General features: G+C 35.3%; 6 protein-coding genes and 1 pseudogene across 13 annotated transcripts; 3 read left to right on the top strand and 4 right to left on the bottom strand.

Moving 5' to 3' along the window:
- The first annotated feature begins 11727 nt into the window (after positions 1-11727).
- LOC145102726 (uncharacterized) lies at positions 11728-17101 on the top strand. Of its 2 annotated transcripts, none has more exons than XM_079040183.1 (2): positions 11728-12161; positions 16782-17101. In XM_079040183.1, the coding sequence occupies exon 1, from the start codon at positions 11761-11763 to the stop codon at positions 12106-12108; it is 348 nt and encodes a 115-aa protein (XP_078896309.1). In that variant the 5' UTR covers positions 11728-11760; the 3' UTR covers positions 12109-12161; positions 16782-17101. The 2 variants fall into 2 exon arrangements, with proteins under 2 accessions (XP_078896309.1, XP_078896308.1); XM_079040182.1 differs by lacking the exon at positions 16782-17101 and adding an exon at positions 12244-12371.
- Positions 13375-15235, bottom strand: LOC145102725 (putative CCR4-associated factor 1 homolog 7). 3 transcript variants are annotated; one of them, XM_079040181.1, is made up of 3 exons: positions 14838-15107; positions 13964-14750; positions 13375-13584 (listed from the first exon to the last, which is right to left on the bottom strand). In XM_079040181.1, exons 2-3 carry the CDS (start codon positions 14658-14660, stop codon positions 13553-13555), a joined length of 729 nt encoding a protein of 242 aa, XP_078896307.1. In that variant the 5' UTR covers positions 14661-14750; positions 14838-15107; the 3' UTR covers positions 13375-13552. The 3 variants fall into 3 exon arrangements, with proteins under 3 accessions (XP_078896307.1, XP_078896306.1, XP_078896305.1); XM_079040180.1 differs by lacking the exon at positions 13375-13584 and adding an exon at positions 15136-15235 and having other exon boundaries at positions 13676-14750; positions 14838-14998; XM_079040179.1 differs by lacking the exon at positions 13375-13584 and having other exon boundaries at positions 13676-14750; positions 14838-15106.
- A 5356-nt stretch (positions 17102-22457) lies between the features above and the next one.
- On the bottom strand, positions 22458-27564 carry LOC145098900 (mitochondrial-processing peptidase subunit alpha-like; annotated as a pseudogene).
- A 5315-nt stretch (positions 27565-32879) lies between these two features.
- Positions 32880-35184, bottom strand: LOC145100386 (stromal cell-derived factor 2-like protein). Of its 2 annotated transcripts, none has more exons than XM_079037683.1 (6): positions 34690-35184; positions 34297-34437; positions 34035-34175; positions 33903-33952; positions 33636-33807; positions 32880-33155 (listed from the first exon to the last, which is right to left on the bottom strand). In XM_079037683.1, exons 1-5 carry the CDS (start codon positions 34792-34794, stop codon positions 33663-33665), a joined length of 582 nt encoding a protein of 193 aa, XP_078893809.1. In that variant the 5' UTR covers positions 34795-35184; the 3' UTR covers positions 32880-33155; positions 33636-33662. The 2 variants fall into 2 exon arrangements, with proteins under 2 accessions (XP_078893809.1, XP_078893808.1); XM_079037682.1 differs by having other exon boundaries at positions 33678-33807.
- A 4087-nt stretch (positions 35185-39271) lies between these two features.
- LOC145102724 (small ribosomal subunit protein eS12-like) lies at positions 39272-40935 on the top strand. The gene is made up of 5 exons (XM_079040178.1): positions 39272-39412; positions 39948-39985; positions 40093-40396; positions 40494-40559; positions 40653-40935. The coding sequence occupies exons 2-5, from the start codon at positions 39978-39980 to the stop codon at positions 40710-40712; spliced, it is 438 nt and encodes a 145-aa protein (XP_078896304.1). The 5' UTR covers positions 39272-39412; positions 39948-39977; the 3' UTR covers positions 40713-40935.
- Positions 40936-44904: 3969 nt separating this feature from the next.
- On the bottom strand, positions 44905-48464 carry LOC145102723 (clavaminate synthase-like protein At3g21360). 3 transcript variants are annotated; one of them, XM_079040176.1, is made up of 4 exons: positions 47987-48464; positions 47650-47903; positions 45420-45803; positions 44905-45171 (listed from the first exon to the last, which is right to left on the bottom strand). In XM_079040176.1, exons 1-3 carry the CDS (start codon positions 48356-48358, stop codon positions 45437-45439), a joined length of 993 nt encoding a protein of 330 aa, XP_078896302.1. In that variant the 5' UTR covers positions 48359-48464; the 3' UTR covers positions 44905-45171; positions 45420-45436. The 3 variants fall into 3 exon arrangements, with proteins under 3 accessions (XP_078896302.1, XP_078896303.1, XP_078896301.1); XM_079040177.1 differs by having other exon boundaries at positions 45423-45803; XM_079040175.1 differs by lacking the exon at positions 44905-45171 and having other exon boundaries at positions 45343-45803; positions 47987-48463.
- A 5334-nt stretch (positions 48465-53798) lies between these two features.
- LOC145102722 (sister chromatid cohesion protein PDS5 homolog D-like) lies at positions 53799-57582 on the top strand. Of its 2 annotated transcripts, none has more exons than XM_079040174.1 (12): positions 53799-54261; positions 54583-54786; positions 54883-55064; positions 55386-55512; positions 55595-55630; positions 55870-56274; positions 56365-56429; positions 56521-56572; positions 56666-56749; positions 56860-56906; positions 56992-57066; positions 57155-57582. In XM_079040174.1, the coding sequence occupies exons 1-12, from the start codon at positions 54154-54156 to the stop codon at positions 57321-57323; spliced, it is 1554 nt and encodes a 517-aa protein (XP_078896300.1). In that variant the 5' UTR covers positions 53799-54153; the 3' UTR covers positions 57324-57582. The 2 variants fall into 2 exon arrangements, with proteins under 2 accessions (XP_078896300.1, XP_078896299.1); XM_079040173.1 differs by having other exon boundaries at positions 53800-54261; positions 55595-55750.
- Positions 57583-68824: the final 11242 nt, after the last annotated feature.

The raw sequence follows: 68824 nt of genomic DNA, 5'->3' as shown, positions 1-68824 counted from the left end.
TTCAATGATAATGCTTACACACAACTCAAAAGATTTAACTTACAAAGTACTTTTGTGGAAAATATAGGATTTTCTAGGGATTTCTACTACTTGTAAACATAAATTGCAGTTTTTATACTATAAGTTATTAAACATTTTATACATCAACGACACTAAATTCTTATGAACTCACCAGCTTTATGTTGATACTCGTTTTCAAAATAACTTGTATCATCAAGTCAAAGTTAGACAGGTACAGGTGCAACATTTTGGTGAAGATGGAGCATACAAGACCCATCTCTTATTTTTGATATATTTTTGGTGTCTATTGAAACTTTACCGAACACGCTTGTAACTAAATTCACTATGTAAATGAAATGGTTGTTGTCTCTTGTTTTTACTATTATGCAATTGTTATGATACTGTACATGACGTCCTCCACCCCGGAACGTATTATGCCGTTATTGGTTTTGGGGTGTGACAGATTGGTATCAGAGCATTGTTTATAGTGAATCAAGTATATCAACCTATAAAAAGATATACGAACTATAAACACTTCGGGACTAAAACAGTCTGACCAAGAATATATACTTCTAAATACTAAAATATTTAATTAAGTATATATATATACACTCACCACTACAAAAGGGTCAGTATCATACTAGAACAAAACAAAAGTATTAAGATTGTTGAACAACACAATTAAGCTTAGAGACATATAGTCACATCTGGGGGATGTAGTTTGATCAACTACATTTATTCAGGAGTGACTAGCATGTGCCTAAGAGTGACTGTGGGGTTGTAACAAGTCTAAAAACTTACCAACACTACCACAAGAACGTTAGAACAAGAATACTATAGGAGTATTCTGTATACTATTAGCTACATATGTGATAACAAAAAGGGTCATTACTGGTAGGACGATAGTTGCTAAGTGGATACACCACGGTTACATGTGACTAGGGAGCTATAGACTCAGAATCTGTGGCCTTTGCTTCATTTCCTGTTCTTGTTTGATTGGGGATCTGAAGTTAGGGTTGCTTATTCGAAGGACTATCTTGCTTCGGTTGCATGTAATTGGTATGCACTACGCAAGTATTGGGTCAACTAATAACAATTCATCTTATAAGTATCCTAGATTAGTACGTCTATTAACCTTTCTATTCCTATTCCCCCTTTCTCGCGTAGATATCATGGCTGGCTTCCACCATCCCGACGATCCGTACTATCCAAACCAGGGCAATGGAGGATGGCTCGATGAGGAGTCAGACGATGATCACCCGATCCATTTTGATGATCATCATGTTGAAGTCTTCTGGGATAGCTCCAGCTCCGAACCAGAAGTTAACAACCTACCCCCTGAAGCTCCAAATCCCAACCCCCGTCCGGCATTTCAGGGTCCCACTCCCATGTGGGCAATAACCTTGAATCGATGGAGCGAGGAGCAGGGTCAACCCTTACCTTACGATGGAGACCGAAGTTTCTACAACATAAGAGAGGGAGGATTAGCGGACCAAGTCTTGCCCATCATGGTCCGAAGGATTGCCAAGAACGTCGAGCAAGGTCAAGTAGCCATTGGCCGAGTTGTAGAAGTGGATGCCAACTCGAATCTCAACACTGTTTGCATCCACCAACTTGAAGAAGCTATGGATAGGACAAGGAGGACCAACGAGGCTCTGCAGCAACAGCTAGCCGCATCCTGAGCTGAAGTTAGGAAACTCCGAGCACGTCAAAGGACTCATGAATGACATCTTCAGGAAGTTGTGCGTCAACTAGCTGATCTTAGGGTTCGCCCAACGAGTGCCCGTCGCCCGTAGAAGATGTCTAACCATCTCACTCTTTTGTTTAAGGACTAGCTTTTCCTTCTATGCTCAATAGAGCACTTGTTTGTAAACATTCCTAACTTTGAAAGTACTCTAATTAGGCCTCTAGACTGCCAACATTTTCCTTATGGTTTGATGTAAGACCTACTGTTAGGTCACTTTTCACGAACTTGTATTACATCATTAATACCAGTAAATTGGCAGTTAACTACTCTATTGCTATGATTCTCTTTCTGATCTTTGGATCATGTTGATTTAGTCCATAAAACACTCTTATCATGCTTGCAATAGACTCTTACTATTGTCATCATCCCTATTAACTTTCAGTAAAAGATGCCTCCACGCAAGCGTCCAAGCAGAGGCAGACCAACAACTCAAACCCCTCCTCCACCACCTCCTCCTCCGCAGTTCGATCCAGTGCTGTTTCAAACGGCTGTGACGGCAGCCATGGCTCAAATGAACTCTGGTGATGCGAGCGGTGGCAACTCTAGATTTGGTGAAGTCCATCAAAGAGTGTAGGGATGTACTTATAAGGACTTCATGAACTGCAAACCCACTTTCTTCGATGGGACTAGAGGAATCCTAGCATTGTCTTAGTGGTTCGAGAGAACTGAGGCTGTCTTTGAAATGTGCTCATGCCTCGAGGAGAGCAAAATAAAGTTCGCTACTGCCACCCTCACTAACAGGGCCCCGACATGGTGGAACGGCCATGTCAGTGCACTCTCTTTGGTAACAGCCAACGCCATGGGCTAGGACACACTGAAAGACCTCATGAGAACGGAGTACTGCCCTAGGAGCGAAATTCAGAAACTTGAGGAGGAACTCTGGAACCTCAAGATGAAAGGGACCGACATAACAGCTTACATAGCCAGGTTCTGCGACTTGGCGGCTATGTGTCCCAACATGATCCCTTCGGAGAGCTAGAAGATCGAGCGAAACATTTGGGGTTTAATGCCCCCGTATCGAGGAAACATTCTAGCCTCACGCCCTACGACCTTTGACAGCGCCAAGGAATTGGCCCAGAGTTTAATCAATCATGAGGTTTCTTCCACTCCAGCAACAACAACTACAACTGCCACTGCACCACTCAAATCATCCGATAACAAGAGGAAACGTGGGGATCGGAAGAAGGACAAAAGAACTCAATCTTCTTCCAAAAACCAACAGATCGTGGCTGTCCATGCTGCCACCACTCCTGCTACTCCTGCACCGGCGAAAGCTTATGTTGGGAACCTGCCCAAGTGTCCCAAGTGCCCCTTCCATCATAACGGCCCCTGCCGTGAATTGCAATGCACCAACTGCGGCCGGAAGGGCCATACTGTCCGATTTTGCAGAGCCCCACCCAAACCTATCTCGCAAGTCCCTAGTTCGGGAGTGACCCAGACTTGTTATGGCTGCGGTGAAGCTGGCCATTTCAAGAAAAACTGTCCAAAAGCTGGGAATGCGGGAGGAACCGGAAGACTACTCGCTATTGGCCACAACGAAGCAGTAGCGGATCCCGCAGTAGTCACGGGTACGTTCCTTCTCAACAACTCTTATGCATGTGTCTTATTCGATAGTGGTGCAAAAAGAAGCTTCATAAACCAAAACTTTAAACACTTACTTAAACAACCCCCGCAACCACTAAAAGAAACATTCGTCGTAGAAATGGATAACGGGAAGACCAAAAGCTCTAACGAAAGCTACATAGGTTGTACCCTCACGTTAGACGATCATTCATTTCCAATTGATCTCATACCAGTCTCGATCAAGAGTTTCGATGTCATTGTTGGCATGGACTGGTTGAGTCTTCATCATGCTGATATTCTATGTTTCGACAAAGCTATCCGCCTAAATCCACCGAATCACGAAACTCTATTGATCTATGGAGATAAACCTGGTACGAGCCTTTGTATCATCTCAAGTACTCAAGCCCAGAAATACTTGGGTAAGGAATGTCGCGCCTTCCTTGCACACGTCATTGACACAAGCCAGAAAGCGAAAGATGCAAAAGACATCCCTGTTGTATGTGATTTCCATGACGTCTTTCAGGAATACCTTCTAGGTTTACCTCCCAAACGTCAGGTTGAGTTCAGAATCGACCTAGTCTCAGGAGCTACCCCCGTAGCTAAGTCGCCTTATCGTTTAGCGCATGCCGAGATGCAAGAACTATCCGGTCAACTTAACGAGCTGCTCAGCAAGGGCTTCATAAGACCGAGCTTCTCACCCTGGGGAGCTCCGGTCTTGTTCGTGAATAAGAAAGACGGATCGTTCCGTATGTGCATCGATTATAGGGAGCTCAACAAACTCACGGTCAAAAACCGCTACCCTCTTCCTCGTATAGACGACCTGTTCGACCAACTACAAGGGGCGAGTTACTTTTCCAAGATTGATCTTAGGTCCGGGTATCACCAGTTGCGAGTGCTTAAGGAGGATGTTCCGAAGACAGCCTTCCGAGCTCGTTACAGGCACTATGAGTTCGTAGTGATGCCCTTTGGACTGAATAATGCACCCACAGTATTTATGAATTTGATGAATAGGGTGTGTCGTCCATACTTAGATCAGTTCGTCATCGTCTTTATTGATGATATACTCGTCTACTCTCGGAGCGAGGAAGAACACAAGAATCATCTACGACGAGTCCTAGAAACCCTGCGATCAGAGAAGTTATACGCGAAGTTCTCTAAGTACAAATTTTGGATCCGAAGAGTTGAATTCTTAGGACATGTGGTTAGTGAAGAAGGAATCCATGTGGACCCATCCAAGATCAAAGCTATCGAGAATTGGTCAGCACCGAAGACGCCTACGGAAATTCGTCAATTTCTAGGCCTCGCTGGCTACTACCGCAGATTTATTCAGAACTTCTCTCGGATTGCGAAACCTCTCACTACGTTGACACAGAAGGGCGTCACATTTGACTGGGAAGAGAAACAGGAGAAGGCATTCTAGAACCTGAAGCGAGCCCTATGCACCGTACCGGTGTTATCCCTTCCTGAAGGAACATAAGATTTTGTGGTATACTGCGACGCATCGAACCAAGGGCTCAGTTGTGTCTTGATGCAACGAGGTAAGGTCATCGCCTATGCCTCAAGATAGCTGAAGACACATGAGATCAACTACACCACGCACAACCTCGAGTTAGGGGCGGTTGTATACGCTCTAAAGATCTGGAGACATTACTTGTATGGAACGAAGAGCATAATATACACTGATCATAAAAGCCTCCAACACATACTGAACCAGAAAGAGCTCAACATGAGACAACGACGATGGGTCGAACTACTCAACGATTACGACTGCGAAATTCGTTATTACCCGGGGAAAGCCAATGTAGTAACAGACTCCCTAAGTAGAAAAGAGTATTCCGGTCGAAGAGTCAAGTCATTAACAATGACTATCCATTCGCACCTATCCGCACAGATTAAGGAGGCTCAGCTCGAAGCCTTAAAGCCCGAGAATGTGGCGGGAGAGTCCTTGCGTGGAATGGATAAGAACTTGGAGGTCAAGGGTGACGGAGCCTATTATCTCATGGACCGAATCTGGACTCCGCACCACGGAGGTTTCAGAGACTTGTTCATTAAGGAAGCACACAACACTCGATACTCCGTTCACCCGGGTTCAGATAAGATGTATCTGGATCTCAAAAAGCTATACTTGTGGCCTAACATGAAAGCAGAGATTGCTACCTTCGTGAGTAAATGCCTTACTTGCGCAAAGGTCAAGGTTGAATACCAGAACCCATCAGGTCTCCTCCAACAACCAGAGATACCGGAGTGGAAATGGGAGCAGATCACTATGGATTTCATAACTAAGCTACCCAAGACAACGGGTGGGCTGGATACCATATGGGTCATCGTCGACAAATTGACCAAGTCCGCACACTTCCTACCCATCAAGGAAACAGACAAGATGGAGAAACTCACAAGAATATATATTAAGGAAATAGTACGGCTGCATGGTGTCCCTATATCTAATATCTCTGATAGAGATAGTAGGTTTACTTCGAGATTTTGGCAATCACTGCAAAAAGCATTAGGGACAAGGCTGGACATGAGTACAGCCTACCATCCGCAGACTAACGGACAAAGTGAGAGGACGATCCAAACCTTAGAGGATATGTTGCGAGCCTGTGTGATTGACTTTGGTAAGGCGTGGGATACACACTTACACCTGGTGGAGTTCTCCTACAACAATAGTTATCACACGAGCATCAAGGCAGCTCCATTTGAAGCCCTCTACGGCCGAAAGTACAAATCCCCTCTGTGCTGGGCTGAGGTGGGTGACACTCAGTTAGCTAAAGGACGAGTTCCTGACAGCGCTCTCACGAGTCCGGAGATTATCAGAGAGACGACCAAAAATATTGTGCAGATTCGCGAACGATTAAAAGCCGCTAGGGATCGACAGAAAAGCTACGCAGACAAACAAAGAAAACCTTTGGAATTCCAGGTGGGAGACCGTGTCCTTCTGAAAGTCTCACCCTGGAAGGGTACGATACGCTTTGGAAAGCGTGGAAAGCTGAACCCAAGGTACATAGGAACTTTTGAGATTCTCGCTAGAATCGGCCCCGTAGCTTACAAACTCAACCTACCCCGCGAGCTAAGTAACATACATCCTACCTTCCACGTCTCAAACTTGAAGAAATGCCTGTCCGACAAGACTCTCGTGATTCCACTCGACGAGATCGAACTCAACGAGAGCCTCAACTTCGTGGAAGAGCCTGCGGAGATTATGGACCGAGAAGTAAAACGAACGAAACAAAGCCGCATCCCAATTGTGAAAGTTCGATGGCACGCCAAACGAGGATCGGTGTTCACTTGGGAGCGCGAGGATCAAATGAAACTCAAATATCCCCATCTCTTCTCTTAGTAGTACTGTAATAGCTTAACTGTTTAAATTCTAAATTTCGAGACAAAATTCCCTTAACGGGGGGATGATGTGACAACCCAAAGTTTGCTCCGTTATATTACCCCGTTTCCTCTAACGGAATATGTCATTTTATAAAAAGTTCTGTCAATTAGGGGTCGTCAAATAAATAAATGTTTATTTATTTAATTATATTTCATGTAATTATTGTCATAACAAAATAAATACAACTCGTAAAATTTGTTTCCATTTAATGGGATAAAGTTATTTTATTACAACCATTTAACCCGTGTAAATAGTTTAAACCTCATTAAGCTTTAGCATCGGGTAGTCGTATACCGGGTGCAACACCCGAGACTTATATATAGGGAGTTGAACACTTAATAGAAGCTTTTCACCACTCTAGATCCACTCTCTCTACTCTCTCTCTCTCTCTCTAGCTCGTTTTCGCCTCAAAACCGCAAGTTTCCGCCTCCAAAACGTAATATCTTCTACCCTAACTTGTTCTAAACATCATTTCTTGTTGCTATAGTCCAAAAATCACTCAAAATGGCCAACAAAAAGGAGTTCACGGCCTAAGAACCTCCTTAGGCTGTAAACACCTAAAATGGTGCCCAAAGTCCCAATTTTCCTTCATTTGAGCTTAGAAACTAGTTGTGGATTTAACCTAGAAGTGTTGGAACCTCAAAACAACAAATTTTAGGGCATAAAAGAGGGTTTACGGCCCAAGCACATTCTTAGGCCGTAAACACCCTCTAACCATGAAAAACAAATCCAAAAACACTTCCAAACTACCCTTAGACTTAAGATATGGCTTAGGGACTTGCCATTTCGGACTTGGAACATTTAAACACATACATTTGAGGGGTAAAATAGAGTTTACGGCCCAAGCATATGCTTAGACCGTAAACTCCCCTAAATCATGCCAAAGGACCCATTAAACCCCTAAAAAGCCTTATAACCTTTACTATAATTTGTTAGAATTAAACCAAAGGCCTAGAAATTAAGGAATGGGGTGTACAAGAGTCTACTACCATAAACCCTAAGGTTTACGGCCGTAGACTCCCAAGGAGCGGCCTTTGGGCCGTAAACTCCAAGGGAGTATACTCTTGGACCCTTAAACACCCCTATAGCCTTGTATAACTCCTTAGAACCATTTCTAAATCCACATGAAACTTGAAATCATTCAAAAACACTCCTCCCATGAGTTTACGGTCGTAAACTCATGGGGGATGTGGCCTCCCAACCGTGAACTCACTTAGAGTGGGTTTTAGGAGAGTAAACTCCAAGTTGAGGCCATATACTCCTTCCTTTCAACCCAATAGTCTCCTAACATTCAACCGCAAGAACTTTACTCACATTAGGATGGCTATGTGTTTAATTTGAGCTTAAATCACTAATTACTTGTAAACATATGTATTCATATGTTATTAGTGTCATAAAGGGTGTACAAGTCCTTACTTGACACCAAACGCTCATCCAACACTCACACCCGATCTACTCATTTCAGGTGAGTTCATACCCCTTAATGAACATTTTTAAATGTTTTTACATGTTTTAGGGGGGGATACAAGTATAAATTCTACAAGTTTTATTATTAAATCATATGTGATTTACAAATTATCATCTACAAAAGGGATTTTCTACACTTTTAACTGCTTTCCAATAAGACTGTTTTAGTGGATTAACAAATGCATTTTATGAATAAATTGTTATTAAAATGCTTTTAAAACTATGTTTAAATTACTTTTCTTTTTAAAATATATCTACACTAATATATTTATATAAGTAAGACTTGAAGGACTTAGGACCAATAGATCGCCTTATTTCCTGTTCTTGTTTGATGTGGTCCTAGGGTATCTGTTATCCGTCCGACTGTCGTTGATTTCTTAGTTATATATCATATATATTAGTGTTAGATGTGAAAGTCTTCATCCCATACAATACCTTTGTTATTCAAAGGCCGAAAATCATACACTCTAATTAGCTATAATATGTATAGCTAAGACTACTACTAGTTACCTCTACTACTGCTATACACACTATAACGGCTATTACGACAAGTTAATACACGTATAAGAGAACACACTAAGAACTATACAAAAGACTATTATACTATAATACCGAAGAATACACGAATCCATAGTATAACACATTATTCCTCTAAAAGACACTCTACTACGCTTACACTATGTGACCAGGGCTTTCTGGTTGGAAGGCATCACTACACGTATAGATCTATACGGGATAGACACTATTACATCCTGACTGCTAGCTACAGTCCGAGCCGACTAGGCTCAGGGGTGGCACTACATCACTACACTACGCATGACCGGGAAGGTCATCGGGTTCTCTATTATCACTTAGGTCTGGTCACCTGAAGGGTTACACCTTTAACCAACATAATACACTAAGACTAAAGTCTAAGCTAACATTCCGAAGTAAGTAAATATCTATTACTAATGGAAGTTTTGCACCACTACTACTGTTAACAGGCATAACTTTTCTTCACCTATGCTACTCACATGAGATTTATTACTATACTTTTACTGAAGGTTTTTCAATGATAATGCTTACACACAACTCAAAAGATTTAACTTACAAAGTACTTTTGTGGAAAATATAGGATTTTCTAGGGATTTCTACTACTTGTAAACATAAATTACAGTTTTTATACTATAAGTTATTAAACATTTTATACATCAACGACACTAAATTCTTATGAACTCACCAGCTTTATGCTGATACTCGTTTTCAAAATAACTTGTATCATCAGGTCAAAGTTAGACAGGTACAGGTGCAGCATTTTGGTGAAGATGGAGCATACAAGACCCATCTCTTATTTTTGATATATTTTTGGTGTCTATTGAAACTTTACCGAACACGCTTGTAACTAAATTCACTATGTAAATGAAATGGTTGTTGTCTCTTGTTTTTTACTATTATGCAATTGTTATGATACTGTACATGACGTCCTCCACCCCAGAACGTATTCCGCCGTTATCGGTTTTGGGGTGTGACAATAAATTCTATTGAATAAAATTAAATAATAAATAACTTATCAAACAAATTATATATTAGTGATTGACAGATTACAAACATACAAAAACTCATATCAAAGATGGCAAGATGATATAAGTTTTTCCCTTCTATTTATGAGGTCATCGGGTATGATAGGTAGCTACATGAGTCCTGTAAGAGTGATATGGCAACCAACTCTATGCGTGAACAACATTCTATCCTTATGTAGTCGTGATGTGGCGTGAGGTGGTTTAGGCTGACGGCTACATGAGAGAGAGCGAGAGAGAGAGTTACGATAAGTAGTTAATCCTCTTTGAAACCTTCATCTGTTGACCATACCGTCAACCCTAAAACTAAAATATAAAAACATAAGCTTTTCACGAATTTTAGGTTGTGTTTAGCGTTCCATAGCTTAGCTGATAAATTAATTTATTTTTTGAGTTTTTTTAAATCGTCATGTTTTGCTAATCAAAAAATAATTTAAAAGTTAGCTTTTTAAAAAAGTATGTAGATTAGCTTTTCATTAGCCATTTTAATTTTTTAAAATATACCTCTAAATTAATTATAGAAAACATATTCTTTCAAATGTCATTTTATATATTTCTTTTTTAGGAAACGAAGAAATATTATTAAGCCACAACCTAAAAGAACAAGACATGATAGAAAACAAACAAAAAAACACTACATAATGTCAAACAGAGAGACACACCACTTCACCCAAATACAGTTAGTTTTACCGAACATTATTTTTTATCAAACATCAGTTAGCTTTACCAAAATTATTTTTTATCCGCTGTCAGTTAACTTTTTAACTATTAATTAGGTGTTTATCTAATATATCAAACATAGTCTTAGGTGGTGTTTTTTTTTTTTGTCCGCAGATCTTCCTGACCTTTTCTGTCTGCACGGCGCAAACCACGCGCAGACATTAGCTTTCGCAGATTGTTTTTTTGAAGTCTGCAGACCTAAAAATGTTTGCGCCACCTCTTCTTGGCGCAGATGTGAACTATAGTCTTCTAACATCTTCAGACATCTAGCCTAAAAAAACACATATACTTTATTTTTGTTTGTTTTCTATCGTTGAACTTTTTTTTTTGAAACACATATACTTTATTTTTGTTTGTTTGTTTTCTGTCTGCACGGCGCAAACCACGCGCAGACATTAGCTTTCGCAGATTGTTTTTTTGAAGTCTGCAGACCTAAAAATGTTTGCGCGACCTCTTCTTGGTGCAGATGTGAACTATAGTCTTCTAACATCTTCAGACATCTAGCCTAAAAAACACATATACTTTATTTTTATTTTTTTAGTTTTTTTGAATTTATATTTATTCCAACTTTATTAGTGACAAAAATTTTGAAAAAAAAATTAAAATACTAAAAAAAAAAAAGTTCAATGATAGAAACATTATATTTTTGACAAATTTATAAATAAAAGTTTATTATAATAATGGTCGTTGCAGTTGTTTATATAAATATGGAAAAAAAAATATATTCTTATATTTTTGTGTCAAATTTTATAAAACATTATTTAACAAAGCATCGTCAATTTTTTAGAAAAAAGTATTTATTGTACGTTTTTAATTGATTTAATTGAAAAAATGGAAGTTTATTTCCATTCTTTTATTATCAAATTCTTTGATTCCTAATTACAATGTTTAGGTATAACTTTACAACCAAAATTGTTGGGTTTTTTTTCAAATATGTATGTTAATTTGTACTATTTTTTTTTCACTTTTTATACAATAATACTAAAAGTTGATTTAGATTTATTAATTATTTATAACAAAGTCATAAATATATTGAAAAAATCACTGTATAGTTTAAAAAATCAGTTTATTTATATTTTAGTCTATTTTAGTAGCCTGCAGATGTTAAAAAAAGAAATAATCTTTTTTTCAGATTGCAAACGTTTGATCCATCTCTTCTGCTGCAGAAGTCTACAAATGTGGTCAGCAAATTACAGACATTTTACCTTAGAAAAACAAACAGCACCCTTAGTATCTTGTCAAAATTCTGACGTGTAAGATTTGAAGAATGGAAGTCAAAGTCAAACATTTTGGTTAGAAATTGAAGTTTGCCCTAAATTGTAGCACAGATGGAAACTGGGGACGATTGGTTAGCCTACGATAAGCTCCAACACTTCCTTCTCTGTTTCTCCATCACATTCATTTCCTCCTCCCTCGCATCACGGACCCCATACGCTCTCCTACGTCGCCGGAGCATCTCACTAGGTTGCATCCTATCACTCCTCGTCGGCGCCGCCAAAGAGCTCGCTGACGAGCTAGGTTTCTTCAAATCAGCCGGCGCCTCCGCCAAAGACGCCGTCGCCGACATCGTTGGCGTCATCGTTGCAGCTCTCGTTCTTTCTCTCTGCAACGTCTTCTGTTTCCGCCGCGATAGATCCGTGACTCTAGGGCAAACACGAGGAATCGAAATGGTTTGATTCAGATATCTGATAAGGCACCGTTACTCCCAATTTATCCATCGATCATTCAGGTTCTCACTTCGTTTTCTTCCCTGAATTTGCATCGCTTTTCTGGGTGATTTAATTGGTAGATCTGTATATCTGAATTTTCAGAATATGATTATTGAAGTTCTGCTTTCTCTTTCCAATTGAGGAGATGTAGTACACTAATATTGGTCTGAAACTTGCAATTAACTCGAGAGAGTTCATAGGACAAATGAATGCTGGTGATTTGGATTAAATTGTGTTACAAATGGTTCTGTGTCTGTTTGTTTTAAGACTCGATAAGGTATTTATTGGCTTATTAATGATTTAAAAAACAGAGTCTTAAAGAAATTTTATGATATTATCATTGATTACAACATATAACAACTGAATTTAGGCTGACAAAAATAAGTTGAAGTTCAAGTTTTGTCTTTCTTTATGTTTGATTTTAAAAACAATTTAAGATGATATGTCAGCATGCAAATAAGTACTCAACAGCCTTTCTATTTTTCCAAAAACAATTCAACTTTTACTTCAAATTTAACCATAAACAATGAACAGAACAAGAACAAAAAAATTATTAGCCAAACTGAAAAGTTTATAAAATATGATGGTTTAATAAAAAAAATTTACAGTTTTCCTAAATGCAAAAGTATTTATAAAAAAATGTAAAGGTCTTTTAGAAAAAAAATTAAAAAGAAGATTTTTTTTTATTTAAACATCAAAAAAAATTCGAAAATACAAGGGTTTTTACAATTTAACATTTCTAATAACATAACATTCAACCTGAAATATAATTAGTATTCAACTGAAGAAAATGACTAGCATTTTTGCATTGGAGAGGTTGTGGTACCTATAAAATACTAATCTATATAGCAATCAACTTTTTTGCAATAATTATTGAACACTAATAGATGGCATAAGTCCATGATTTTTTCCAAATGAACCTCTTAAGCTTCTATATTCTTTTTATTCAGACATTTTAACAAACAAACATCTTGAATTCATAAATCAATCGACAAACTTAATGCTTTTTAATATATAAATGCATATCACCTGAGATCATGTATATATAGACAAAAAATAAATTATCAACTTAAGGATATTTTTCTAAAATATATATAAAACTGGCGGGAGTTATATTAAATCTGTCATACTTTGCTTCCAATTCTCTTTGATTATTCGTTCTGAAATTCCCATCAGCGTCACTATCAACTTTGTCAGGAATATGTTGCCATGAAACATATTTTTTAAAACAACTTAAATAAAAATTTAAATTTTCATTAATTTAAAGACTAAAATACATTAAAAAAAACACCTAATAAAAACATAATAATAATGAACGTACTAATAAAAAGGAAAGGTAAAAATTACAAATGTTCGGCTTTCACTATCAAAGCCATGACACGTCCTTCAGCTCTATCCCATAACAACTTTATTATACAATTCTAATCCTCCTTCCTGTTATACCTGAAAAATAAAAAGAAAAAGAAAAAGAAAAAAGAAGCAAGGAAATAAAAGCAATTATCAAACCTAAATAAAACCTAAAAGAAACCAAACATCAAGAAATCAAAAATTAACCTTTCTTAACCTCAAGAAGTGTACAAACTGTATTGTGCCATGAATTACAACACAAATTGTAACTTAACATACAACTACCATATTTTCTTTCTTTCTTTTTTTATTTTTTTTTATTTTTTATTTTTTTAATTTTTTAAACAAATTCCATAGCGCTGTCAATTCTCAACACCTAAACCATATAAAACACCAGCATATTTCTCCAATGAACCACTAAAGAAGTTCTCTTTAAGCTTCCTGAAAGTAGAAGAAGTAAGCAAACTATCTGAACCTGCTTGATGACAAATCCCAATTCTTTCAACCTCCAACAGTTCAGCAAGCTTGTTCAAACCTCCATGAAGACTGTTACAGAACTTCATCAAATGCTTGATGTCGTATATGGTTGGAAAATACATATTAATCAAATTGAAGAACCCTGATTGTGTATCGGGAAGATTCTTGCATGTCAACACCTTCAACAAATAACCAAAATCATAACCAGAGTGGAAGGTTACCCAATACACACTATCATTCAAAACAATGCCTGACGACATCAACAGTTCCCCGAATCTCCGTGCATTGATTCCGGTTTCGTTGTTTCTCTTGAAATCTATGCCGCTCTCTCTCAAAAGCTCAACGGAATCGTTTGCAAAAACATCTTCATTCACATTGAATTCCCGGAAATTGAATTGCCATATACACTGTTTATCCGTTCCGCAGGTTGGTAAATTACCTTCTTCGTCGGAGAACGTTAGCCCTAGTTGAATCAATTTCAACATGTCGACGTTGTCTTTTAATGTCTGGTAATGATAATCGTTGCTGTTTTTGAAATTACCAACCGGACGAAGAACGATTCCAGGAAACTCGGTGTCCATTGCTATGTAAGGAAAATCATCAACGATATTACGAATCAATGCGAATTCTTCTTCCAGGTTGTCATTCCACACCTCTCGAATCTGAATCGAATCGCTTTTTGCTAAAAGCGACATCTCTCGACACAATTATCGAATTATTTCTCAAGATCGATTGTAGGAATAGAACCTACGATACGAAAAAAGGCCTTCGAAATCGATCCAGATCTAGAACATATTTACACAACAACAAAGATCATCATCCGCTCGTAATTCAAAAAGCAAAAAAAGGAGATATGGAGATGAGATAGTTACCGGAAAATGGTTGCGAAACGGAGATGTAATGGATTGATATTGAAATAATATCTCAAGCGGCAAGGCAATTAGGTATGAACGGAGATTACTTAGGGTTTGTTATTGAACGGCGGTGAGAGGAGCGTTAGCCTTTTCTCTGTCCTCACCTCCTTCACTACGATCTACAGAAAGAGAGAAGGAGAAAAGACAGCACCATTAGAGACTGAAAATGGAGAAATTTTAAAGGGGGGAAGGGGGAAGAGAGAGAGAGAGAGAGAGAGAGAGAGAGAGAGAGAAAAGGGAAGGAGAGAGTGAGTACCAGTTGTAAATTGATATGGACTTGCAGAAATTTTGTGGCCATGCTAAAAATAAACATACGCCCACCGCCTTTATCTTTGAATTATTTACTATTTTATATTGCAGATATTTAGGGCCTAATTTCGGAACATATAACAAATTCAATGTCCCTTCTTCAATTCTCTCTTTCTTGCTTTTTTTTTTATTACGAATAGAATAAATCTATCATTTTCTATGAAATCAAAACAAATCGTCGACCTGTGTGTCAATTGTTATGGACTATGATTAGTTTCGTAAGATATATTTTTAAAAGAAATATTTTATAAAATCGTTATATTTTAGGTTAGTTTATATGTTTTTAGAAGAAATTTTCGATAAAATTATTATATTGTAGGTTAGTTTACCGTGTAATCTTAAAAAATAAATTTTGTTTATAAAAGAAAAAAGATAGAATGACACCTAAACTTTGAAATAATTTTTTTGGTTGGTTTTTATAGATGTTAATATTTCATATTTTTTTTCTTAACTCAGGTAAAATATTAGGTTAGTTTTGTTTTAGGTTAGTTTACGGCATAATCTTAAAACTTTGAAATTTTTGATAAAGTCGTTATATTTACGTTAGTTTATATATTTTTTAAAAGAAATTTTCGATAAAATTATTATATTGTAGGTTAATTTACGGTGTAATCTTAAAAAATAAAATTTGTTTATAAAAGAAAAAAGATAGAATGGCAGCTAAAACTTTGAAATAATTTTTTTGGTTGGTTTTTATAGATTTTGTCAGTATTTCATATTTTTTTTTCTTAACTCAGTCAAAGTATTAGGTTAGTTTGTTTTAGGTTAGTTTACGGTATAATCTTAAAACTTTGAAATTTTTGATAAAGTCGTTGTATTTTACGTTAGTTTTTATATTTTTTAAAAGAAATTTTCGATAAAATATTATATTATAGATTAGTTTACGGTGTAATCTTAAAAAATAAATTTTATTTATAAAAGAAAAAGGATAGAATGACAGCTAAAACTTTGAAATAATTTTTTTGGTTGGTTTTTATAGATTTTGTCAATATTTCGTATTTTTTTCTTAACTCGGTCAAAATATTAGGTTAGTTTTGTTTTAGGTTAGTTTACGGTATAATCTTAAAACTTTGAAATTTTTGATAAAGTGGTTGAATTTTAGGTTATTTACGGTGTGATTTTAAATTTAAATTTTGTTTATATATAAAAATAAATAAATAAATAACAAACTAAAACCTTGAAATACCTATTTTGGTTGTTTTTTCACAAGTTTAGTCGATATTCCGTCTTTTTTTGTTAACTCGGTCAAAATATTAGGAATTTTTTGAAGATTGTGTTATTTTAACCAATAATCAAAATATTGAGATTTTTTCTAAATATTATCCTTGAAATTAATGTATATTTCTATTAACAAATTATTTATAAACATAATATATCTTTTTTATTATAAACAAAAGAAATACAGTCATTTCTAATTTCTAAAAATGAAAATGTGGATTGATTGCTCTCCCTCATATTGTTTGCTTCAACCTCAAACTATCGTTCTAGGTGTCATGGTAGGATGTATTATATGTGTTTCTTTGATGTTGGTGTTTCTCTTATGTTATTTAACCTAATTGTCACCTAACCTCTAAACCTTAACTGTCATTTCAGGTTGACTTTTCACTCTCGTTAGATGTGTCTTATCCGATGGTTATTATGGAGATCAGGTGGTAGTTAGGTTAAAGAACAAAAGAGGAATATCAATATCAAAATACACCCACATACTGAATCTCACCATGACATCCACAAAGACACATAAGAGGAATGTAAAGAGTTTGAAGTTGTCAACAAACAATGTGGAAGAAGGTAGTTAGCCCACATTTCCATTCTTAGAAATTAGTATTTCTTTTGTTTATAATAATAATGTGTTATGTTTATAAATGATTTGTTAATAACAATAAACATTAGTTCAAAAGTAATTTTCTGAAATATCTCAATATTTTGGTTATTGGTTAAAAATAACATAATATTCAAAAAAGTCCTAATATTTTGACCGAATTAACAAAAAAAAGACATGATACTTGTTAAATCTACGAAATCAGCAAAAAAACGTTATTCCAAAATTTTACTCGGTTACTAGTCTATTTTTTAAACAGAATTTAATTTAGGATTACACCGTAAGCTAACCTAAAATATTAATACTTTACCAGAGATTTCTCATTGCTAAATAATGATTAAAAAATAATAAATGTCAGCTTAAACACACTATTTTATATGCAAATTGTATATGATATTAGTGTATCAATGATCTCAATGAATTTTGATATTAGATAGAGAGTATGAATGCACATTCTTATATATGGGTTTGTTTTCAAGTACAACACGTTAAATTAGATCAATGGGTTCGACAGTCGTGAAACCTAAACTGAAAAGATGGGGGTGACAAATCATATAGTCGAGGAAAAACCTTCGGTAGAACGATACATCTTCCATTGGGTATCGGTACACATGTGTCTCTGTAACACCTCCGCGTTTCTAGTTAAGTATTACTATGATGATGTAATAGTTAGGGGTCAACAATTGTAACCTATTTTGAAGTAATAAAGATGAATTATTTGAGTATTATGTGAATTATGTGATTTTACGTGCATTACACTTGCTATTAACGATGTAATAAAATAATCATAAAAATAATCATCAAAAATAAAATAATAAATAGACCCAATATATATGAGGAAAGTTGAAGTGGTCGTAACAACGATTTCAGGGATATAAGGAACACTGAAATCCGACTTATAACAAAGAAGTTATGGCCTATCAAATTTTTGCGACAAAATCGGTACGGCGTTGTGTGACATAAACAGTAAGTTTGCAATAAAATACTTTTTAGCCTTATCAATCTAAACAAAAGTTGTAGTATACATTAAGCGGAGAATGTACATAAAAAGAACGTCCAAATCTAACTTCGTATAAGGAAGTTATGATTTCTCTTAGATTTAGCATCGCAGTGCACAGCCCGGAAATCGAATTTTAGACCGATCAATTTCTAGCCGACACAACCTAAATGAGAATCTAAGATCTCGTGAATAGGAGTTCAACGATATAAATACAGATGAAAACAGAGTTCGGATGACAAAGTTATGAATTTTTAACGGACTTAATCAGTCTAAGCCTGTTAATATATAACTTTAAAAATAAAGTCAAAATTAGCTGACGGAGTCTAAATGAAAGTTATAGATTACGTCGCCACCTATGCGTGGATATAAAGAACGTCAAAAATGGAGCTCGTATGTGAAAGTTACGGAATTTAGAAGTTGTGTATAGGCTGACGGAGTCTAAATCTAGACCATCGCTTGCTCTCCACGACTTCACTTCAGATCACAACACTTGGCCCTCGTACACACAACATAGTGCTTCAGACATGCAGTGTACTGAGTACGTGCAGTGTACTCCGAAGTTACGCCCAACGTAACCAAATATCTCAGCCTATAAATAGGTGCGATGAGCACCCCATTTCCTCACACCTTTACCCTTCTTTCTTTCTCAATACTCCCAAACTCTCCCTCCCCTCCACTGGTACTTCCCAAGTGCTAGAGGCGAGTCCTGGAGCTCCAGAAGGCTCCGAGAAGAAGAGTTTTCAGCTCAGAAGTTCTACCCCCGCAAAGCCCGGCTCCTAGCTAAACCCCCTTGTAAGTGAGTTATGCTTACCCTACTTTAAGTATAGTTTATGTTTAAGTTCAACATCATTATTATGAACCTATACACAACATATGTATTAACAATTACAAAATATAAAGTGTTATTATAATATCTTTTAACTGCTTGCGGTACGGGAAATCTGGTTTGAAGGGTTGCATAGGGTTGTTGGATTTCAGAACAGCTTAAATGCCAAAATGGTCCTGCCCTTCGGTGTTTCATGTCTGGCCCCTGTCTGTACATAGTAGTTGAAAAGTATTACAAGAAAAACAATATTACTTAGACTAATAATTAGTCGCAATGAATATTAGACTAAGATCTAGTGATAATGATACTAGGTTTCATCAAAAGAAAATAAGATTGTTAGAAGCGAAGCGCTGTCCGAGTTTGGAATCATCACTTTAACAAGTGAGTGCATAGTTACTTCCATCTTACAAATAGATATGGAGTATTTAATATAAATTACATGCTATGTGTGACATCCCCATTTTTCATGGCCAGAAAAGACCGATTTTGTTTATGCTTTATTTGAAAACCAGAGTAACATTTTAAATAAAAGTATTGTGGAATTTGTTCCCAAAATAAAATATGATAAAGATTCATCAAAGCATTTCCAAAGAAATGTATTTCATTAAAAACCTCGGGATGTCATGTTCGATACAGATCAAAAGCATAAACAGTACAATATAAGCCTTACTACATTTATTCATATCTACAGGCCTATATCCGTAATCTCTCATCCCAAACATCATATGTATGCTCGTACGCCACTACTTGTAATACAAGAAACTGAGTGGGTCAGGCTTGGGAGCCTGGTGAGCACATAGGGTTTTCATCCCACAATAAATAAGTTTATTATTTTCATCAACCAAACAAACCCGATTACCCGTTCCCGTTATCCTCACTTTACGTCCCTAAAACATCTAACACAAGGGACCTAGCCTAAGGATTTTCATTGGGGCGAAAACACATGCTTTGGGGGTTCCTCAACAATTCACGTCAAATAAGGCAACCATATGGGCGATGAAGTACTGCTGGTGAGCACACAATTCAAATAAACACCTACAAGCTGCGAGCCTGCTAGCGTTCCACTGGACTGTCTAGAATAGTCTGTGGTCGTCATCTATACTTCGCTAGATGACCGGATCATCAATAACATCGAGGCCTCTCATTATTTTATTTAATCACACAAAAACTATTACATCTACTCATGTTTTACCCAACACATTTTGTAGATATAAAATACATATACAGTTTAAATCATTTAAAACATGTATAACATCGTTCATCCAACATAGATAGCAAGTATACAGATAATATGCACACATAGCACATAATTTATATAAAATACTTCATATTTATGTGTAAGATGAAAGTAATTATGCACTCAGCTGGTAAGGTGGTGATTCCGAACTCAGACAGCGCTTCGTTACTCTTAAAACAATTTCCTTCGACAAAACCTAGTATCATTACCACTAGAGTTTGGTCTAATATTCACCGAGACTAATTAATAGTCTAGCTATTATTACTATTATATAAGCGTTAAACAATACTCTTCACCCACTATATACAGACAGGTGCCAGACATAAAACACCGGAGGGCAGAACCATTTTGGCATATAGCACTTCTGAAATCCAACAACCCTATGCGGCCCTTTAAACCAGATTCCCCATACCGCGAGTGCTTAAAAAGATATTATAACGACACTTATATAACTCACATAATAATAGCCCAAATAATTATTATAAGGTCCCAATAAAATTACTATATTTAAATAAAAACTATATTAGAAATAGTGTAGGCGTAGCTCACTTACAACAAGTTTTTATTAAAAAAATCGGGCTTCGCTGGAGTAGCGTTTCCGAGCCGAAAGCTTTTCTTCTCGGAGCCTTCGGGCGCTTCGGGGATTCCTTCTCGTGCTAGGGAGGTTCCCTAGACTTGGTAGGGGTTTAGGGAGGCTAGAGAGAACTTAGAGAGAGAAAGAAAGGCTTATGGTGTGAAGAAATTATGAAAAGTTCATCTCTTATTTATAGGAGTTTTATCGTAGAGTAGTCCATAAGTTCCGTCTGTATCTTCTGTGTACAAGCTCCGTTTTCTACGTTCTTTATATCCACGTATTGGTATTTACGATTACTACAACTTTCATTTAGACCTCGTCGGCTAATTCTCATTCTATCTCAGATTTACAAAAAACTGTATCGTATTTATCGCGCTCGAAGAGTAGAGACTAAGCTTCGTCCATATCTTTCGCATACGAGCTCTGTTTTCGACGTTATTTATATCCACATGTTGGTATTTACAAGTACTACAACTTTCATTTAGACCTAGTCGGCTAATTCTCATTCTATCTCAGATTTACAAAACTATATCGAATTTGTCGGGCTTGAAGAGTAGGGACTAAGTTTCGTCAATATCTTTCGCATACAAGCTCCGTTTTCGACTGTCTTTTTATCGTGTAACTCCTATTAACGATATCTTCATTTCTTGTTTAGATTATTTTGGCTAAAATTTGACTGATCTAAAATTCGAATTTCAGGTTGTGCACTGCTATGCTAAATCTTAAAAAAAATCATAACTTCCTCATACGAAGTCAGATTTGCACGTTCTTTTTATGCACACTCTCGTTTTAACATATACTACGACTTTTGTTTAGATCACTAAGGCTAGAAAGTATTTTATCATAAATTCACTTTTTACGATTTCCGGTGTCATGCCGGTTTTACCGTAAAACTTCGACGAATCATAACTTCTTTGTTATAACTCGGATTTCAGCGTTCTTTATATGTACGGAACCCTTGTGACATATATTATAACTTGGTCAAGATTATTTATTCTAAATAATATTATATCAAAAAAGTTATTTGTGACGCTTATTGTCTCTAAATTGACGAGCTCGAATCTGTAGGCGTTACACTATGTGTGCATATTATATGTGTTCTTGATATTTATGTTGGATGAACAAAATATACATCACTACTAGAAAAACAGCCTTTTACGACGCGCAATGCGTGTCGTAAAACGCTCAGACGACGCGCAAATGCGTGTCAAGAAAGGCCCTGTCATAACGAGAGATGACGTGCATTTACAACAAACATTTATGACACGCTTTTACGACGCACAGTTATGACACGAAATGTGTATCAAGGAAGGCCCTGTCATAAAGGAAGACGACACGCATTTGCGTGTCGTAACCTTACGACGCGCGTGTTTACGACTCGTATTACGTATCATTAAAGCCCTTGTCAAGAAAGGTCATGTCATAAATGAAGATGACACACCTTTTTGCGTATCATAATTTTAAATGTTTAAAAAAATATTATTTAGAGATTTACTAATTTTCAAATTAAATTTGGATTCAATGTCTCATAATAGAAAATAAAATATCATATACAAAAAATACAATCCATTACATAAAATTTAATGTCATACAAATAATCGTTCCGTGGAAAGATAAAACAAATCAATAGAAGTTGTAACAGAAATTTACAAACTAATAGTTCTAATAACCCAATGTTTTCCTCACTGTAAACAAGATTTATAGCAACTTTTTTCTTTGCAATGTTATTTGAAATTGGAGCCTTGGGAGCAGTTAGAACATAGCTAAATCCTAATCCTCTACCAGATGGATCACCAACACCATTAATCTCCAATCATTCAATGTTTCCTCTATCCTGAACAACAATATTTAAGACTTCAAACCAATAAATCATATCCAGTTAAGTATTAAGTCCCTATTTGGTTTTTTTTTTTACCTGATTTGTACAAGAAAGTTGTTGCTTAAATTCTAGGGAGTTATTTGTACAACAAATCTCTCTTAGCCTAACAACCAAAACAACATAGATTCAATAATTTTTAATATGGTAATAAGAAGAAATGTTAGGATACTTTTTTGAAAAAGAAGTCATTAATCTCGAGTTCTATAAATATATAAAATAGTGAAAATGAAAAAGTCATATAACTTACATCATCCTCATTGGCAGAGAAACTCCTTTGATGGGTTAACCTAGGAATTGTGTTTTTTGAAGAAACAAGTATTAGCTTTGTGAGCCTTTGAATTCTACTCATTAAAGTTGTTTATTTTTTTAATAAACACAAAGCATAAATAATAAAAAATAAAACAATACCTTCTATTTAACTTATTTTAATACAAGGGTATTTCGGTCTTTTATAAAAAATAAAAAATTCCACCTTCCTTACTAAACTGGATTTCAAACAATTACAACATTTAACCGTGTCATTAATCATTTAAAAAATGGAGCTTCATTATAAAAAAATGAACATGTTCTGGAACTAAATAAGATACTAAATGGAGACTCACAGTCAGTAACGTTCATTCACCCAGGTGTGTCCACACCTAACCAAACATAGAATGTGGCATACAGGATTGCAACACTAATAACAGCCATACCAACCACCAGCAAGGCAGAGAAACCACCATCACAAACCGCTATCTAAATGAAAAAATCTTCCAGCTCAGCAAGATGCTTAGAAAACAACATACCTGATTAGACACCACTTATCACAGTAAGCCAATGATGATGGTTCATTAGTTATTATTGCACTTCTTCCTAAAAGTCTTCATTGGTTATTGTTGCATTTCAAGTGTATTATTAAGAGACTTGATGCAAAAAGAATCAACAACTAATTCGGGAAATTAGAAAAAGAAAAAGAAAAAGGGAATTAGAACTTGCCTGAACTCAACAATATTTTTTTAGATCTTTGCAAACTAAAATAGTAATAGATTAAACATGGTTAGAGCTCATTAGCATAATGATTAATTTTTTTTCCAATCAAACTATAAAAGTTTAAGTCAATTTTTTAATTTTAACCAATTTTGACCTGATATACTGTTATATCAGGTTTCATGACTTCATCTGTAATTATGTTATGTCAACTTGCACATCTAATCTCCCCATGTACTCTTCCATTACCTAGTAAACATTATTAACCAAAAAACAAATTACTATTAAGCTCTATGTATATTGTATAATCTATACACATACATATAATGTAATCAAATGAAAAGTTACTAAACTAGAAAGCACAGGCAAGTAACCACAATCATGTCCAATAGCTCGAACAGGAGAAATCCTTTCACAAGCATCCATGAAAGTAGTCTTCCATAGCTCCATTGAGAAGTTTGCTTTTTCTTGCTCACGTGATGTTTTTTTACTACATTCTGAATCTACAATTCTAACAATTGCCCCTACAACCGTTGATTGCATATATGGAGTAAGTGTCTGCAACAACTCAATCACCGCATACTTATACTCTTATATAATAAAAAAAGAAAAGTCATTAATGTTTATTATTATGCAGCAAACCTGACACCAGACTGACTCGATAATTCGTGAAAAGATCCAAGATTCAACTTTTTCCAAAGCAGAAGTGAACACAACATTTAAGTCAACATATATATATATATATATATATATATATATATATATATATATATATATATATATAATTCAAAAAGGGATCAGGTGGACAAGGTCCAATCCTAACATAGTCCCGGATAAATTATTCAGCAAAAGTTGTTTGTGGAGCCTTTCATGTTAACAGGAAGAAATCCAACCCACCTCCCATTTCGTTCCATGAATCCGGGCACCCCAAATAGGAAGCTCATGTTTATATAGCCGGAATTGTAATCGAAAAGGTTTTAATCCATGATGGTGTTGACTTGATCTTGTGGACAGATTGACTCAATCATATCTTCTTGAACAATCTTCAAAATTTGGACCATTAGATCGATGTTTTGAATATGGTAAGTCATGTGCTTGATGTTGATGGTTGATGGTTTATGTTCACATCAGCCAGATGATGTTTTGAGTAACTTGCTTAAATCCCAACAAGCACCTGGGAATGGAATACCTAGAAATCCCATGTTGCCTATGGATCCTATGAAATATAATAATGGTTATCTTCAAAATTTATGATTAATCCTACAACATTTGGATCTCAACCTGTAAACTATGCTGCTATGAGTAGCATTTTAGCTCAACAGAAGTTTTACCTTTAACAGATGCATGCTCAGACTTTTAGTGCAGGAAATGCTTCTGGAAGTCAAGTGGGGGTGGGGGCATGACTCAACAGCTTTTCCACATATTCAATGTGGCTGGGATGTAATGTTCTGGTGCAAGAACATTTAGCAGGTAAGCATAAGCTTTTCCATCCAACACATGAAATCAAACTACTATTAATAAACATGAAAAAAGCACAATGAAATCAAACTATTGTTCCGAATATTCAATGTGGTTGAGTACCTCCTACTGTATCATGAAAATAAGTTATGGTAATCACTACAATTTCAAGAAAACATGACATATTAGAGAGTATATCACTAATGTCCTTGTCTACCAGGTCTTAACACGATGATCACCTCCACCATAAACCGAATTTACAAAAACACACCCCTGTATCAGCCATAACACGATGATCACCTCCAACATAAATTGACTTTGGCTCCTCAACATGTGCGCCACCTGGCAAATTAGACAGAAGAGGATCTGCATATTTAAACAATTTCTCATGTTCAACCCCCGATGTAGCAAGTACAATCCTAGGAGCAGCGTAGTTTGCCTGAAATTTTCAAAAAATATAAAATACAAATAATATAAAATACAAAGAATGTATAGTTGTCTAGTTTAAGTGCTTAACGCATTAAGCTCAAAAAATGAAAAAGAAATTGCCCCTAAATCTATGAGTATGACTTAGGCCCCGTTTGTTTACCTCTTAATTGCAAAATTAAGAGACAATGTCTTAAAAATTCAGATTCAGATTGTTTGTTCGCATCTTATTTTTTACCTCTAAAAATTGTAAATATCTCTTAATTTTTCAGATATTAAACAACATCTGAATTTTAAAAAAACACACGCGTTCCTATTATGCCCTAAACGATCGACCCTTCACCAAAACAACGCCTCCTCTTCTCCTCCCTCTATGCGTTCTTCTTCCATTCACCAGCAGATTTGCCGACGACGCTACTAGCCGCCGTCGTCGCTTGCAACGCCGCCGGTGTACCCCAACACCGCCGCCGCTTCCGTCTAGAACGACGCTTCCGCCTCCATCTCCGACAAACAAGGTTCGTTTGTTCCTTTTTTCCCCCAAACTCGATACTTTTTCTGTTTTTATGAATGGTTTGATTTGAAATAAACGAAATCAACTTTCTCTTCTTCATCTGAAAATCGATTTCTCTTCAAACTCGAGTTCCAATCGATAGTTTATCTCTTTTTATGTTCAAATTAGATTTTTTTTCAGATTTTTTAAACTTTTATATGTTCAAATATGTTTTCTGTATTTTATGTTTGATTATTATGTGTTCATTGGATATGATATTTGTAAATAATTGATATGATGTGATGAAATCATATTTATGTTATTGAAAGGGCAATAGAAAAGCATGGTGAGATCAAGCTGAGGCAGGACATCATCACAGAGGCTATCACTCTTGAAAAAGTGTGCAATGGTTTGCTCTTTTAACTTGTTCTTTGGTTGTCATTCCCAATTAATGTGTTAATTTCATTTCTAGTTTGCGTAATTGTGTTTAATGTTTTGTGTCCAATTGTTTGAACTGAATTCTAAGTCAGTGGAATTACTGATATGACCTTGACTAGTTACCTCAATAATTTGTGCATTTATGGTGTTTATGAACAAAATGTAGCATAGGATGGATCTATGGCTCCAAAGAACTAAGAGCCTTTGGATGGTTGCATCCCAATTCAAAGAAGATGATTTTGCTGAGTGATTTCTCATATGATCTTGAAAAAAGAAATGTAGAAACTTTCAATGTTTAGGAGAAAAGGATATTCTTTGGATTTGTGTTTAAATTTGGATTTTATATGGTGTTTATATATTTTTTATACTTATTTAAAAAATTGATTAGGTTATTTTATAAATAAACACTTCAATTCAATAAAAAAACAGAAGGGTAAAATGGTCATTTTACTATTCAGCATAACAATTCAGAGGTCCCAACCAAACAGCATGTTAAACATTCAGCTCTTAAAATTTCAGACCCTCTTAGAAATTCAGACCTCTTAAAAATCCAGATCTTAAAAATTCAGATCCTACCAAACAGCCCCTTACAGCTACAAATTTTTCCAAAATTGAACTGTTTAATCTGTTTAATGAGCCTTCTGATGCAATAAGAGGATTGGCTAATGCACCAGAATATCCAGCAAAATGAATTGCCTCTAACAACAAGGTTTCTGGATTGTTGGCATATTCATTGATAGCAACTTTCACTTTCTAGATCTGTAAAACAATATAATATAAATTTTAAGAAATAATCTAAAAGAAAACCCACAAAAGGAACTAGAAAGAAAGGAAAATAGGCAAACAAATACCTGCTCTGTTAGTTATGCTTTTGAAATCCATACGTTCTAGAAGATGTGTGGCTCCAAATGAAATTGGTGTGTCATACATTGAGCCAAAACTCACATACAACCCAATGGAAGTTGCAGGATTCTGTTCCAATAATCAGGCACATGAGATGACGATATGAAATACCTTGGTGATATAGGAATAAGGAAACTAGTTGCTTACTGTTGAAGTTTCAGAGGAAATTATGACTCCATTTGGGAGGGTTGGGATTTTGGTCTTTCCGATTTCAACATGATCAGGTAGAGAGGATGCGAGTTGAATCCCCTTAAGTGGAAAGTATAGAGGAGGGAGGTTGGAAGAACTTCCTCCTGTAAACCAACTAAAGATACCCCCTGAAGATAATTTGGCTGCAACTGCACTTGAACTTGCAAACCTGGCCAAGAAAAAAAATCAGAATTTGAAAATTTGACAAAAACAAAAAAAGGAAATATGAACCTCGTTTATGTGAAAAAAATGTACTCATTTAACTTAAGACGGTGTGGCCATAGGTATGACATTTCTTTTCCCAAATTTCCTGAAGGATCTAAAGTTCTAAACCAATAGCTGTAAGCTGAAATGGTGAAATCAAGTTGTTTTTAGAGATGATAAGTAGATGTAGGAAAAAATGGAGGCATAAAGGAGAAATCGAAAGTACCAGGTGAAATCGCTGATGCAGGAAAAAATCATAAGCCTTTTTGGTTGATTGAGAAGACGAGTAGAGAGATGAATGAGAAATAATGTTTCCTCTTATTTGTTGAACGACTGAATAAATAGGGCAGGGTAGAAGCATCCTTTTCATACCTTAGTACAATCAGACCTAGGGCTTGCCAACCTGAGGAGTCTTAGTAAATGGAGTAGGGTGGAGGGGAGGTGGACAAGTGAACATGAGGAGTCGATACTTATGTAACGATGGTGATAGATTACTTGTCGTTCTTCTATGACGAGTATAAGAGAGATTAATTGGTAGGTGTGTAGTCGCCGATGTTGTAGCCTGAGGAGTCACAACACCATTGTGGTGGAGGAGTCATAGTTGCTGAACGACGTTGCAATCGAGAGTGAAACGAATGGGGCATAAGTCTCCAATAAAAAAAAGCCCTAGCTTACGTTGTGCAGGCTTGAAGAGTCGGTGTGGGTTGGAGGTAGTGGAGGTGGGTGAGGGGCGGAGACGAAGGAGAGGAGATGTTAGAGAACAAATCGATATGAATGTAGGAGAAAAAAGCGGGGTTTAAAATTTTTGGGGATTTCATTTTCCCTCTTAGAAGAGAGACGCGCATTTGTTAAAAAAATATAAAATGACATTCACAAAGGACACACATTTTAGATAAAGTGCCCTTCGTGTTTTTAATTTTTTTCACATGAGACACTAATTTAAGGGCACACAATAATGCGTGACCTAAATCCTTAAATTTTTTGAAGAGATGACACTTTTTTAATGTCACTCTCTTTTGCGTAACATAAATCAACGAGTGTTGTAGTTTGCGCATCGTAAAAGGGTCTTTTTCTTGTAGTGCATGTTTCATTTGATTTTAAATTGTATATGTATTTTGTACCTATAATTATGATGGGTAAAGATGGGCAGACGATATAAATGATGAAATAAATGACGAGTGGCCTCGATGTTTAAGATGATCCAGTCATCAAGCGGAGTATAGATGACGACCATGGACTATTTTAGACATTTTAGTGGAACGCTGGCAGGCTCACATCCTGTAGGTGTTTGTGAAAGATGTGTTCACCGGTGTACTTCATCCCCCTTATGGTTGTCTTGTTGACACATATTGCTGAGGAATCCCCTAAGCAGTATTGTCATCCCGATGATGATCCTTAGGTTAGGTCCCTTGAATTAGATGCTTTAGGGACAGAAAGTGGGGATAACAGGAACGTGTAATCAAGTTGAATGAGTTGATGAAATTAATAAACTTAATTATTGTGGGTTAAAAATTATATGTGTTCACCAGGCTCCCAAGCCTAACCCACTCAGTTTCTTGCATTACAGGTAGTAGCAAAAGAGCACACGAGTGTTGATCTGATGAGAGATCTATGGATTATAGGCCATTAGAATAATAGATGTTGTAAGGCCTGTATTATTTATGTTTATTTTATGTACTGTGCTGACAATGACATCCCAATGTTTTTAATATAATGAAAACCCATTCCTTTTGGAACGCTTTGATAATTTACTTATTATATTCTTGGGAATAAATTCCGCAACGTATTTCTTTAAAAGATACTCTGATTTTCAAATAAAACATAAACAAATCGGTCTTTTCTGGCCATGAAATTGGGTAGGGATGAGCAAAAGGACCGAACCGGCCCGAACCGGACTCGACCCGGGAACCGGCTTTGGCCAAAATCAAGAACCGAACCGGCCGACGGTTCTACCGGTTTCTGGTTCCTACCGATTCTTGTCGTGTCTTCAAATGTTGGAACCAGTCCTCGAAAAATAGCATCATACGATTCCGGTTTTTGCCGGTTCTACCGGTTCCGGTTATGTCGATTCCGGTTCCAAAAATCCACAATAATAACGTCCCGATCCCGGCCCGACCGGTTCCATCAGGTTCTGGTTCCGGTGCCGGTTCCGGTTCCGGTCGGTTCCCCGGTCCATATGCTCATCCCTAAAATTGAGGATATCACAACACCTATTTTTACTTATAAGAGTTAATAAACATAAGCCTTTGTCTCTAAACTGTAACACTTATTTTCACTTGTAACAGTTAATAAATATAAGCCTTTGTTTCTAAAAATAAAAGTGAAAATATATTGTTTTTTAAAAATGATTTAGTTTGATATATCTAACGAAACTAATTTTAAAAACTAAAATAAAATAAATCTAATAAGCAACTAATATCTCTAAAACTAACTCAATGAAATTCAATAACACAAGACTAAGAACCAAAGTGACTAAAAGAAACGAGCGCACAAATTGGGATTTCACGGATAAGAAAAACTGGTGTTGGTTCACTGGAGTTGAAGGACCGAAAAAATAAGGGGTGGTGAAGACATCGATGTCGCTAAAGATGGAAATGAAATAGAAGTTGGGGAGGATGAAAGATGGGATGGTGACCGGTGGGACCCAACTTAAATTTCTTAAATGTGGTTCCAGGTTTAGGGTGAAGAGATACATATATGTGGGGTCTATTAATTTTTTTAAATATATAAAAAATAAATCAATAAACAAGAAAATTAATTAAAAAATAAATTAAAAATGACACAATAGTCTTTTGAGGTAAGACAGAGACCAAACGCACAACAAAAATAAACAGTAGAGATTATTCGAGTTAAAACATAAGTTAGGGACAAAACGCACAAATTACCCAAACCACGTGGACCATTCGTGTAATTTACTCTTACCTTTTCAGTTTGTTCACATCTAGGTAACTATTTTCTTTTTGTACACATCTAGGTAATGAACTTTTTGGAAGTGTTCACATATGAACATTATGACCGGATGTAACCCACTACAGTCGGTTATAATGGTCATATATGAACACTTCCAAAAAGTTTGTTACCTAAATATATACAAAAAAAGATAATTACTTAGACATAAACAAACCGAAAAATTAATTACCTTAATAAGTTTATTTCCCTTTTATAACGAGCTACATTGGTGGTGGAAAAAGAAATGTAACATAGGATTAGAACTTAAAAATGTCTTCCAAAATCAAAAGCTAATTTTTTTATATTTCATAAAAAGTCTCAAAAAACACCGCCTAAGTCCCTCACAACATGGATTTGCCACAGCTTAACAACTTACACCGATTTAAAATTATATGACAAATCATTACACGTAAGAACCCATGGTCACATATCTAATTCGACCTCTTTATGCTAATTCAAACTTCAACTAGTTATTGTTAGACAAAATTGCAAAAATGGTCCCTATGGTATACATTTTTTTGGGGGTTTTAGTCAAAAACCTTAACTTTTTTGGATTGATGGTCCTTTTGAGCTAGTTTACATGCAGCTTTGGTCCCTGTCCAAACTAAAAGGACTATTATACCCTTAATGAATTTAATTTTCATTTTTCTTTCACTTTTTAACATTATTATTATTATTGTTAAATATAAAATCGGGCCCACCTCTCTCTCTCACAACTGGTAAGCCATCATATTTTCCCTCTCGTCTTTTCTTCTTTAACACACAAACACATACCCACCCACCACCATTAGACACCACTATCTGCCACCACCACCATCAATTATTCTATCTCTATCTCTCTCACTCTCCCTCTCCCTCTCTTACTCTCTCTCTTATCTCGCATGCACGCATCAAAGAATGTAAAACTCAAGATCATCTTCATCCGGTGTTGACTGAAGATCTGACGATGATTTGGCAGCAGAAGGAAAAGAGATCAAGTGATAAATCGATCGATTGATACATAGGGAAAGAAATCATGGGTCAAGGAAAAGGAAGTGGCTGTAAAAATCTAACAGGGACTTTAGATCTAGATGTAACTTTCTGGCGACGGTGAAGCACCCCCCCCCCCCCCCAATTCATCTTATCCAACCAAACCCCCTGGTTGCAGCCCCAAATAGGTTTAATTTCTTCCAGTTTTTTGTGGTTATGCTCCAATATATCTAAATCCTTGCGTAAATTTATGGTCTCGCTCATTCTTTCCTTGCTCCGGTGGTGTTGTTTGGCTCTGATGAACTTCTTCTTACCCTCCAAATCCAAAAATCTAGAAATCAAAATCGAGTACTGTTCATCGTCTTCTACAACAATGATTACAATGGATTCAGATGATTTCACAACACGAACCCATGGTTTCTCTGTTTCAATTTGGATTGCAGATGATGGAGACGGTGATGTGGTGCAAAAGGGTTTAGCGATGTAGGGGTGGAGATTTATCAAACACAGATTAAACTGACATGCTTGTAAAATCAATCGACAACTAAGGTTCTTGAGGCCCACCTCACCGTCTCCTTCTTTCTTTCCCCTTCATTCGTTCCTTTTTTCTTTTCAGTCCATCTTCTCAAGGCAGTGAAGTCAAACCTACATTGATATGGCAGAGTTAGGGGATTAAGGTTGTACACACAAAGATAGATCGATCTGCATAAGTGGGCATGTGAGGTAGAGTAGATGTGATGCAGTGGTGGATGACGATGGTCAGTTTTCGAATTAGAGGGGATGATCTGGGCATTTATCATTTTCAGTTTATGAACATATTTAATGTTTTAGGGTTGTAATTGGATGGATTGGATGGAGAATATGAACTTTGGATGACTTTGTGTAGAGAGAGAGAGAGAGAGAGAGAGAGAGAGAGAGAGAGAGAGAGAGAGAGAGAGAGAGAGAGAGAGAGAGAGTTATTTATTTGCTTTTTTCCTTTAAATTAAATAGAAAAAATATAAAAAAATATATCAGAAAGGGCATTTTAGTATTTTCAGTTTTTCAAAAGACCAAAATCATAAGCAAACATGGTCAAAAGGACCACGAAGCCAAAAACGTCGGAGTTTGGACTAAAACCCCAAAAAAATACATACCATAGGAATCATTTTTGCAATTTTGTGTTGTTGTTATGTACAGTATTTCTGCACGACTACATCATTGATCTTTTAGTTTAATTAACTAAGTTTCCCCACCCTTGTTTCGCTTTTTAAGAATCTAAATAAAAACGTCACCCTATATGTCTATTATGTTTTGCAAATACTACAAATTTTACATCAATTGATGGTTTCGACATCCATCCATCGCAAGCTAACCAAACATAATCATAAAAAATAATGACAAATAGCCAATTTGAAGGTAGAGTATATTTAGACAATGTATAAACAAACAAAAATCGTGGAAACAAAAGAAGATGCAATGAAACTCAAAGCATTATGAAAAAAGTGGTACGTTTTCATCAACCAAAAATGCAAAATGCGAATTTGTTTTTGGTCAAGAGATCTTCGAAAACAACCCATTCATTTCTTTTCATTAGTCGTGAAAAAGATGCCCTCTGTTGCTAACCAGATACTATCCCCACTTTTCTCCTTTACACCACAAACCTACAAAATCATGAAACATAAGTAAAATCACTTTAGATATCTTGTTTAGGATCATTTCTTACACATGACATAAAAGCATCCACTATGTTAAAAGTCTTTTCAATCACCATAATGGGTCCCATGATCTTGTTTAAAACACCATTTTAATACCTTATTTTACCCAATATTTTCACTTTATAGCATTTTTTAAATCCTACAAATATAGTTAATTCTTTAACATTTTTTTTATTTTATTATTATTATTATTTGATACAAATTTTATACTGTAAATAAATAAATAAATGTGGGACACAATTATAACACTTAAAGCATCATCGATCTCTCTTTTATGGACATTGATCAGAAACACTAGAGATGTTTTAACATGTTGTACTATATTTGATACATTATCCTGTCACAACAAAGATCGATATAAATTGGATAGATTTGGGACGACTCTCACACATTCAAAACTTTTTATATGTGAAAAGACATAAATACCCTCGGATCTCATTATCGAAGATTGCCCTAGGAAGCTCTCACCTCTTGCTGACCACCAGCAACGCCTCTATATTTCTTGTCATGGCTATGAAGATATCCACTCGTGTCAACATGATGAAGTCTTATTTTTTGATCTTGCTTCCAACTTTTCCCACTTCCCTCAATTACAAGTCTAACAACATAATAATAACAATAATATTCAAAATAATAGATTAGCCATTAGATGAATGGGTGTATAAATTAATATAATGATAATTGCTATCTCACTTCCAATGATCTCCACTATCTGATCTACCACCATCTCCAAAGCAACTCACCTACACGAAATTTCAATTGATTGAATATTTGAATTCCATTAATTTATAATAAATCAAAACGCCAATTAATCAACTAAGTAACCTCAAGATTGCCTGAAAGTGGGGAAGCATGCAAGTGGCTATGGAGCCATTTTCTTGTTTTGAGGTGTTGTAGTCTAATAATGGTCCCACTCTTTATACTTTCTCCCTGTTTTACAGATGTCTCAAGTGTAGGCCTAACAACCTGTATTTGTCAGATTTCAATTCGAAGAAGAGATCAGTTTCATAGTCATTTGAAGATATAAGATCGATGTGAATTGTGATTATGTGAAGAACATGAATTGAGCATAATGATTACTGCATACCCAATAGCTATTAGCATCATTGACTTTGGAGAAACTGGTTACAGATTGCTGTCCACTCCCTGATCCATAAGGTACTGGGTGAGAGTGCAGCCTGAATTCTGTCCTTTCATGCATCAGCTTGATCACCGATCCGTAAGAAACCTAATTGTGGATTGAATTTCATGAGAATATCACAAATTGAAGAAGGATTGCGTCTCAAAAGTATGATTCGAGTATAAATCATCTTCAAAATCAGACTCTAAGACGCAATTGCAGTATATCCAGGCATGAATTCAACAGGATTCTCAAACAAAAACCAGATATGAAACTCACAGTATATCTACGATATCGTTTTGTGAGTTCAAATTGAAAAAAAAAAGGTATTGTTAATCGATTATACATTTTGTAGATTACCTCTACGCCTTCGGAAGTGGCAGCGTCGACATGAGACGTCAGGTGATCTGATTCTAGGGTTACGAATAGGAAAATAGTGATACCGAAGAAGAACGATAACGCCATTAAAAGTAAAATTACGGTTAACTTATTTCGTGGCCAAAGCGGTAGGTCTAGATCCTTTTCCGACGATGAGAATTGAGTAGGGCTTGATGACGGTGAATCCGACGAATTAGAAGAGGCGGTTCTTCTTCTTAAGAGGTGGTTGTTGTTCTGTTGGCGTTGCGATGACGGATGAGCCACGGCTTAAGATTTTCTTTGGTCGGAGCCTCCGGCTGAAGATATGATCACCGCCGACGTGTGTATCGGTTGAATGAAGAGAAGGAGAAATTACATGCGTTTTGAAGTGTGTTTAAGATCTCTAAGTACAGTGATGGTTCTTCAATGGCGATTCGATATAGGATGCACCATGCATATACAATGACACGACGAATCAGCTCCCTTTTGAAAAGGACTCTAAACATATAATTAAATATGTTTTATTGGAGTATTTTATATTTTCCAATGGTTCATGAAGCACGATGAGTTGGGTTAAGGTGTTCCCTTGATACTTATTGGGTTCAACTTAGCAATGAAAACGGGTCCAAATCTGGACCGTATGTATCCGAAATAAGAAAACCCAAAAACCAGAAAATGTGATTTAGTATAATCGTAAACCATATAGGTGTATAGGAACCGGTTCTCATTCGATTCCGCTTATGAGACGGGTAAAATAGGTCTAGAACCGGAAATGTTAATGTGGATATTGTGGAATGAGGTTTTGGATTTTAGAACCGGAAAACCGTAAGTTTTTGTGTTTTTAACTTGTAATTAGGGGATGTTTTGTCATACTTTTGCAACCATAGAGCTGTCTTGGAACTTTTGTATTAAGAGGGCACGATGGATTTTTCTTTTATTTTTTTGGTTTTGATTATCGGTGTAAGAGACTCCCATGTGAGGATGGTTTCTTGTCATCTGTTTTAGTTGACCGAGAATCCAAGTCGCATGGATGATTTTTTTATCTGAGGTCTTTAAACTATTGGATCAGGTTCCCTTTACCGTTTTACTCATACCCACTAAATCCCGATCCACTAGACTCAGATACCCGTTTTGGGCTTATAGTTAAACCTGATACCCAAACTAGTTTAGCATATACCGGTTCTAACTAAATCTAGTTTCGATTCGATTCTAGAACATATTTGAAGTTCATCTCTAGTTCAACTATTAACGTGTACATAAGGTTGTATGTAACCACTAATAAAATAATAAATATGTAATATCTTAATGAATTAAGCCCAAAATCTTGGTCTTTTTCCTTGGTCTCTAGTCTTTAGGTTTAGGTTTAGGTTTTTGATTGGTTTGTATATTATGTCTAGGTTTTTGGTGTGGATTCGTTCGTATGGTTTATGCATATCTTAAATTGAAAGTCTTATTATTTTTATTCAATATGTGCTTCTGAGATTTTGGTGTGTATGAGTTATTCTTCTTAATTGTTATATTAAAGGGCTTATAACCTAACGAATTGATTGATATTTGTCAATCAGCCAAAGATTGAAGGTTTCAATCTTATTTGTAATGAAAGGTGTAGATTTATAAGTAGAATACTAAGTGCGTTTGTAAGTCTTTCTCAAAAAAATTGTTAAGGCTATCAAATTTGTTTTTTGATTCGTCTAGTTTGGCATGATTATTATATTTATTGTTTTGATTTAAATTGTTTTGTAAAATGATGTTGCTATTTTTTATATCGTTAAAATTGATAAATGTTATGTAATTTGTTTATTTAAGTATAAGGATAGTATTGTTAATACGTGGATTAATGAAAAGATACTACCTTTGTATATACAACATTCATTTTATCTGATATTACTCATTAACCATTTTATTCATACATAACATAATGGTAAAAAAAACATGCCTTAAAAATGCAATCATCATTTTTTTTAGTTTCGATTGAGGTATTTATAGAAGGATTTATATTATTGAAAGATAAATAACCAAGTTATTTGTCCAACATAGGCAATAAATTATCTTTTCAGAATCATGACATTTTAAATTTATTTTCTTTGTTTAAATTCGACAATTAGTAAGGTTGCAGTGTATACACCCCATGCTTCACGCAACAGCATAAACACCAAACTTTTTCTTTCAAGTGGGGAGGGGGTGTTCTCTTCATCTTCTCGTCCTGGTTGAGGCCAAGAAAAAAGAAATGCAGATGAAAAAAGAGAGAATAAAGAAGCAGAGGAAGTTGTGTGGTGTGTAATGGACATTAACACATCTTTCTACGCCACACCTTCATCACCACACCAAGAGGGTGGTGTTTCCGCTTGTTCACACATGACACATCAACCCTGTGCATCTGACGTGACTTATATATTGTATAATCTAATGACAATAGTATCATTATCCGACCACCATCTCTCTTGACTTGGATATCATGACTATATATTAATAATAAAATGAAGATATATCTCTAATGATCAAATATTATAAATTTTTAGGCAAAAATACCTTTATTGGATTCATATATTTCTTTTCCCCAAAAGTAAGTTGCATAATAAAATAAGCTTTCGACAACTTTTATTTAAGTATTGTATTTTTAAATCAAAACTTAAGGATAATATTATAATTCTATATTTAATTGAAAAAAAAAACATAAACATTAATCGTACGGTTAGTCTATAAAGAGACAACTCAAACAATCTCCTTATTTAAACTATGTATAATAAATTATTTTGGATAAAAATACATTTATTTTCGTACAATTTGTTATTTCCTCGATAAAAAAAAAGAATAAATTACACGGATGGTCCCTATGGTTAATGGTTACTTGCACGCTTGGTCCTTAAGAAGTTTTTTTTAACTCGGACCATCCCTAAAACCTAAATTTGTTACCCGCCCAGTCCCTAAATTAACTTCACCATCTATTTTGCTGTTATTAACCCCCATGTGAGTAGCACGTTGGGGGCATTTTTGTCCTTCCATGTTTATAGCCACTTAAAGATCTACCCAACCTTCTTTTTATCAATTTCTTCTTTCTCGTTCTTCTCGGTGCACTGGTGCACCGACTTCATCAGTAAGCTCCAAATAATAACATGCCTGAATGTTGATTTTTTATATAAGTAGCAAACTTGAAAATCTTTTAATAATAAACTTCAATACCATGACATGTATCCGAGTCGTGAAGGAGGAAAGGGGTAAGAAAATGAAAAATGAACCTTGTTATTTGGTGTACAGCAAAAATGGGTCTGAAGGGTAAATTTGTTTTAATAGCATCATTCTCCTTTGATTCTAACATAGGTTCAAATCGGGCACCTACACTGAAAAATCCTTCTTTACTATTGTCAATCCAAGTTGGAACTTTCACCTGTTATGAAAAAATCAACAATGAACAAAAGATTAGTTAAAACTCATAAAGTCATATTCACTTGTTATACAAAGAGTTAACAACAGATAAGATATAAAATCAAGTTTTTAACATGTCTTAAAACTAGCTTCAGGGACTAACTTGATTTGGACTGAATAATTCCTTCCAACTAAGCAATCCTTATAAGTTTTACATCATAAAATCAAGTTTGCATATTGCAAGCTTCTAAAAGATGTACAATACACTGAATTGGAAAATTTCACACAAAGAATTCCTAAATTTTTACTCCGTCAAATGCTAGAATCCAAATTGACAAAACCTCATATCTTTCTTTACTTCTTTCTCTCCCTCTCTCTCCAACCAAGAAGGAACTTTGAAAGCAGTTGTCTTCGAATTCCTAATGTCCGCCTCTGTATCCACACAACAAAATCCTTGTGCATATTCCTCTTCCTAAATCGATCCCCAGGTGCAAGGCTGCCTTTGTATGGATGAATCCTCTCAATCTTAAGACACATTGTCATTATGAATCGTGAATCGTTTCCAAATCCCAGAAATCGATGACAATGTTCATTGTTTCCACAACCTAGAGAATCGCTGACGTTTATTGTTTTCGCACCATAGAAATCATCGATGTTGTTTATCGTTTCCGTAGACTCCTCCATCATATCAGCGTTCTTCATCGTCTCCACACCAAAAAAATCACACCCGTCATTAGCGTTTCCGTAGATTCCGAAAATCGATCTGTGCGTTTACTTTTTCTTGTGACAGACTTGTTGTTCGATTTCAAGGTGAAGAAGCAAGTTGCGATGTGGCAGATGATTCAAGAGAAGTGAAGAAAGAAGAAGAAGAGTAAGGACGTGAGGGCGTTGGGTGGCGGTGATTTCTTTTATCTCTTTCTCTCTCCCTATATTAAATATAAAAGTAAGGGTAGATATGTCTTTTCACCATAGTTTAACAGCAAAACAAACGAAAAGTTAACTTAGGGACCGGGCGGGTAACAAATTTAGGTTTTAGGGATGGTCCGAGTTAAAAAAACTTCTTAGGGACCAAGCGTGCAAGTAACCATTAACCATAGGGACCATCCGTGTAATTTACTCTAAAAAAAAAATCACATAAACACATGACTGATTTGCGAAAAAAGGATCAAGAAGGGGCATAAACTGAGAAACATGGAAGTTCCGGGTTTATATTAAAAAGAAATAAAGATGACGTTTCATTGATAGAATTAGGGTTTTAGAACAAGTACCTTTATAACATCGCAAACTCGTTATCATCCCTTTAGAGATCAGAGGGTGATCAGAACCTGCGTTTCTTCGACCTGTCGATTACAGCATCACACAGGTATTCAAAATCTTATACATCATCAGCCATCAACCTATCACAATTTATTCTAAGTTTGCCTTCGATTTATCCGATAATTAATACTGATTTTCGCTTGATTTATAATCTAATTTTGAGAAAATCTGTTTAGTTAACTAGCTATCCTGCCTGAATAATCTTCAGAGAATAGATTGCACTTCAACTATGGTTTACTAGTTAATTGTGCTTAGAATGCGAACCTTTACCTTTATCTGTACCTTTTATATAGTCATAGCGTCTGCAAAAGTGTTGTGATGCGATTTTAGTGTAGAATGAGTTCTAGGAAGTTCTATGATGTAATTCGATTTAGTTAATTCCGGAATTGGGGTTATGATACATATACTTCTGATCAAATGTCTCTTTCGATTTGATAATCAATCAAAAACAGTTCTTAGCTATTCCAATTTCAATTCACGAGAGAGCAGAATACGAACGTATATAATCAATGAAAAAACACTTCTTTTTCCATAACATACCTCGCTAACTTGTTTTCCCATGACACTGTTTTCCTACACAGTTTGAGCTGAAGATTTGATCAACAGAAAACATGGCAGCGTATATACATCTCCTCTTTCCTCTTTCCTCTCTTCTGAAACATGTTTTCCTACTTCCAAATCTCGTTTACTGATTCTGTTCTTGATGAAATGCATTCATATCTGCAGTGAAGATGGTGTTGTCCCAGTTGAGACCCCTGCCCCTACCCCTGCTCCTCCTGCACTTGGTGAGCCAATGGACACCATGACTGCATTACAACTTGTTCTAAGAAAATCACTTGCTCATGGTGGCCTTGTGAGGGGTCTTCATGAAGCTGCAAAAGTCATTGAAAAACATGCTGCTCAGCTCTGTGTATTGGCTGAAGACTGTAATCAGCCAGACTATCAAAAATTGGTCAAAGCTCTTTGTGCTGACCACAATGTCAGCTTGATAACAGTTCCAAGTGCAAAAACTCTTGGAGAGTGGGCTGGTGTAAGTTTTACACAAAATAGCAACCTACTTTTGTTATTTTTTTATTGATTTTTTCACTTAATTATTTGTTATTTTGTTTTGTGATTTGTAATTGTAGTTGTGTAAGATTGATTCAGAAGGGAAAGCAAGGAAGGTTGTGGGTTGTTCATGCCTTGTTGTGAAGGTATTTTTTGAAGGCGAAATGATTGGAAAATTGTTGATGAGTTTAGTTTTATGTTGTTCAAAGTTTGAGTTTTTATGATCTTTTTTATTGCAGGATTATGGAGAGGAAAGTGAAGGTCTTCACATTGTTCAGGAATATGTCAAAGCTAACTAGATGTGTAACAATGGATCAAATACTTGATTTGTCTTGTCGTTTTTGTGTGTTTTTTTTTATTGGAACTTTTTTTTTCTTTTCTTGTAGGAAATTTTGGATTATGTAGTAAAAGTGATTCTTGAGTTTTCTTGCTTCTGTTGTTTCTTTATCAACAATTGGTGCTTGGAGGCCTGAAAATTCTTATTTTTGATGATGCTTTTTGATATTTAATTTTTTTTTATTAGTTTATTGAGTCAAAAGTATTACTGAAAATAACTTTTTTTAAATAAATGTCGGTTGACAAGTCGTCCAAAGTGTGTTTCAAATAGATTCGAGATTGCTAAACTATTGTGATACCCACCAAAATGTCATTTTGTGCGATTTATACTCTTTGATCCAGCTAAGTAGTAGTTAATGAGTATTAACAGTTTTAGTTAGCTAATGATTTTGGTTAATGGTTGATTTCGATTAACAATAATGGTAAAACATAAAAAAAAACATTGATGTAAAAAGGGAAAAACAGAGTTTATTGTTATTTAATGAATATTACAACGGTAATTTTTCATTTTTAAGATCTCAATTGAATGAGAACCATCTCTAATTTATTTTCAAAAGCCTAGGAAGCTTATCTCAATTAGGTGAAACTCTTGAAATCTATGATTTGTTCGGTTATGGTAATCTTAATCACTTGTTGATGATATATGAAAATACATTGCATCAACCATGGTAATCTTAGTCCTTTAGGATATGTGAAAATACATTGCATTGTACATGAATCCTTCCTAATAAATGAAAATAATTTTACCACATGTCACTCTTTCATTAACTTGGACACATGTCATTTTTTAGTATTTTTGAATACATGTTTTTTCCATGTGTCATTTTCTCATTGTTTGTTTTTTCTTAATTAACATATCATATTTACACCTTAATTAATAATTACCTTAATTGAAAATAACCATTAAATTACAATATTACAACTCATATACTATTGAATATGTTTCCTTTTAAATTCAAATTTTAAATTTTAAATTTTAAATTTAAATAAATTTTTGTTTAAACCTTCATATTTAATTTTTTTATTTTATCCAACTCGTATAACATACGGGTCTCACAACTAATTTATCTAATGTAAAACTCATGCGAAAAACTAAGTTCATTCAAAAAGTTCTAATTAAATGAGACCATGGTTTTAGCCTATCCAAACACATATACAAAGGTATATGCTATGCAGTTATCGCGGTCAAAATTTCAATAGCGGTCACATGCCGCTATATGAGATCGCGGTTATCGCGGTGGTATAGTGGTGATATAGCGGTTTTTTAATATTACGTATAATTTGTAATTTTATATTATATTTATATAGAATTTATATATTTGAGTATTAATACTATAAGTCTATATAGAATTAATATCATCAAACCTAAAAAGTCATATAAAAACATAACATAATATTCTATTATATTAACATGGAAACTAGGTAGTGTAAAAGTGTCAAATCGAGTTTAATTGGATTGCATGGATTCAATATCGTATTAGTAGGCCGTGGTTGATTTAAGGAATTAAGTCCCAAGTCGTGGCCTCATAGGCGTGGGTCAATTTACAAAAAGCATTAATGGAGTGTGACCATGGCAACTCAAGTTGGCGTGAGTACAAAAAGAGATGAGTAAAAGAGTTGTCGATAGACGTAGTTGCTTTGAATGCTTTTAATTATGTTATTTGTTCGGGCTTTTTAAAATGAAAGTGTAGTGAAATCATTAAGACTAGTTTTTCATTGAAAAAAGTAACCAAATGGCCAAAAATGTGAACAAAAATGGAATAGCGCCCATAGCGCCGCTATAGCGGTTATTGAAATAGCGATAAATAGCGGTGAATAGCGCCGCTAATAGCGGTACCGCGAAATGAAAACGCTAAACTGAAAATAGCGGTTCTTGACCTCTGCAAAACGCTATAGCGCCGCTATAGCACCGCTATAGCGCGCAATTGATAGCTTAGGGTATATGTGTACATATGACCAACGAATCAATGATCCGAAAAATAATTTACTAAATTTGTAAATCTATCTTATATTTTAAGAACTTAATACATCAACAATTTTATACAATATTTATATTTAAATTTTTTGGTTCGTTTGTGGATGAAAACCATAACCAAATCATATGTCTCCGGTTAATGAAAATTAGAAAACATGTCACCTCTTATATAGGTTAATCAGTTGATTTCAGTTTTTCTGTTAATATATTCATCTTAGTTAAAACAGTTAGGGCTTTAACATGAATCAAAATGGCTTAACTTTGTTAGCATATTTTTTTTTTCTAATATCATAAATAATTAATTATAAAATTTGATAAAAAAAAATATTGCATATATTACAAAATTCTTATATAAATAAGTTAGGAAATTAAAAACATCAAACTATAGAGTAAATTACATTTTTTTGTCCCTTAAGTAATATTTTCAGTTTTTATGTTCCTTTTAGTGTTCCAAGGAATTGGTTTTCAATTTTAGTTAAATATTTTGATGTTTCATAACAACTTTGATCATTGAATCGTTAAATTCAGCTATTGAGCTAATAATTTTATTTAAAAAAAGAGATTATGTCGCCCTTGGTTCACATGAAAAATGGTTCAAATGAAGACCAAAATTACAAAATAATTTTTTTTCGGACTGAAATTATAGAAAAAAACATCTATATCAGGTATTAAAAATGTAATATACTCTATATAATAATTTTGAAATATTTGTTTAGTTTTTCTTTTTATTAATAATCTAAGTTTGCAAAAACGGAATATTGACGTAAATGGTGAAGAAGTGTGAATTCCTTTCCTTCACCATGCTCTTGTCGTTGGTCATGAATGTCCCCTTCCAGCCACATCCTACAAGATTATCATATATCTCTTTTAAATGTTTGGCCGAGCGGAGATTGAGTTGGTCAGATCAACAAGGTCATCATATATTTCTATCGAGAAACATAATCTTGAACACTGAGATTAACTCATTATTTATGATTCAGGTTCATATAGATATCATGAAGATCAAAAGAATTTGAAATAACTAGTCCAAGGGATGTATATTGGTCAAATCAACAAGGTTATCATATATCTCTATCGAGAAACATAATCTTGAACATTGAGATTAACTCGTTTATCTATAACTCAGGTTCATATAGATATCATGAAGATCAAATGAATTTGAAATCACTAGTCTAAGAGATGTATATTGCAAAGTTGCAATACATACAATAGTTACAATAGGACCGCACACTCCATTTCTATTGTTAGTAAGTATTAGACCGACATTGTTAGTGCCTAGTGCAAGTGAGAGCTGTTGGAAGATGGTGTGATTGGTGTCTATAGCCACAACAAGTCGGTAATATTAGTATTAATGACAGTATCCTTTTGGGTTACACATAAGAACAAAAAAAGCAAAACTGGAAAGAGATTAAATTATAGGCTTTAGTTTGTTAAATAATTAATTGTTTGATTAATTAATTAAATCATGAAAATCTGAAATATTCTAGATAAAAAATTTGAATATAAGATAATCACCATAGTTACAAATAATTATTCCGAGACAAGATAATTATTTGTTAGGGTTTGAATATTTCCCATATAAATAGAAAGGCATAAACCCGAATTAGAAATTAGTCAAAACCCTCAGAAACCGGTGGTACTCTCTAGATCTCGAAAAATCCTAAAGCCACTCCCACGTGTTGCATAGCAACCTCCGAGGTTTAGATCCGTCTGATCTTCGAACAAGTTCCAGTTTTGGTGTTTTCCAGCTTTGTTGTTTGCTTCTTAGGTGCAATCACGAAAGAGGGATTCTCTGTTGGATCCTCCAAAGTTCGATCAACCGACGCATACTAAGAAATTGACGACCACAAAAGTATGTTTTTTTTTCTTTCTTTCTTGTTTTTGCTATTAGGTTACCTAGACATGGTTGGATATGGTTCCTCTTTTGGGTTGATAAGGTATGTTTTGATTATATGTATGCTTACGTTGTGCGCCTTTATGACCTAAAAACCCTCATAACCCAACAATAACCTAGTACTATATAATAAAAAATAATTTTGTGTTCTCAGTGTCCTTATATTCACCTCATCTTTTGTTTTCGAGCTCAATATGTACCAAGTACATATTGTTACTGACTAGACATTTACAATTTTACATACTAATAAAAACATTATATAAACAAATGTAAATTACATCACTAATTTTGCCTATTTTATTTTTCAACTTTCTTTATGAAAAGTTAAATCCAAACAATTCACAAACAACACCATCTACAATTTTTACCCATAAATCATATGAATATCTCCATTTTAAAATGGGTAATTCCATAAAAATATTTGATCGATGACGTCGATATGGATTTATGAAGCCAAGACCATGGTTGTATTTATGCTTATTTTCTATTTTTATTGCCTTTATCAAAGTTGTTGGAGATGATGAGTGGGGGGTTTATATGACCACTTCTTTTCCTATGTTCAAAGAATAAACAATTAGATCATTGAAAGATAAATAGAAAAGTTTTATGCAAGAACAATGTTAACTTCCATTTCTTTGTTTTATTATAACATTAAACTCTCATTATTTCTGCTATAGCGTTGTATTTTAAGAAATCTACCAAATTATAGCAATGTTTGATGGACTTATCGGAATTGCAATTTATTCATGTCTAAAGTTGATGTGAAAGCATACATAAATACATGCATATATTATATCTTACCACCTTCCTTAAGTACTTCACTTGCAAAATGAAGCAAGTATATGACGGGGTGGAGCGAGCAATGGTCTTCGTGAATGAAGAACTGCCAGATTATCGAGTAGTAGAAGATCTCCTTTACACCATTGTAATGCAACACACTCTTCATCCAACATCTTTAATAAGTCATTAACAGCATCAAGAGGCAATTGTTCACCGTCACCAAAAACAACTGCTTTTGTCGGATCATCATTTAGCTTATCCTTCAATCCTCCATACGAAACCGCTAGACGGTTGAACCATGTATTTTTTTGTCGCACCTCGTTGTATCTGAAACTGGGCATGGGTCCTATTATAACTTTTACTTCATCCCCAATCCATTCTAGTTTCATTCCCAACTCGGTAGCCCTGCATTTGCATCCAAAAATTAGTCGATTCAAATATAAAGCGATGTTCATTGTTGTAAATTATTAATTACTAGATGTTTCAAAATATAATGTCTTAATAAGAAAAAAAAAATATGAAAGTAAAAACATCTATAAAATTATTGAAAATATAATGTTGGAATAGAAACAAATTACAATATGATGTTATAAACAAATAAATGAAAGTATGTTGTTTCATGAGTTTACTACTTCAACTATATTTTATTATATCTAAGAGTCAAAAGATATATATTAAGAACTTTTATAAAATAAAGTTGATTGACAATTAGTTAATGTATTTCAACTACCGTTAGGTATGGGTCAATATTAGTGTTGTTACTCCTTTAGTCGATAAATAATTTTTGTTAATGGTTAAAATTAGTTAATCATAACGGTCCAAAATACCATAAAACTAAAAAGTATTTTGTTATAAAAAAGGTTAAATAGAAAGTTTGTTGCAATTTAATGAATATTACAATGTTTTTTTTTTAACATCTCAATTGAACGAACCATCTAATTTCTTTTTAGAAGCCTATGAGAATATCTCAATGAGGTAAAATTCATATGAAAATTTAAAATAAAGTTCTAATAATAATTTCATCGTCTAATGGTTATACAAAGGTACATATGTACACATTGACCAACACATCAATGATTATTATTTTTTTCTGAAAAATAATTTAATAAATTTATAAATCTATCTTATATTTTAAGAAATTAATATATCAACAATTTGTAGAACATATGCCTCAACCAATAACATGTTTTGGGTTGCAGTGGAGGTCTTAACTGTGGCTAATGGCTTTCTATACAAACTTCCCGAACTAGAAACAAATACATCAAATGGCTGCTATTTAATTTTTGTGTTTGAATATGTAAACATGCACCAATATAATTGTCATCAAGCAACACATATATCACTGTGAATTAAAGGCCATTAGGCTCCTCACAATCTGGAAGTACATTGTTGTACGTTCATACATTGAATGTCGGAATTCTAGTATTAATATTGTGAGAAATTGAATGATTGTGTGAATAATTATATTTTAAATGTTAAATTTCTAATCTAATATAGTTAAATATAACATACTTAATTTAGTACATTTATATTTTATTTTTTTGTTCGATTTTATATGAAAACTATAATCAAGCCGTATCCATTCGGTAACTAAAATTAAAAACCATGCCACCTTATTTAGGGTCACTGATCTTCCCTTCCCAATCCTGTCATCTGTGTTTTTCAATTTGTTGTTTAATTTTTAAATTAATTGATGACTTGTACTCCCATTAATAGTTGTACAACTAGAATGGTCCTCATGCTTAAGAAAAATATACATATAGCCCTTCCACAGGTTAATTTAGGTTACAATGACTAGAATGACATGTCACAACCCATCATATTCCCAAAGAAAACATAAAAATAAGTTAAGGGTCTGAATGAATAAATATACATTTAATAGAGTTAACGTATCCCTTTAAGAAACTATACACATAAAATTATAGAGTAAATTATTTTTTTTGGGTTAACTTAGGTGATGTTTTAAGCTTTGGTGTTCCAAGAAATTGGTTAAAAATTTTCGTTGAATATATGTATTTTTAAAAAGGACCCCGTGCCCTTGGATCACATGAAGACCAAAATTGCAATTTCAAATACCAAAATTGCAAAATACTATTTTTTTTAGGTCTAAAGTTATAAAAATCATTTATATCATGTACCAAAAATGTAATATACTCTATATACTAATCTTGAAAATATTTGCATTGTTTTTTTTTTATTAATTATCTAAAAAACAGAATATTGACGTAAATGATGAAAAAGTGTGGAAAACCTTTCCTCCGCCACGCTCTTGTCGTCGGTCATGAATGCCGCCTTCCAGCCACGTCCAACCGGTGATGAAGGGTCGAATTCTTCTCCGATAACTCTGCTGTAAGTCAATCCTTTCTCTTCCATTTGCTCCACAAATTCTGGATGCTTCCCTTTCATCTTCTCGTAAATCACATGGCTCAAAACTATACATGTTTCTCCTCCCCTTCCTGGTTCGATTTCACAGAAGAAAAACAATTTCGAAGGAAATTCGCTAGCCTGTTAAACATAAGAAGATCGATATGAGGTTTATTCTAATAGCATTCACAGATTCGTCGAAAAGTTTTGATCGGAGGCCATACATGGGACGATTCGTGATGGAAGCCGATCATCTGGTCCGGTGGTGCTTCATTCGCAGTATACACACGATCGCAAACTTTCGTCCTGGTTGCTAAAACACCGGCGCCGTAGGGGAAGTCTTCGTAGCCGGAGGAGTTAACGACGTCGTTGAAATCGGAGGCGGTGGACACAGGGAAGCCTCTGAAGAGAATCGCACCAGATCTATGGAGCAGAGAATCAAGCCATGGTTTGTTAGCTTTAATGGCGTCTGTTAATTGAACAGGCTTGGAAGCGTTAGGGTTAGGGAAGAGAACTGCGGGGAAGACGACTCCATCATCAGATTTCTGCTGCTGCAAACCTACGACTTCACTGAAGAAGCTTGCTTCTTCTGCCATGAACAATCCAAAGTTCAAACAATAAGTGGCGATTTTAAGTCTAAATCATGAGTCTAGATCTCCAATAATTTGGTGGTTTGTGTTGTTTCTTTCTTATAGAATTAATTCAAGATAAGTCAAGCATTCAGAAATCAATTGTTCAAACCACAAAATGACAATAGTTAGTGGGTAAATAGTGAAGTTAACTCTTATTATTATTATTATTATATTATATTATAAATAATATAACAAATGTAACAATTGTTCATCATCAATCGTCAACCTATCACAATTTCTCTTTGTATGTAAGTTTGCTTTCGAATTATCCGATAATTCTAGCCTCCATCACCATAAAGAACCTTGGAGCAATACCCAATACACTATTCTCCCATTTTGAGCTTACCTTTGGTGATTTGGTGCATTTGGAAGGAAGAAGAAGACCCTTGTGGTATAGAGAACCTCTTGGAAAGCTTAGAGAATTCATTTAAGCTATTTTAAAACCATTATAAGTATTCAAGATCCAAGCTTTATGTTGCACGCTTCTAGATCTTGGCTCCTTGTCCTATTTTCTTCATGTTCTGGAAGTTTGGATGAAAGGATTCCATAAAGTTGGCAACTTTATGGTTCCTTAAGGTCCTTTGAAGGTTATATATGTTGGATCTGAAGTTTGACTAACTTTTGAATCCATGCATGTGATTGTGGTTCCATTATTCATCATTTTTCCTAACATGAGCTCAAGACATGCATGTCTATAAAGCATCGATTTTTAGAATGTTTTGAGAGTAAGAAGGCCATCTGGAAACTTAGAATGGATGGCTTAAATGATTAAGGGTTGAATGCATTAAGTTGCCCCAAATGCAGTAGTCACGACGCGACCATATGGAGGCACGCCATAACGATAAGGCTCATCGATTGTTTTGGACGGATTCTTTCACAACGTGGTGGCATGACATCATGACATGGCAATGGTTTTGATCGTTGCTGAGTTGTTCGTAACTGGAGTTTTGGATCGGGACTGAGTTTATTAGCCAGGACGTGACCATGGGTCGGTCACGACGTAAGTATCAGCTTATGGTGATGTTGACTATTGACTTTGACCTTGACCGTTGACTTTTTGGCATGGGTTGAAATTTGGTCAAATTTCTAGTTTTAGAAGGTAGACTAAGGGTTTACCTTGTGTGGTTTATTATGAGGTGTATAACACCCATTTGTTAACCGTGAGAGCTGTTGGCTGTTGATTACGTCGGCAATGTGAGTATTCTCACTATATTATGTAGGAAGCTAGATGTCTTTGTGATACTTGCATGGAAGACCAGAGTGTCACCCCTTTCCATATGTATAAAAGATAAGGATTTGGCTCCTCACAATTGTATGAAAGACCAGGAACTGGCCCCTGGCAATTATATGTACGTCCATGATCTATGTAACACCCATAAAATTTGAGCCAAATTAAAACATTTTATCTCATTCAAAAACCATTAAGTTCATACATCTTGTTTTCAAAATATTTTAAACATTAGAGTATCCCCCAGAACCATATCACATAAATCATAAAACATGAGGAGCGGTACGATCACGTCTTCGCCTTGCCACGATCTCCAGAAGTACCTGAAACAATACACTGAACTGTAAGCCCGAAAGCTTAGTGAGTTACCCTCAAAATACCAACCACACATAAACATCCTCATAACATATCACAAATAGAACAACCATGCACATCGGGTCTACTGTGTAACTGGTCCGCACGTACCGGTCCTTCAGTCCACCTGGTCCACCTTCCGAGTCTAGCCATGTACATCGAGTCTACAATGTGATTGGTCCACCAGCACTGGGCCTTCAATCCACCTGGTCCACTCTCTGAGTCTACAATATGACTGGTCTGCCCACACCGGGCCTTCAGTCGGCCTGGTCCACTCTCCGAGCCTCGGCACGTCTGGTCCGCCCTCTTGGGACCTTCAGCCTATCCGGACCGCTCGCTGGGCCTTCATAATATCTGGTCTGCCCTGGGTATGTTGGCCTACAGCATAAAGCAGGACCCGCCTCAACCCAACCCCTGTCAACAACCATGTGCACATACAATAATTAATCACATAACAAATCCTTAACCAGACAAACAGTCTAACAGATCACATAGCATATCAACATCCTAACCAGGATTCCGACCTAACCGGTCACTAGCATAACATTACCCTAAATACCGGGTACCGACCTTAACCAGGTCACTAACATAGCATTACCCTAAATGCCGGGTACCGACCTTAACCAGGTCACTAACATAATACCATCCTAAATACTAGGATGCAGATCTAGCAAAGCAATAACATAACAACAATACCCGTATTTCCATCCGATAAAGGGCCGGCCTTGGTGTTGTAGACCCTGTCGATTTAGTGAGGATAACTCACCTGTAATTGCCGACTGAAGAGATAAAACCAAGTTGTTCCGTCCACCGACACGAACTCCACCATAGAACACTACCAAAGAACCAATTCCATAAATACCAGAATTACCAAAATACCCTTGGAAGTCAAACTGGTCAACACTTAGTCAAAGTCAAAGTCCTCAGTCAACGTCAACCTTCCTGGTTGATTCTACTCGCCGAGTCAACCCATCAACTCGCCGAGTTCCCATTCCCAGAAAACTCTCATTACACAACTTAACTCGCCGAGTCGCCCCAAGACTCACCGAGTCCAACAATCTCTGAATCCCATTCTGTCCGACTCACTGAGTCGCCAACCGACTCACTTAATCCAAGGATTTAACCAAAAGAGGTTGGGGTCTGCGACCAGACTCGCCGAGTCCAAGAATAGACTCGCCGAGTCCAAGGCAATCTTCAACAGACTCGCCGAGTTGTTCTTCCAACTCGCCGAGTCCATGCACATGTTCATACAACTTGTCGAGTACACCCATGTGACTCGCCGAGTCTCTTCATTTCTCAATCCATTTAGAGGCTTTTCGAGCCATGCAGAGGCTCCAATCCATAGATCCACCCTTCTACAATCTAACCCTCACATAAAGTTGAAACTTTACGTGAAACCATGGAGATATAGGCCCAAAACACACTAGGGCTTGGGTTTTAGACAAAGGGGCTTCACCAACAACTCAATGACTGAAACTTTATGACATTATGGACCATCGCAAGCCTAGATTTGAAGTAGCAACCTCATATCTAAGCATCTAACTCGAAATAGCTCTTAATCATACCAAAAATGCCCCAAATCTCACATGATAATAGATCTAGATGCAAAAGAGCCCAAGCAACAGATTATTACCTCCAATATAAGTTCCAACTGAAGTAGATCCCGGATCTACACCCCTCCTTTGCAGCAAACCTCTTGATCTTCAAACCCTTTCCACCAAAATCACTTATCAAGGCTCCAAATTGCTTCCAAGGGATCTCACTCACAATTTAGGGTTTCTGGATCTCAAAAGGGTAGCAAAGAGGCTAAGGGTGAGTTATAATGTGTTTTATATAGGGCACAACCCCCGGGATTAAGATTTTCTCTCTTCAGCACCAACTCGTTGAGTCCAAGCCGCCGACTCGGTGAGTTGGCCACTTAAACCGCGACAGAATCCCGCTCCGACTCGGCGAGTAAGCGGACCTACTCGTCGAGTCCCTTTCCTAAATTCACACTTTTGGCCCTTCATTGAACATTAGAAATTTGGGGTGTTACAATCTACCCTTGGTATTTGTATGTAAGATGCTTGTTGTCTTTGTGATACTTGCATGGAAGACAAAGGTGTGACCCTTGACACTTGTTTGTAAGTCCGAGATTTGGCCTTCGACATTGCAAGGAAAGACCATGATTTAGCCCATGACAGGAAGTAACTATAAAACTATGACTTGGCCCATAGCATGCACTATCTTATGTATGATATGTGGTATTTTGGGAAACTCACTAAGCTTTTTGCTTACAATTTTTGTTTAAAATGTTTTCGGGTACTTCTAGTTCCAAAGGGAATGAATCGGCTTGACCGCACAACATCCCCTGATGGCTTTTCCGCACATATTATTATTGTTTTACTTTGATGTTTGAGAGATCCATATTACTCTGATTGGTTTTGAAACAAATGCTTGTATGGATTTGATGGTGTAAAAATGAAAATTTTCATTGGTATTTTTGGGGACATTATAGGACCCATGGGAGTGTTAAAGAGGGTGGAACCTCATATTTTCATTATATACAATCCTAAATATACAATCTAACAATCACCACTTCAAACATGTATGATAATGGAAATATAATCGCAAATCTCAAAGACCTTAGGCTTTAAGAACATCATACTATTTGGATGTAATGTATCATATATTCATAGTTTCAATAGGGCGTGTTCAGGTATGGCGTGATGATACCCTTTCTACATGAGATCACACGTGGAAGGAGGTAATGCTTCCATGTTGGTCGCACGTGTAATGAGCTAATGATTTTATGTTAACTCTTAGAGGTTAAGTATGAAGACGACCATTAATGCTTGTCATGTCGGATCGTTAAAAACACTCTATCTAACTGCTTATCTTGTTTTTCTTTTATTGACTAGTATATTCATCTATTCGTTTTCCTTTTTGTGTGTGTTTGCGTGCCATTTGTTCTCTTAGTGTGCACTCATGACCGTTACATTTAATTTTTCAAATATTCTAAAAACATAAATATACAAGTAACATTTAATGATAATCAACTTTATGCTCCTTCTAGTGTAGGCTTGATAATACATCCATGTAGAGTAAAAAGATAAAAAAGGTAAACTGCATCTCTGGACGTTCCACTCCAGGGCCATCACGTGGGTGATAAATTGTAAAGTGCAATGTTTGGACCTTGAACATCCTTAATAAAGTTCTACACCTTAACCATTTGACTCTCATTACAAAGGTCAATGTCAACGTATTTAATGCATCCATGTACGAACGTGTAAAACTATTTAATGCATGCATATACAAGGGTGTAAAAATGAAGTTTCGAATCATGACACCAGGCCATTGGTATATGCTATTGCTAACAAAATAATGTCAAATCAGAATACAAAATTCACATATAAGCATTAAGATTCTTTAATAAAGAGCAAGTTTGATTCATATACTCTAATAAGAAATCATTTTTGTTATATAAATGTTTTTATACTCAAAAATTAAAAAAATGACTTTGTTAAATAAATCATTAAAAATACATTCTTTACCCAATTCAATCATGTCCGGATGGAACAAAATATCTAAATAAAGCAAATGACATAAGCATAAACAAAAACATATTTTGGGAAAACCTTGACCTCATCTAATGAGTGATGCAACAATTAGATAAACTCGTAAATAAACCTAAAAATGATGGTTCACAAAATGATACAAATAAATCAAAATCAACATGTAAATTTGAAAAGATTAAAAAATTCCAAATGAAATGATTATAATTATAATATTAAACTTAAAAAATGTGTAAATGAAAATGGAAAAAAACACACACAAAAGTTTGAGAGAATCCCAAACGTAAACTTCCTCGGATAATAACATCAAAGCTCCGACACCTGGAAACCGCAATCAAAACCCCAGGCGCCTCTCACGCAGCCATCACACTCACTCTCCAAATTCTCGAAGCATCGATAGGTTTTCCTTATGTACGTGTTCGAAATTCAGATATAGGGTTTCTATACCTTTCGCCACAGATTTCACGAAGCGGATTGAATCGAATGGAGAAACCCTTTGCCTTTGTAAAGACAGGCATATGCCAATTTGCGTAAAATCAAATCAACATTTTGGCTTTCTGAGCCTCTAAGGGTTTGTATTTGAGTGCGATTAGAGGGAAATTGCTTAGTCCGCCGTTCGGAAAATGGAGTATATCTGTCCAGTTAGCGAACTGGAGCAACAGCTTAGAGAAACTGGTGAACAGCTTGCATTGCACCCTTCTTCCACCAGTGAGCTTCTAGACATTCTCGATGTAAGCGATTGTTAACCTTTTTCATCGTCAATGTATACGTTTCACTTTACTATCTCGCGTAAATAATCCTTAGCCTTTACGATTAGAGCCCAAATTTGCCATGCTCAAAGTTTTACGAGGACATTGGATCAATGTATGTGTAAGACCTAGTTAGATTCCCCATGTGTTAACGATTATGTATATATGGATATCGAATCAGATAACAGATGGTTTCAAATTAGGGTTCCATTTCCAGAATTTGTGCATTTTCTTTACTTTACCCTCTTTGTTGTGCTATGATATACTTATAACACTTGCTATTTTTCAACTTCTTTCTTTAAGAAAACCGAGCAACTTTTGACATTTGTGAGTCAAGCACCATCTCTCAAAATGCAAGGTGCACTTGTGCCTTCGATGGGGGCCTTGATTTCCAATGAACTGTTAAAGCATTCAGATGTGGATGTTAAAGTTTCAGTAGCATCATGTCTTTGTGAAGTAGCAAGAATAACTGCACCAGAACCACCTTATAAGGATGAAATTATGAAGGTACTACAAGAATCAAATCCTTTAACAATTCCATATGTCTAAATATTTTGTATATCTCCTTTTTAAGAAAAAAAAAACATATTTTTTATTACACAGGATATCTTCCAGCTCAATGTGATGGCTTTTGGGGAACTTTCAAATGTTACGGGTCGCAATTATTATAAAGCCATTCACATTCTTCAATCTGTTGCTAAAGTGAAATCATGCTTGTTGATGTTGGACCTTGAGTGTGATGCTTTGATCCTTGAGATGTTTGAGCAGTTTTTAAGTAGAATTAGGTGAGAGCTTCTATTCCTCATTATATTATCGCGTATCTTTATTCCCTTTTCGCCCCTCTATGGTTTCGTTTGATCACATAGTTAACTCTAACATCTTCATTTATTGCACATTATGAACACCCATGTAAAGAAATAAACTTCTTGCACGTGGAGATCTTCCTTGGCTTAATATGGTTAAAAACTAAACCCTTTTTATGAACATCTCATAGATGGTTTTCTTTTAAAGAACAACCCATAAAAGATTCAGACATTTTCTGATTTTTCTAATTTAACCTTTGTGAAAATATTAAAGTTGACTTTTTTTTTCTTGATGAAATCTAGGACAAATCACCCACAGTCTGTATTTTCAGACATGGAAAGTATAATGACTATGGTTCTTGAAGAAAGTGATGAAATTGCTTCACAGCTTCTTTCCCTTCTCATTTCTCATGTCAGAAAAGAAAACCAGGTACACACAATTTATCTTTAAATCTTTTTAAATATTTGTTAAGTTTCATATTCCCTGAAAAAAAATATTATTTTTTTTACAGAATGTTTCCCCTGCCCCTTGGAAATTAGCAGAAAAGGTGTTGAGAAACTGTCATGATACACTCAAACCCTATTCTTCAACTTTAGTAGAACTCATAGAGGCGGATTCTGATGATTATGCTGAAATAGTCTCTACCCTTTGTCAAAATGAACTTATGGTTTGTATATATATATATATATATATATATATATATATATATATATATATATAAAACTTTCATATCCACCAAAATTTTATTTTTTTTAAAAACTTTTTTATATTTACTCCATATTGCAGGAAAAGAAACCAACAAAGAGTAATAATATTCACAAAAGGGACGCGAATACCCTCATGCATTCTCACTCCAAGAAGCAAAAACATATTGATACACAAAAAGTTTCAAAGAAACTAGAGGATTATCATAAAAATCAGATAAAGGGTAAAGATTTGGAAGCTTCTCAAAATCTTAACTCACCCCATGAAACCCATTCATCAAAAGGGAGACCAAAAAACAAGAAAGTCAACTCAAGTCAAGATTCTAAACCTAAATTGGTTCAAGATTCAAAGGAAGATTTGAGGAAAACTAGGTTTCAGGATAAAGCTTCAAATTCTGCAAAACTGAAAGAAAAATCTCAAGGCATGAAAAAATCGTTGACTTCAAACAGTTCAGTCATAAAAAAGGAGGATGATATCATATACAAGGTATTAATCTATTAATTGAATCATTTATTTATTTATTTTTTTTAATGTTTATGTTTAAAAATTCATAATGCTGTTAAATTTATTTGTTAGGGTCTTGGAAATGGGAAACAATTGGTGGGACATAGGATAAAGGTTTGGTGGCCATTGGACAAAATGTAAATCTTTTTTTCTTTTTTATAAATTTAAACTTTTTAACAATTGTAAAATCTTATTTTCTCTTCAAAGATAAAATTTATTTTTGAACAGGTATTATGAAGGTGCTGTTTCATCTTATAATCCTGTAGACAAGAAGCACAAGGTGGAAATACATTATTGCATTTTTTTTAATAAACAAATTCAAATTATTATATAATTTTGAATAGTTTTATAGAATTTGGATTTCTGAATGCAGGTGTTATATGCTGATGGTGATGAAGAAGTTCTGGATTTACGTGTTGAAAAGTGGATTATACTTGATAAGTCATCACCTCATAAAGTTATTCTCTTCTCTTAATTCTATCTCTTTTTTTTTTTTTTTTTTTTTTTTTTTTAATATTTTACTGGTATATATATAAATAAAATTATATAATATCATATTATCAACAGGAGAAATCTTCTGATTTACCAACCCCAATGACAACTTCATCCACCAAGTAAGTTCATATTTCATACCCTTATTTCATAATTCATCCTCTTTTTATTTATCTATTTTTATATAAATTCATCAAATATTTACAGGCGTCTAAAGCAAAAGGGGAAAAGAAAGCTAGAATTCTCACCAATGCAAGAAGACAACACGAATTCACCAAAAAGGTTTCTTTTTTTAGTTTTTTTACACTTGATAAATAATATATACATGATTTTTTTTAAGTGAATGATGATAAATATCTTAAAATAACAGCTCCTCATTGAAAACAAAACCTACAAAAGAAGATGACATAACAAATAGTTCAACCAATGAAGTTGTTGAGATAAATGATGCTTCTTCTACTGAAAAGATGGACCCAATTCCCGCCACACAAGTTGAAGAAGAAACCAAAATAAAGACAGAAAGATTGGAAGAATTATAGATTAAAATTTTTTGTTGAAATGTTTCTCTAAATTTTGATATGGGTGTTCTTTGTAAATGGAGTATCAAAGATTTGGTTTAGTGGTGTGTACAAATACCACCTAAAACTCAATATTTGATCTTTACTGATCATATCTAGTGTAGATTTAAGTATCTTATGACATATTAGATATTTTTCGACTTTTTTTTTTCTTTTATAAATCTTGTTGCCTAGAATGGGTTTTATTTAGCAAATAGGAGGGGGTGGAAGCTTAAAATCATGATCATCTACATCTTATTCTTACCTCTCTTATCTTATCTTGTCTCTATAGGATTTGAGTATTGTTGATTTTGATGATGTTATTGAGTGGTGGGTGGGTTGTTAGATGATTTGGGTTTGGTGAAACTTCCAAGAAAAAGGTTGGTATAATGGCTCTTCAATCATTGATTTTAGTGACTTTTTCCTTCTGTTTCATTGAATCTATTTATTGTCCATATGAGGAATATATCTCATTATGTGTGGTGGACTTTGTCTACAATTTTACTATTTTATGTTGGATTTGGTTATCTAATGGAATTATTGAAATGGGCGCAAGTATAAAACAAACAAGTGTGGTACAAAACGGATCTTTGAAAGTTTTATTGGAAGGCATCATTTCCAGGGTCAAAATTGTAATTAATCAACTTTACAATCCACAACAACCATTACCAAGTATAAAAGTTATTGGTTAAGATGAAGATGTGCTACCAATTGTATGAATATTTTGATGTATATAGGTGTGAATATCAACGTTTTTTTTATTCTTTTTGATAACTATTTAAAAATACTAAATATGATTACAAATATTATAATATGATAATAATAATACATGACGGTTCTTGGTCAATTTCGTTTTTAACTAATTTTCTAAAATGTACCAATTTAACCTTTTGGGAAAAACAAATGATTCAAATTCGTATATATATATATATATATATATATATATATATATATATATATATATATATATATATATATATATATATATATATATTAACAATGTGAGATGTTTGGAAGACTAAAATCAGTCGACGTTGCCTTAACTTTTAATATTGTTGTTATACAAAATTGCAATTATAATGGTTAAAAACTGGTTCACCCTTAAAAAACAAATGTAAAATTTTAAATTACTAAGGCTCGAAATAGTTACGTTGAAGACTAAATTTTATATAGTATGCAAGTCAAAAATGTGCGAGACATGAACTATCATGGAAACACGACGTATGGTAAGGTTCCATAATAATTTCCTCCGTTAGTCGTTGATGCTTGAATTTTTGGACCACTAATATAAAAAAAATGTCAGCAAATATTCTATGATGACATTTATTTTTAGTTATTTATCACGAAATTTTAAAAGTTATGTGCATGCATATCTTAATCATGTTTTACCAAAGATTAAAAATGATTTTAGCTTCTTAAGTTTCTTCACAAAGAGTGTATTACAATAACAATTATTATCTTTACAAATAAAAAAAAAACGATTTTATGTTCACAAGATTCATTTTCGCATTTTCGATTCAATAGTTGTTCTAGTGTAATTAATCACATGCGATGTATCTAGTCATATATGATTTATATGGACATGATTTGTTTTCGCGTTCACAATTCAATAGTTGTTCTTGTGTACTTAATCACATGCGATTTATGTGGACAATATTCGTTTTTGCATTTCCGATTCACTAGTGGGTCTCGTGATCACATACTCACATGTGATTATATGCATTTAACCACATGTGATTAAACCCGGTTATCATGTTCTTCACCTAGAAAACCTTAAACACAATAGGGAAAACCTTTATAATCATTTAATCAAAGAGATGGAGTGCAACCAATAACACAAAGTAGAAACTAATTATTAGAAGTATTTAGAAAAAAACGAAATAGATTTATATAAGAAACCTTTCAGAAGCATTTAATCGACCCGATGACTTTTGCTTCAGATTTGGTGACTTTTGCTACAAATCTAGCGGAGAGAGGGAGTTCGGGAAGAGGAAAGGCGAAGAGAGGTTGTTTCCGAAGAGTATATGAGTAGATGTGAAGCAAGGAGGTGCAAGTAGATCCATAGAGAATGGAGAGACTGCATTCCGAAAATGGCCTGGTTGTTCCGGTCGATTCGACTACGGTCCAACGGTCCGACGACAACGAGCTCTGGTAGTCTTGGTGGAGTTATGGATGAGAGAATTGTAACATCCGCAAGCACGCGTCTTTTATTTTGCAAGTTGAGTTTTTGGGGTTTTCCCAACACCACAACGCGGTAAGGTGTGCACCATTCCGCATGACGCGATGTCCATTGAGATCAAAACCCTATGTCTTGGACCTTGGGCCCTATTTAAGTAAACTTATGATTAGGATTTGCTCTCATTATCAACCTCCATTAACACGAGAGAAACCTTAGTGTGTATGCGTGTTCTTGGTTTATTTGTGTAACATCCCAAAAATCATGATAAAAATTTTCAATTTTGTAAAACATTCCACAAACCAAAATATAATCAACCATTGTTTTCAAGATAAATCCATAAAATCAGAGTATCAAAATCTCTCAGAACATATATAAGCAGGAGGATGTGTACGATCATGCCTTCGCCTTGCCTTGATCATCTGATGTACCTGAAACCATGAAACCAAAAACTATAAGACAAAGCTTAGTGAGTTCCCCCAAAGTACACATAAAAATAAATATACAATGTATGCAAAATGGGCCCACAACATCAGACTGGATTGTCCTTGAGTCCACAACATGAGAATGGATTGCCCGCTCCCGGTCCACAGCTCATGAATGGTTTACTCCCGAGCCCACAACATAAGACTAGACTGCCCTCCCGACCCTTAACGTATGGCTAAATTGCTCCCGAGTTTGTTAGCTCACAACACAAAGCAACACTACCTCAACCCAACTGTACTATGTCGACATATGCAACATATATACAATAACCAACGAATACATGTAATCATATAGATATACCAATCTACCAGATCTCTATAGTATAACAACATCCTATACACATAGATACATAATACAATCTAATGGGCCGACATTGATGCGTTCGAACTACAAGTATAGTGAGGAAAACTCACCTCTCAGTCTAGAAGATAGCTGAACTGATCACTGTTCCAAATACCGACTCTACATGTCACTTATACAACAAACATTGACCAAATCTCAATCTATAGCTCAAAGTACTCAGTTTGACCTAAAGTCAAACTTCGTCAAAGTTAATAGTCAACAATCAAAAAGTCAAATTTTAACTTCCAACTGGTCTAAGGTGGCAAAACAAGGGAAATGGCGCTACGCCCCGCGTAAGGGGATCTGTGCCCTACGTAAACCCCTAAAAACCTAACTTATTCATTAAGTCCTTAACTCAGTCCAATATCTCTTCCAACTTATAGATCTCTATCTTACAATCGGGTTAATGGATAAAGTCTCGTAATTTTTCCATTTACATGCATACCAAGGACACAAAATCCTAACCTAAGTCCAAAAAGTCACTCAATGCTCTATTATTCATGCATTGATGGATGAGAGTGGCAAAGCTCTCATTTTTATGACTTAATAATCCCTAAAAACGTCTAGAATGACACTCCAATGGGGTGGAGTAGCTCTTACTCATATTCACCATGGTTATGGGGACAAGAAACATGAAATCTTATGCATAACTAGATTTATCATAAAAACACATCAAAGTGGGGACGTTATACCTTACGGAGATGGTTGAGTGGATGAATCTTTTGGATCTATACTGATTTGAGCTCCCAAGTGGTTCTATAATCTTCTTATTCCTTTATAAGTGAACACAAAACACATTCAAGGCTCAAAAATCTCAAAAAGGGGATTAGGGTTTCAAAGGGGTCATTTGGGTGGATGGAGGTTGAGGATGGAAAGGCCTCCAGGGAGTTAGAGCCTTTAAATAGGGCTCCAAACCCCAAGATTAAGGTTTTGGTTCTGGGTAGTTACGCGTTGCATAGCTTGATCTACGCCCTGCATAGATCATTTAATTCCCTATTCAAGATTCCCTCTTATGCGCTGCATAGGAGATTACCCTACGCCCCACATAGGACCAAACTCCATAAAACTTAAACTTTTAAAACAAGGAAAGAAATTTACCTACATGGACTGGGTGTTATAATTTGGGTGTATATTAACAATTTCAAGCCTTTGAAGGATCTTAGAAGAAGAAAATGGTTTTCTAAACTTGTTGCTAGAGTTGTTACTGACTGAGGATTGATCCTTCATCATTTCCAGACTTTAGAAGGTATAAAGTTCATACCTTCTCCTTATTGAGTTGTTTTTCATGCTTAAGAGTTCATTTATGGTCTTTGAAAAAGGATCCTTGGAGTTGAAGCAACTCCAAGGCCTTAGTTAGTGATTGAGGTAGTCTTTGGACCTTAGGGTCCCATAAAGTCGGATATTTGCTAAAAAGATCATCTATGCATGGACCTCTTAGGTTATTTTGTCCCCTTTAAGTGTTAGGGTTTGATATCTAGGATTCTATAGGTTAGAGAATGGATAAAGTTGGAAACTTTATCCATGCATGCCCTAAATCGATCTAGATTTGAGCTTCGGAGATCTTGAAATAAGGGTTAAAAGCTTAATGGATTAAGCTGTTTGGATGTCACCATAGTGCAAAAGAGACCTTGCCACGACGTGGTGGGTTGCTGAGTCCTACGACCATTATGTCCTCTCGTTACCATGGCACGGTCATGAGCCCATACTACCGGAAGCATATATAACATCTGTACGAGTGTCAAGAAAAGTCGCAGGATTCGAAGGAGTTGGTAGTTGAGTGTATGGTGTGTGAGATCCATGATTTGATGTTGACTTGTCTCCTATGTATATTTTCAGCATGGTGATGACCGGAGGTTCGAGTTTGGACAGAGGTGGCTAGGAGAGGACGAGGTCAAGTAATGATGAGATGCGGGATTTGATTTCCACTTAGGTGGACATGACAGTTAGGAAGGAGATTCTAGAGATTTTAGGGTCCATCAAGACTTTGTTGATTGAAATGTTCGATGAGTGCTATGCCATAAAAAAACTTCACATTGCCTGATCTTCTTCAAGAATCGTGACAAAGTGAACCCGTTTACTTGTAATTAGAACAATAGAACTAAAGAAAACCTACAAAACAGACGAATCCAAATACATATTCTTATAGAATACTACTTATAAGAGAATATGAAAATGAAACAATGGATAACTGAGGAGTCAAAGTCGGAATCCTAATTGAGAGAGTGAGATAATTATCCCTCATGCTACTGATTTCAGAATCCGGTCCATACATTTAATCCCCCTTATGTTTATTAAAACTAGGTGGTTTTCAGCAAAGAAATAACAAGAAAAGAGACAAAGCAACCATTGTTTACAACCCTAACTGAGTAATAACATAATATATAATATTTTTGTATATAGTAGAAAATCAACATAATTTTATTTACTAATTTATAAGGCTGACACATAATTCAGATCCTTTACAGAAACAACCGTAATTGACTATGTTAACTTGTTATCCAAATTCAACTTGTAGGAGCAAAAAAACATACAAACATCCAAATAAGGAAATAAGAAAGAGTCCAAAGCTCTATTTTTTTTTTATCAAATCATACAACACATATACTACTTTTTTGCTAGAAAAATAATCAAATAGGTTACATGCATACAAGAAAATGTACTATTTGCATCAATCGAAGAAACATAAAACAAAAGAGGAAGTCTCGCTATTTGAGATAAAAATATCCCTTACTTTATAATCATTTGAAAAGTCCATAATTTCTTTCATTCTTGAATCACCACAAATAGCAATTATACTATGTAACAGACAAATCATTCATAATCATGTTCAAACCAAAACATTCAAAATAAAGCAACATATAAAAGTTTAAAGAGACATGGATTTTCAAATCCTAATATTAAATTGATATTGATGAATTTTCAAGAAGTGCACTCAAATTTATGCAAATAAGGAAACAATACCTTGTTTTTTATTTTTCTGGATCTCAAAACCACCGTCAAATCCTAACCACTATAATTGAACACCAGTGGAATGTTGTAGGCAGACAACAATGGTGGGAGGTAGAAGTGGCGTACGACGAAGAGATTAAAATGGCACTATCTTCTGTTGTTGACTTTTAAGCTATCACCATTTGTCTAGTATCGGGAATTTTCATGGATCAGTAAACCTGAAACATATGTTTCTTATTTAACAACTTCATCTTAGCAAAAATATGGCGGCGATGGAGGCTTCTTGGCGCCGATGGTGGAGAATGAAGAAGACGACGTGTGTGTAGATGTTGATGAGGGATTGGTGGTTTTGTAGGGTTCAGAAACTAATTTTCCTAATTTAAAGGATATTAATTGTTTTAATTTTTTACTATAATTAAGTGGTTTTGTAGGGTTGAGAAACTAATTGTTTTAATTTTCCTAATTTAAAGAAAATATGGTGTTTGATCATGTGAATACGTTCAATCTTACATAACTATTGTCATTATTACGCATTCTTACTAATTAAATTGTCTATAAGGTTATTATATATATATATATATATATATATATATATATATATATATATATATATATATATATATATATATATATATATATATATATATTTATTATTCTCATTATGTCAGAATGTTTATTGATTCGTATTCTGTAAGAATGAAAATGAGTGAAAAACAATGCATGAGAACAAAAATGAATAAAAATTAGTGAGAATGCATGAAAATGACAATAGTTGTGTGAGGTTGAACGTATTCACATTACTAAACAACCTATTCTCTTAGTAATTCTCATAGAATAGCACTATCCACATGTCCGCACAATAGTTGTCCATCCACATTATAACCTAGCCATATATATATATATATATATATATATATATATATATATATATATATATATATATATATATATATATAGGTTACATTGAGATTCCGAAAAAAATAGAAATCTTAAAATTTAATTTCAACCTCATATTTCTCAAAGAGAAAAATAAGGAACAAGAAGGAAATATTTTTCTTTCTTATTTTCTCTGAAACGGTTCAATGCTTAAAATGACAATAAGGGAAAATATATAGACAAACTTCTTACAAAAAAAGCAATTCATTGGATAGTACAAGATGATACAGGAAAGTACAACAGGTTGAAGCTCTTTTTCACTGTAGCAGTAGTGAAATGCAGATACATGTGGGACCTAGCTGTCTTGGATTGTATCATTTTCTTATTTGTCAACACATGATAGCATATCAATTCCATTCATTTTAACATGCCCCCTCAAGCTATGTTGTGGTGAATGAACAACAACCAACTTGCTTTTAAGAAAATGGAATTGCGTAATAGTTAGAGGCTTTGTGAGAATGTCTGTAGTTTGTTGCAAAGATGGGATGTATCTAACTTCAATTTCTTTGCTTGCAAACTTGTCTCGAATGTGATGAACATAAATTTCGATATGCTTAGTTTTTGAGTGGAAGACATGATTTGCAGTAAGTTGTCTTGCTCCTGACTTTTCGCACCAAATAATAGCTGGTTCCTTGCTATGAAATCCTATTTCAGTAAGAAGCGAACATAGCCAAATTACTTCAGTTCCAGCTTCTGATAGAGCTATGTACTCGGCTTCTGTGGTAGACCTTGCCACTGATTTTTGCTTTTTAGAACTCCAACTTATTATATTACCTCCAAGATAAACACAATAGCCGGTTGTTGATTTCATATCATCCAAGGATCTTGCCTAGTCTGATCATAGTCGCATTCAACTTGTAGTTTTGAGGCTGGTTTGAATTTGATGCATTCACCAATTGACCCTGCTAGGTACCTTAGTATTCTCATGCCAACCAATGATTTTGATTAGAGATTGAAGGAATTAACTAAGTTTGTTTACTGGAAATGTGATGTCTGGTCTGCTCAGTGTGAGGTACTGTAATGCTCCAATTACACTGTGGTATAACGTGATATTTTCAAAAGGATTGTTGTCATGAAGATGGAGTTTGTTGCTTGGATTCATTAGAGTGGGACATGGTTTGGAATTGAGAATGTTGGTTCTTTTGAGCACATCGATTGTGTACTTGGCTTGAGACAAGTGAATTCTGTCTTGCCCCCTTAAAGCCAAGGAAGTATGTGACCGAACGAAGCTTTTTGAGAGAGAATTGTTGATCAAGCTTGGGAATAATACCACAAACTTCAGTGGTTTTACTTCGTGTGATTAAAATTTCATCCATGTACACGAGCGCAAAAAGTAAAGAACCTACATGATTATAATAAAACAGAGATGTATTAGAGACGGAGTTGCAAAAACCGAGAGTGAAAAAAGAGGTGTGTAATCTGTCAAACCAAGCGCGTGGAGCTTGTTTGAGGCCATACATGGCATGTTTGTGTTTACAAACAACTTGTGGTTTGTTTGGATCAATGAAGCCATCAGGTTGTTCCATAAAAACTTGCTCATCTAGTGTGCCATTAAGAAAGGCATTATTGATATCTATTTTTTGGACATCCGAAGAGTATGCGACAGCTAGAGTGAGAATGAGACGGATGGTTGTTGGTTTAACCACGGGGCTAAAAGTCTCAAAGAAATCAATACCAGGTTGTTTTTGGAAACCTTTAGCAACAAGACATGCCTTGTGTCGTTGAATAGACCTATCTGGGTTGTACTTGATGCGAAAAACTCATTTGTTAGCCACTGTATTCATATACGACTCACGAGGGACAAGCACCCAAGTGTCATTACGAAGTAAAGCACAATATTTGTAACATCCCAAATCTCAAGGGTAAAAATTTCTTTTTTAATATTAATTCAAACATCCATTTATGTTTATCCAAACATTTAAGGTATTCTAGAATAAAACAATTATCATAGTAATCCCAAAATCACGTACTGCGGAAAACACAGGTGTATGCGCTGTGATCAAGTCGGGCCCTTCCCTTTCGAACCGGAAGTACCTGAAACCATAAACCACAAACTGTAAGCACAAAGCTTAGTGAGTTCCCCTAGTACCACATACCATACATATCATACGAACCATAGATGTCATACATATCCAATAAATCAATAAAAGTGTTATGTGTCAATCATAGTCTTGCCAATATGCCACGAGCTGCCTCGCGGTCTTCCTTGTCAAGCCAGGGGCCAAAACACTGACATTTACAGACAAGTGCCAGGAGCCACCTCCTGGTCTTCCATGCAAGCATCACAAAGACAACTAGCATACAATCTACAACTACTTAACAAATAATTGCCTGAGTTCAGACTCTAGTCTTGCATACAGATTGCCAAGAGCCGCCTCCTGGTCTTTCATACAAACTACCAAGGGTTACCCCTGTGTCTTCCTATGATTCATAAACTGAATGGGCCAACATTGGTGCCTTTGACCCATAGAACAGTGAGAAGACTCACCTCGAATGCAGAAGCTCACTGAAAGAAATCCCTAGCTGCTGCCCTGACGACTTCCCGGGCTATTAATACCAAAGTAACACCCAATTAGCAATTGGGTTCCAAAATATATTCCATAATCCGTACTTGGGGTAAAATGACCATTTTACCCCTGGCCCAACTTGAACCAAAACTGAGGCCCAAACCCAAAAACCAAAAAGGCCCAAAACCAAAAGTTCCACAAAGGCCCACTAATGGCCTAATTTTCCAAATTGGGCCCAACCCCCGTATGGGTCTTATCCTAAGCCTAATAATTCCCTTAGTCCAACAGCTGATCTCAGATGGCCCAAAAGACACCACGAGGCTCAAGCCCATTGGGCCCACTAAGGCCCAACACCACAATCCTAGACCTAAAAATGAAAACCCAATAAATTACTTCAAACTTTAATGAAAAACCCCACTTCATGAAATAAGCCCAAAAATGCGAGGCCTAAAAACACAACAAGCCCAAAACCCACGCCAAACGCGGGGCATAAGCTCAGCTACGCTGGGCGTACTCGATGAACCCTGATCATGACTTCAACTCGGTACGCTGGGCGTATGGCCGGTTATGCAGGGCGTAACCTGGCTTAATCCAAACTCGACTTTATGGCTTAACCACTTAAGCACTTTGCACCCAAACTTTGGAGGACCTTAAAATAAAGCTCTTAATGCATAAAGTCGGCACCTTTATGCATTTGCATGACTCAGTGGGACCCAACAACCATCTTAATCCATTAAGACCCATTCTATTCCAACTAGAACATGAATGAACCATTCTTAAACATCAAGCAAGCATTTTTATGAACCGAAAACATTAGAAGAGGCAAGATCTATCACTCCAAGATCCTAGAGTGGCTTAAACTCACAAGGAGAACTTAATACACCATAAAAACCCTTAATCTTGCCCTAATCTCAAACTAGAATAAGAAGATGTCAAGATAAGAAATTTTTACCTCCTGAAGCTTCCCAATAGCATCAAGATTCTGGATCTATAACCCCAAAGCTACACCAAGCTTGATCACCAAGACCCACTTCCTTGCAATAACACTAAGAACCTTCAAAATCATCTCCAAGCTCAAGAATGTACCGCCAAGGGATTAGGGTTCGAAATGAGGCTCAAAAACAATGGAGTCTGAGGAATCAAAGAGCCTTGAGCTCATAAATAAGTTTAAATAGTGCCCAACCCCTAAAAATTAGGGTTTGGCACTCTGCTCATTACGATGGGCATACCCCCAACTTATGTTGGGCATACTCACCCAGGAACGTGCCTTCCTTACCAAGCACACATGGGACTTAGCTTACAAACCTTTTTCCATTAAAGGCCAAACATGCCAAATATTTCAAATTGCCATAACTTCCTCATCTTAGGTATGTTTCCAACGAACCTTATATCTACGGAGAGGTGGCGAGAAGCCATACGCTTCTAACAACACACCATAGCCTTAAAACTTCCCGAAAAAAACTCAAAATTCATAAAAGACCGAGTTATCAAATTACGATTATACCATTGGCCTCCGAAAACATAATCGAACACTTGGATCACTTAAACCACAACACCCACATTCCAAAAGACCAAAACCTTTCTTCCCCAAGGCCCTAAGCCTCATGACAAATGAAGATTGGGCCGCAACCCCGAATAATGAAGCAAATATGAAACCAAGTGTTACAATATTCTTAATTCAAGGCTTGCTTCCATGTGGGAGAGGTGAGAGCTTGGGAGATATTCTCAGGTAAAGATGTGGTGTAGACAGGAGCTATAGGAACTTTTAGTATGGAGGTGATGTAGGTTTTTGGCTTTGTAGATCCCTAATTTGGATATGGTTATTATTTGATGCATGGGTTTTATGGATTGAGGTGGTGGTGAATCTTGGTGATTGGTGGTATGGGTTGGTGAAGGTAAGAGAGGACTGAGATGTGGGGTGTTGAGGATCAGGTGGAGATGGAAAAGGAGTATTGGAATAATGAGAGTCTAAAGAGTTAGCCTGATTATGGAGGGAGTTTGAACTTGATTGCATTTCATGAGGAGATACATCAACTTGTTGTGCATGTGAGTAGTTAGAAATGGCAGCCAATGGTTGTACTGGATAT

The sequence above is a fragment of the Lactuca serriola genome, chromosome 4 (assembly GCF_051521515.1).
Source record: "Lactuca serriola cultivar US96UC23 chromosome 4, Lser_US96UC23_V15, whole genome shotgun sequence".
Taxonomy (NCBI): Eukaryota; Viridiplantae; Streptophyta; class Magnoliopsida; order Asterales; family Asteraceae; genus Lactuca; species Lactuca serriola.
The sequence above is the reverse complement of the archived record's forward strand: the minus strand, read 5'-3'. Positions and strand labels throughout refer to the sequence as shown.

Excerpts from the sequence above, each read along its gene's own strand:
- LOC145102724 (XM_079040178.1), top strand. Across the intron at positions 40,397-40,493 it reads CTCTTGGAGAGTGGGCTGGT|TTGTGTAAGATTGATTCAGA; the intron begins GTAAGTTTTACA and ends TTGTAATTGTAG. Across the intron at positions 40,560-40,652 it reads GTTCATGCCTTGTTGTGAAG|GATTATGGAGAGGAAAGTGA; the intron begins GTATTTTTTGAA and ends TTTTTATTGCAG.
- LOC145102726 (XM_079040183.1), top strand. The coding sequence starts at position 11,761 with ATGGAAACTGGGGACGATTGGTTAGCCTACGATAAGCTCCAACACTTC.
- LOC145102722 (XM_079040173.1), top strand. The coding sequence starts at position 54,154 with ATGGAGTATATCTGTCCAGTTAGCGAACTGGAGCAACAGCTTAGAGAA. Across the intron at positions 54,787-54,882 it reads ATAAGGATGAAATTATGAAG|GATATCTTCCAGCTCAATGT; the intron begins GTACTACAAGAA and ends TTTATTACACAG. Across the intron at positions 57,067-57,154 it reads AACACGAATTCACCAAAAAG|CTCCTCATTGAAAACAAAAC; the intron begins GTTTCTTTTTTT and ends TTAAAATAACAG.
- LOC145102723 (XM_079040176.1), bottom strand. The coding sequence starts at position 48,358 with ATGGCAGAAGAAGCAAGCTTCTTCAGTGAAGTCGTAGGTTTGCAGCAG. Across the intron at positions 47,904-47,986 it reads TCCATCACGAATCGTCCCAT|GCTAGCGAATTTCCTTCGAA; the intron begins GTATGGCCTCCG and ends TATGTTTAACAG. Across the intron at positions 45,804-47,649 it reads AAGAGCGTGGCGGAGGAAAG|GGCTACCGAGTTGGGAATGA; the intron begins GTTTTCCACACT and ends ATGCAAATGCAG.
- LOC145102725 (XM_079040180.1), bottom strand. The coding sequence starts at position 14,660 with ATGTCGCTTTTAGCAAAAAGCGATTCGATTCAGATTCGAGAGGTGTGG.
- LOC145100386 (XM_079037682.1), bottom strand. The coding sequence starts at position 34,794 with ATGGCGTTATCGTTCTTCTTCGGTATCACTATTTTCCTATTCGTAACC. Across the intron at positions 33,808-33,902 it reads GATAGTGGAGATCATTGGAA|ACTTGTAATTGAGGGAAGTG; the intron begins GTGAGATAGCAA and ends TTATGTTGTTAG. Across the intron at positions 33,156-33,677 it reads TTGCTGGTGGTCAGCAAGAG|GTTTGTGGTGTAAAGGAGAA; the intron begins GTGAGAGCTTCC and ends ATGATTTTGTAG.